This window comes from Cannabis sativa, chromosome 2, assembly GCF_029168945.1.
Source record: "Cannabis sativa cultivar Pink pepper isolate KNU-18-1 chromosome 2, ASM2916894v1, whole genome shotgun sequence".
Taxonomy (NCBI): domain Eukaryota; kingdom Viridiplantae; phylum Streptophyta; class Magnoliopsida; order Rosales; family Cannabaceae; genus Cannabis; species Cannabis sativa.
The window spans coordinates 23,557,428-23,618,375 of NC_083602.1; the positions used below are offsets into that span (position 1 = coordinate 23,557,428).

Consider the following 60,948-nt stretch of genomic DNA (forward strand, 5'->3'; position numbering starts at 1 on the left):
TAGCAGAGGATATGGTTAGATCCAGCATTGAGTTTGTGGTAGGTCAGCTTCACAACTTAACGCTGCAATCTGATCTGTTGGAAAGAATAAAGGCCGCTCAGATGACAGATCCGGAGTTAGTGAAGATCCGAGATGAGGTATTGGCTGGTCAAGCCAAAGACTTTTCGATGTCAGATAGTGGGATGCTTTTGTATAAAGCCAGAGTTTGTGTTCCGAACAGTGTGGAATTGAGAAACGAGATCTTTGAGGAGGCTCATTCTACCCCGTATTCTCTGCACCCCGGCACCACCAAGATGTACCAAGATTTGAAACCGTACTTCTGGTGGAGCGGTATGAAGAAGAATTTGGTAGAATTCGTATCGAGATGCCTCACTTGTCAGCAGATCAAGGCTGAACATCAGACCGACGGGGTTGTTGCAGCCTCTAACCCTACCAGAATGGAAATGGGAGGATATTACGATGGATTTTGTGGTCGGGTTACCTAGGACCACGGGTTTGCATGATTCCATCTGGGTAGTGGTGGACCGATTTACAAAATCTGCTCATTTTCTGCCGGTTAGAACAACATTTACAGTGGATCAGTTGGCAGAGTTATATGTTAGGGAGATAGTGAGACTTCACGGGGTACCGAAGTCTATAGTTTCGGACAGGGATCCGAAATTCACCTCCAAATTTTGGCAAAGTTTGCAACGGGCAATGGGTACAGGGCTAAAATTCGGTCTGACATTCCATCCTCGGACGGATGGTCGGTCAGAAAGGACAATTCAGATATTGGAGGATATGTTGAGAGCCTGTGTTATGGACTTTGAAGGCTCATGGAGTAAATATCTACCGTTGATAGAATTCTCTTACAACAACAGTTATCAGAGTACGATAGGGATGGCTCCCTATGAACTGTTGTACGGTAGGAAATGTAGATCCCCTATCCACTGGGATGAGACAGGGGAGAGGAAATACCTAGGTCCGAGTCGGTTCGGCGGACCAATGAGGCAATAGAAAAGATAAAAGCTAGAATGCTTGCCTCACGGAGCGGACGAAGAGTTACGCGGTCCGAAACGTAGAGATGTTGAGTTCCGAGTAGGGGACCATGTGTTTTTGCGAGTATCTCCGATGAAGGGGATTAAACGTTTCGGGAAAAGAGGCAAGTTATGCCCTAGATTTACAGGACCTTTCGAGATTCTCAAGAAGATAGGTCAAGTGGCATATCGGTTAGCATTGCCTCCAGCCTTATCAGCAGTGCACAATGTATTTCATGTCTCAATGTTGAGAAAATACGTTTCAGACCCCTCTCATATACTCAGTTATGAGAGTCTTCAGCTTCAGCCAGACATGTCATATGAGGAACAGCCAGTGCAGATCCTGGATAGAAAGGATAAAGTCCTTCGGAATAAGACCATAGCATTGGTCAAGGTTCTCTGGAGAAACAGCAAGGTGGAGGAAGCCACCTGGGAGCTAGAGTCAGATATGCGAGCTCAATATCAAGAATTATTCAGGTTAGATTTCGGGGACGAAATCCTTTTAAGGGGGGAATAGTTGTAAAGCCCGCTTAGTTAATTTGGAAATTAGCAGTTGGTTATGTTTAATTATGAAATTATTTATAGCTATTTAAATATTTATTACTGTTATTTATGGAATTCAGAAATGCATGATTATGTCATCAGTAGTTTTTATATTTCGCATTTCCGGTGTCCGGTATTTTGGAACTCGGCGTTTTGGCTCAGTAGAAATCACAACTTAGTATGTTAGCAGTTTGGGGACGGGTTTTAGACATTGGGAATGTCGGGGATGGCCGGAATTTAGAATGTCCCAAAAATACCCCTTTAGTATGACTTTCATGATTTTATGGTGGAGGGGCAAAATGGTCTTTTTGCCCCATTAGTGTTTTGTCTTATGTGAGTGTATTATTTGAAAAATAAATATTTGTTTAATGTTTACTTGGCTGAAATAAAATGGTTTAAATGGCTTATTCTTTTAATTTTCTCTCATTTCACACTTAGTAAAAAAATTAGAGAAAACTTTGAAAAGAAATTTCTCTCAAGCCTTCTCTCTATTTTCGGCTGGTGCATGGGATTCTAAGGGCTGGGTTTTGTTCAATCTTTCAAGTGAATTCTCATCCCAATCTAAACATTTTTCCAAGCTAGGTTAGCTCTCTTGATTTCTCCTTGAAATTATGAAAAAATTGATGAATATTGATGAAATGCATGCATGATTTTGGTATATGTTGCTGCTGTGATTTTGTGGTTGATATATGTGGTTTAAAGCATGTTAATTGATATTAATTGAGCTATGATGAAAGCATGTAGGTTAGATTGTTAAAGCTTTGAGTTTTCTTTGCAAAAATATGATTTTTGGAGGAAATTATAGTGATTCTGTTTCTGTATTGTTGCTGTAGTTTCTAATTGTTTTCAGAGATGATTTTATGCTAGTTTAAGTAGAATTAAGCTAGTGGAATGCATGTTTAGGTGGATTTGCTCAAGCTTGAGTTTGGAACTCAAAGCTTGAGCTCCAATGGTGATTTTTGATTCTGTGGTTTCTGGGTTAGTTTGTTGCCTTAGATTTGTTCTAGGGAAGGTTTAGAGCAGGTCTGGAAAGTTTGGTACCAATTGGGGTTGAATTGGTCGAGTTATGAATTTTTGAAGTTGCTGCCTGCGAGGAACCGGAATTCCGGTTGTGCATCCGGAATTCCGGATGGGGGTCCTGAATTTCCCAGAACCGGAATTCCGGTTGGGCAACCGGTCTACCGGTTGGGGGATTTTTCAGAACCCTAGTTTTCCTCGTTTTTATGTTTTTAGGGGTATTGCCATGCTTTTTATCGATAGGGAAACTTTTAGTTCCTAGTTTTAGTCCCCGGGAAGTGATTTAGCGTGTCACTTATAGCGTTGTGATTTTTATGGTTTAGGAGCCAGTAATCCGCCGCTCAGCTTCAGTTCCAGTCAGGTTGACCGGCACACACGAAATCGGGAATCCGTGTAAGATTAGTATAACAGTATGCATATGTAGATTACATGTTTAGCGTGCATGTAGGAAGCCTCGCTAGATTACATTAGTTATGTATTTAGGCTTCGAACCATCCAACCCCGTCACGTCGGTACGGCTGGAGTATGACCGGCGGCGGAGTATGACCGGTTCGGCCGATCAGCCGACACTTGGTTGGTGGTTCGGTGCTATTGACCTATCCCGTCGGTACAGGCTGGAGTATGACCAGCAGCCGGAGTATGACCGGTTCGACCGATCAGGAGGATACTTGTCAATAGTACCGTCCCCTGAACGTTCAAAACTCAGTACCATGTTGGACATGGCAGTAGTAGCTCAGTACCATGTTGGACATGGCAGTAGCGGGACTCAGTATCGTGTTGGACACGGCAGTTAGTTTTATGTATGATATTATTATGCTTTTCTTGCGAGTACCGTCGACTCACAGTTTATGTTCATGTGTAGGTAAAGGCAAGGCTATAGCTGATGGACCGTGAGCGAGCTTATGAGATTGTACATGTCGGGGCGGTTAGGCCTGGAGCGTACGATCCTCGGGACAGCAAGGCTGAATTTTTGTAACTGTCGTTAGACGACTTTTATTTTGATGTAATAGTTTAACAGTTAAACTTTTTGTAAATATTTTTATATAATCGGGATCCCGAGTCTTTAATAATATGTTTTACAAGTTTAATCAAAAAGCAAAATTTTAATTAATCACGTTTTTCCATAAACCTCGTTGATTAGCAACGAGCTGCACAGTACGTTTAAAAATCACGTAATACGCCTAAGGTAGTTAGGGTGTTACATAACTGGTCGATCCTTGGTAGTGGAAAGCAATCTTTTGGACACGCCTAGTTTAAATATGAAAAGTCGATACAAGTTCTCCAAGTTCCATTTGGTTTTGGGACAAGGACAAGATTAGATATCCATGAGAGGTAAAATGCCTCGCGTATAAAGTCATTGGTTAACAACTTATCCACTTCCTCTATGAGTGCCTCTTGCCTTTCAGAATCCAATGGTCGGCTTTTCTGTCTCTTAGCTGGGTAATTTAGGTCAATATTCAAGTGGTGAGAAATAACTTTAGGGTCAATCCCTATCATATCTGAGTGGCTCCAGGCGAACTAATCTTGGTTTTCCTTTAGAAAACTTATTAGTTGCTATTTTAGTTTTTCATCCAGATTTTTCCCAATGAATACACACTTTGTGGGATTTTCTAGATCTAAAATAACTCCATCCAATTCCTCGATTGGTTTAAATTGATTCTTTTCATCTTGAACTTGAGGATCCAGATCCTCGTCCTGCTTCTCGCCTTCCTCAGTTGTAACTACAATTAGTTGATGACCAACTTTTTTATTTTGTAGCTCTATGTGATAGCATTCTCGTGCCAGTAGTTGGTCACCTCGCACTACATTTACTCTTGCCTATGTTTGAAACCTTAAAGACAGATGTTTAATTGAACTAACTGCCCCTAGTCCAATTAGTGCATGACGACCCAACAATATGTTGTAGGCCGATGGTAAGTCAACAACTAGAAAGTCTTGCATCAACATTTTGGATATAGGTGGCTCGCTCAGAGTTAACGGGAGTTCGATAATTCCTTGACTGGCGACACTGTCCCTAGTGAATCCGCACAAATTCACCATGCAAGGTTTTAACTTCGCATTTTGTAATCCCATTTTCTTTAGTGTATCCTTATAAAGGATATTCACTGAGCTCCAATTGTCCACCAACACCCATTTTATTCTTTTGTTGGCGAGCTGGATTGTAATCATGAGTGGGTCAATGTGTGGGTACCTCACGTGCTTTGTGTCTTCCTCCATAAACACAATTGGAGGTTCCTTAGCCTTAGCTTTCTTTGACGGTTCTAGAGCGAAAGTTGATCGCCCGTTCTTAATTTCCTTGACATATCTCTTTTGGGTATTGCTACTTTCTCCAGCGATATGTGGCCCTCCCAAGATGACTAATGTGACAGTCAGTAGTCCCGTGATTCGTAAGGCGAAACACCGGGTAAGCTGTGCAATCCCACACTGCCTGGGGAAGGTCAAGTGGGATGATTCTGAGACTGTATAGGTATGGGACTTCACAGTTGAAGAGGGCTTAAATGGATTGATTGGTACTACCTATATCAACAAGGTGCATCTTGTTTTTCGGTAGCCCATCACGAAAGAACTCCACAGTTAAGCGTGCTTGGCCTGGAGCAATTTCAGGTTGGGTGACCTCCTCGGAAGTTTTCCCAGGAAGCATGCGAGTGAGGACAAAGCACGCTAAAAACACTCGTGTTGGTCTGTAGGGTCAGCCATCAATCCAGGAAGCAGCCAGAGTGGCGTACTCGTGTATAAGAGTCATTAGTTCGTGGGTGTAAGGACCTAATGGAGGCTTGAAGCGGGGATGTTACAACCAAGATATCCTCTCCTTCTATAGGAGGAGGTTGTAATCTTTGGTTGCCCCAGTTATTGGGTGGATTTGTCTTGTTTTGTCCATTACCTTGTCGCTTCACATACTGTTGAAAGTAACCATGCGAGATATGGCTCTCTATCTCATTTTTTAACTGATGACATTCATCCGTTGTATGCCCAATGTCCTTGTGAAATCTACAGAATTTTGTTGCATCCCGTTTGTGCCTCGCATGTCTCATGAGCTCAAGCTTGCGAAATGCGACCCTGTGGTCATGTCCGAGAAAGATATTTTCCCGAGTTTCATTAAGCTCGGTATAAATAGTATAAATTGGCACGTACTTATCGTGCTTTTTCTGTTATATCTTCGGATAATTCCTTGGAATCATCTTTTCTCTTTGTACTAAAGCCTCCTAGATTGTCAGCCTTCGTTGAGACGATGCTTGCCGAGACAGTGCTGGGTTTATTTCCCGAGCCAGTCTTTCTCAATTTCATTCGTTCCTTTCTTCCTCTTTTCGTACAAACACTTGAGCTCTTTCATTGAACTCACTAATGTTTTTTACAGGGCGACCCTGTAAGTCATCCCACAACTCACCTCCAGCTGTTGAGAGATCAGTAGTGATCCCTATTTGAACAGCAGTATGCTGTATACTGTCGTTCAAGATTCTAACTCTGGCAGCGGCTGTACTAAATCGACTCAAGTATGCTTTGAGTGACTCGCTTGGCTACTACTTTACATTATTGAGGGAAGACGCTTCAGGTCACCTATCCATTGCTGCCTGAAATTGTTTCTTGAAATCTTTAGACAGCTATTCCCAAGAGATAATTGAGTGATGGTTGAATTTATTAAACAAGCTGCTCGCTGCCCCAGTCAGCGAGGAGGGGAATAAAATACAATGTAACTTATTCGTGACATTGCTGGCTTGCGTTATTGTATTAAAGTTGTTGAGGTGAACGACCAGATTCATAGTCCCATCGTATGACAAGACGTGAGGGTTTTTAAATCCTCAGTGCTCATAATATTTGGATGGAAAGGTTCGATCTCCTCATCTGAGTCGTAATCAGGCTATTTCCCATCTTGGTATTTCTTAAATTTATTTTCCAAATTGCTGATTCGCAATTGGATTAGATCCTCTTGCTTTTGGTTGGAATTGAGTTGTTTGCGTAAATCAGGCTTCTTCTGATTCAATTGCTCATAAAGATCTGACCTTCTTCGATCATAGTTACTTGTTGACCTTGTGCCTGAGTAGCTCTCACATTGGCTACTCATTATATGACTCATGTTTTCTCGATCATTACTATGTTGAGGTATATCTTCTCCTCATGTAGATCGATTGTGATATTAAGATCTAGTACATCCCAAGCTAGAACTTACCTCGTCATGTACAGGCCTGATCCTTTGGGAAAGATTTGATACATATCCCTTGATGGGGTTTGTATATGCCTCCTCCCTATCAGTGCGACAAGGACCTTAACGCTGTCCCGGTGGCAACCCGCTTGTCCTAGGTTGAGACCCATGATTTCTCTCGTTACCACGATGGATTTCTTATTCCCTAGTCCTAGATTGTATTCTGCTCGTGTTTCTACGAGAAGACTCCAATAAATCATTGTGTTCATTCCCCTGGGTTGTGAATCCCTAGGGCCTTCGATGCACTTCTTAACGAGGTGCCTAGTCATTTGGTTGCTCATCTTCAGGAACATCCCCAGTTTCCCCAGGTTGTCCCTCCTGAGTGTTTTGGGGGTTTTCCTGAGCCGTCTCCTACCTCCTGGTTCTCGAGCCCTGAGGTCTACCTTGCGGCCTTCTCGCTCCAGGATTAGGTTGGTTTTGTGTGTTGTTTTCTTGTGTTACCCTGGTTGCGACCGCCTCCCTTTCCATCTCAGCGTTTTGTTTGTTTGCCTCAGCCAGATGTTGCCAGAGTTGATGATTTTCCAACTCGACCAACGGTATATATCTAGTGGGGTCATAGACACCCTCACTCATAGGCGTAGAACTGTTGACATTTGTGTTGTGTTCTTCATTCCAAGTTTTTGGGTTTTGATCATCATCATGTTGGCTTCTTCTTGAATGTGTTGATCGTGTTGAATGCGTTGTTCATGAATTGGGTGGCCTCCGTGAGCCCATTGGCTCTTTTCCAGGACGACGAGTAGTCTGTTCAAGATGAGTGTTGTAATTTTCCCCATTAATAGCCATGGAGAAGAAATTCCTTCTTTAGTTAGGAGGGATTTTTCTGAGCTTTTGTCACGTAGGCGCTCAATGTAAGCACCAAACTGTTAACGCAGATTTTTCGTTAATGATTATGAGCCTATTTTCGTAATAGATTTGGCACAGAAATTATAAGAGATCTAAGAAAAATGATAGAAATAAAAATAACACCGGGTTTTACATGGTTTTGCAGCTAACTTTGCATAGTCCACAAGTCTATCTTATTTAGATATTTTTGAATACAGAAGTCAGGTTTTTGACAAACAGTATGCTCCATTTTCTCTCAAAGATTTTTTCGTCCCCTTTTTTGTATAATCTGCCGTTATTTATAGTAATATAGGTTAGCAGTTAATTAAATTAAAATTTGAATACCATAACAATATTCCCCGAAATTGTGGGCTTTAATTACGCTCCACTTAAATACGTGCGGTTAATATTAGGAAATCACACAACTATAATTTAAACTGTTTGTAAGGAGATCAACGCTGATGTAAATTAGGACACGCTACCAAATGTACCTCGCTGAGGCATGAGCTCCAGTGTACTGAGCAAACTTAAGAACTGCTCTTTAACCATAAGGCCTTGCAGACTAGACAATCATGTCCTTCAAATATTACACATAGTTATTATAATGTATATTATATGCTACGTGTTCTAATAACCAATTCACCTCGTCAATACCTCATTACATATAGCGAGGTAGACGCCTCGATATGCGTTGTCTATGTCTCTCTCGGGATTGTGCCTTCTAGTGCAAAATGGTTCCTCGTCAATACGTAAATTAATAGTTTGTACATCCTAATATTGCTTAAGACTATATAGTGAGGGAGTTATAAATATACTCTATTAATTATGCATTTAATGAGTTATTCCATTTTATATTTAATGATATAATTAGTATTATATTTGTTGATTCATATTCTCTGAGACTGACATGTGTCACTTTCTGAAGTACGACTGAATTTTAGGTATAGCAAATTATAATATTATACTAACTCTTTAATTATTTTATTTAATACATAGTTTTTTAATAAACTATTTTTCTTTAATCTATTGACTTGGTCTATATGACAAAATTAATTAGAATAAAATGAATTGTGCCTCCCATAAAAATATTATATTTTTTAAAAATCATCATACAGTAAACTTAGGCCTAGTATACAACAAAATTTTCAAACTCATCTAAGTAACTTGATTAATATCACAGCAAATCACTAACACTGATGTCAATATTGTTACTCATCCTTAGATAATTTTGACTTACATAACTTTATGTTTACATCTATTAAAAACTTATACAAACTTCTCACTGCTACACCAAAAAATAACAATAATAAATGAGTTTATTAGTTGTGGGAACCTGAATTGTGACAACTATTTATAGGTCACTAATGGTCATATTTGATTCCTCCTCCAAATTCTCCGATATAAGAGGTCAACTTTAATCCAAACTAAATAATTGCTATTATTTGGTAATTATTCTTTTATTACGGACTTCCAACCCAATTATTCATATTTTAAATGTAAACTATACTGAAGAAAACTTAATAATAAAATATAAATAAATAAATAATTATATTATAATTAACCAAAATGAAGTTGTGTTTTATTTTATTGATTTTCAAATTTTATTTCATACAACAGCTAATTCTTCTTCAACCTAAACTCAAAACTTCAACCTTTATCTTCTCCTTTCCAACGGAAAAACAAGCTTCTCCGCTTGCAATTACATGGTATAACTATAGCAGCAGCACAACACACATTTTTTTTACGAGTTTTACATCTCAGCAGCAGCAAATATAAGGGAACGCTACTAAACAGCAACAGAGATAATGAGAAAGTTAAACAAATAACAGCTACACTGTTTAGAATAGCACACATAATAAGCTCTACCTCCTGTACCTCTCAAGATTATTCCTAATAACACTTAAATCTGCAAAATTCATTAATTGTCAAGGGCTATAAAATACATTTTATAAATAAGATAAATTTCTTACTTAATTTATAACAAAAATAAAAAATAAAAAATAAACAAATATGATTCATGATTCGGTGCATATAGTTACAGATAAAAAATAACAAATTAAGCACTTAATACATATTTCACTTTTTCAGCAAAAATCAATGTCAACATACCTCGCCTGCAATGGTATGCATATTTAAGCTCTGAAGCTAATTGGTAAATATATCACTTAAATTTTTCCCAATAATGAAAGCTAAAAAATCAACCTACCCAAATAGATCTAAACATTGCAATTAATCAAAAAGTAAGACAAATAAAAAAAACAAAAATAATAATAATTTGCCAAAAGTTGCAATAAAAAAAAGTAATAAATCACCAAAAGTTATATCTTCTCATTAGTATGAATAATTCCAAACATTACAACAATTCTAAATGCCACAACCATTCAATTTATAAAGAATTTAAATATAAAAGTTAATAACATACACAATAGTTTAGAACAAATTAATATCAACAACACAGAAGTGATAATTTTATGGAAGGCAAACAATACAAAGGTCAGTTAATTTTATATCATGATTATGTATAATATGAAGAGAAATTTTACTATATTATCACAAAATTGAGAAAGTAATATTATACATTTTTAAAAAAATTATATAAAAATTATATAAGACGAAGCATTAACTATACGTCACAACAACATCACCATTAACCCCAATACTATCTCCATTACAGCTCATTGAACCCACCACCGAACACTAACGACACCACCATCACCACCATCGACCCTTCATAATAACCATATACAATTACAATCTTCTTGTGCGCCTGTATGAAGAAGAATTAGAAAGAAAATTTTCTTAGTCCTAGAAAATAATAGGTCCTGTTGTGAGAAGAGAGGAGAAGAAGAGTTTGAAATTTTTTAATTATTTCAGAAAAAATTGTGACTACCATAAGAGATGTTAGAGTTAGAAGGGAAATTATTTTTTATATTAGGGTTTTAATTTAAGCATTCTCTCTTCTTTTATTGGGCTCAATTTTACTTATTAGACTAGTCTTTGCTTTTACTATTTTTTTGTTGTACATACATAATACAAAGTAAAATTCAAAAATACGACAAAATGTATTTTATACAAATTTCTGTATATTTTTATCTTTTATGAATTCAATTTTATTATATTAAAATACATTTATATTGAAGTCTTATATGCATTAATGTTATTAATAGTAGGTTTAAAATAATATATTAAAGATACGCAGTAATGAATTTGTTGTTTTAGATGCAGTATAATGAATATATTTTGTTATAATAATAATATTTATCTTATTCATTTGATTTATATATATTATATAATTAGTTTTTATGGGCTCATCTTATTTATTGGCCTGAAACATTGATTGGTTCAATTTGTGAGTTTTAAATTTTAGTCTTTGGACAATGCTCTTCAAGTGAAGAGAGGAATTCTTCCTTTGGTTGTTGCATTTTGGTGTTGGGCTTTGGGCTTCTCAAAAATATTGCATGATTGTTAGATTTTAATAATACTATTTTTTATTGTAGTTGCATAATAGAAAGTAAAATTGAAAAATATGACAATGTGCAATTTGTAGTAATTTGTCTATAGCTTTAACCTTTAACTAATACACTTATTTGTATTGTCCTTTAATTTATATATATATATATACTAGTAAAAAGTTACGTGCGAGGCACGTACACTAAATTTTATGCTAGGTATTTTTAATTATATTTAAAGGTAATACACTTAAAAATGTTTATCTCATCTTGGTTCAACCCAATTTTATGTTGTTCCCATAGGATTGTGTGTTAGATATGAGCTTAGAAGAATAGTATTCGTTAGAATGGGTGCCAGCAATGGCGGTGCTGATGTGAGTTTTATCTTCTGGAAAAAATCTAGCTACTCCGACATTACAATTACACCTAGCCTTTCAAAATGAGCATCATCAAAAATTCAAGGATTATAAATTGAAAAGGATATCTTGTTACTTTTGGTGTGCCCAACAAACTCTCTAACGGATGACATTATATTTCGCATATCCCAAAACTGTTTAAAAGTAAAACAATATAGCAAGGGAATAGAAGACTTACTCAAATAAATAATTACTTAGCAACAAAGGATAACTCGCTAATAGAACACTGAATATTACACCCAAATAAACAAAAAGTGAGGAATCGCAGCAGAGAGGCCATGAATCACAGCATAGAAGATGAGGCAATAATTCAATAGCAATATAGGGTTTGAGGGTTTGAGATTTAGAAAAAGAAATTATAAATGATTATCCTAAATAATCATGATTGGTTGCTCATCCTTTTGGGGTTAGTTATTTTATTGAGAATTTTCAGAGATTGTGTTTCCGGTTAGGTTTATACGATTAAAATTTAAAAGTAATATTAATGTATTTAAAAATTAATATTAAAATACATCTTCATAAAAAAAAATTTATTATTTTTGAATAGAAAATTATTTTAAAAAAAAGTTACCCATAAATTTCTCATAAACCCGATTAAAATTTAAAAATAATATTAATTTATTTAAAAATTAATATTAAAATACATCTTAATAAAAAAAATATATATTATTTTTGAATAGAAAATTATTTTAAAAAAAAAAGTTATCCATGAATTTCTCATAAACGCAAGAATTCAGTTATATAAGCACACTTTATATAGAATAGATATAAATTAAATCAGAAACAAATTACAAACATCAGTTCAAATATTAATGAGATTTGTTTTATTTTTATTTTATTATATATAAATAATATTTTATTATTTTATTAAATATAAATAAAAAGTCACCCATGAATTTCTCATAAACCAAGAAATTTAGTTATATAGGCACACTTTATATAGAATAGATATATGTATATATATATATATATATATATATATAAATATAAAGGAAAGCACAAAGGAGTCTAAGTAGCATCTTACATTTTTTTTATTGTATTTTTAAAATTTTGTGACATTATCATATTTTGTTAAGAAATAAACTACTACACATATCCACGTAAAGTCCCACATTGTTTAGAAACACCTAAGGTGTTTCCATGTAGGTTATAAATAACACTTTTGTTATGTAACTTTCCATGTCCCATAAATATTTTTCTTTATTGATTTATGTTTTATCCAATAAGTTTTAAATTTTTATTTAATATAGAAAATCTATATCTATAGATAAATATATATATAAAAAAAACGCAAAAAAGTCTGGATGGTATCTTAAATTTTTTTCATTGTATTTTTAAAATTTTGTAATATTTTTATATTTTGTTTAGAAATAAACTATTACAAAATTTAGGTTATAAATAACATTTTTATTCTATTACTTTCATGTCCAATAAATATTTTTTTAAGGATATTGATTTATGTATTACCTAACAATTTTTAAATTTTTATTTAATATATAAAATTAAATAATTTATCATTCATAGATAAATGGTTGTATATCTTTAATAATTAAGTAGTTTACAAATTATATATAGGCTTTTTTTTTGTAAATAATTTTTCTTTAACATAAAAATACACATATATATATAATAACATTTTTTTTTATAATATAACAGGAACTATAATTAATTCAATATTTTTTATACATATAAATATGTTACTATTTTTAATATATTATTTACACAATTTTTAAAATTTATATATATTTAAATTTATAAATAAAAATATTTTTATTTACAAAAAAAAAAAAAGGTGTTATATTGTTTAAATACTCTTTTAGGCGTATAAATAATATTTTTTTAAAATATTACTACACATACAAACTTAGAGTCCCACATGGTTTAGAAATACTTAAGTTGTTATCCATGTAGGTTATAAATAACACTTTTATTATGCTACTTTCCATGTCCAATAAATATTTTTAAAAGGCGTTGATTAATGTGTTACCAAATAAGATTTAAATTTTTATTTAATATATAAAGTATATATCTATATTTCTAAATTTATATAAATATAATGAAAAGCACAAAAGAGTCTAGGTGACATCTTAGATTTTTCATTATAATTTTAAAATTTTGTGACATTTTCATATGTTTTTAGAAATAAACTACTACAAATACAAACTTTATGTAGGTTATCAATAATACTTATATTGTGCTATTTTCTATGTCCAATAAATATTTTTCTTTTAGGGGCATTGATTTATGTCTTACAAAATAAGTTTTAAATTTTTATTTAATATATAAAATTAAATAATTTATCATTCATATGATAAATAATTATATATATTTAATAATTAAGTAATTTATAAATTATATATAGATTTTTCTTTGTTTATAATTTTTATAAAATAAAAACACATATATATAATAAGAACTATAACTACTTCAATATTTTTTATACATATAAATATGTTACTATTTTTAATATATTATTTACATAATTTTTAAAATTTATATATATTTAAATTTGTAAATAAAAATATTCTTATTTGCAAAAAAAAAAAGTATCACATTATTTAATTACTCTTTTAGGTGTTGTACATGTAAGTATAAATAATATTTTTTAATATGTAGGTGATTGATTAATATCTTAACTAATGTATTTTTAACAAAGAGTTTGGTGAAATCCTACATTTTTTCATTCTATTTTGAAAAATTTGTGAGTTTTTTTTAATTGTTTAAAAGAAAACTGTAAGTTATATTTAGTAAAATAAACTACACATATAAAACTATGAACATTATTTCTTCTACAAATAAATTAAATTTAAAAAGCTCACATAGTTTAAAAACTATTATAAATATTATCTAATTAGGTTATGAATAATATTTTTATTATGTCATTTTGATCTTTCAAAAAAATAGCATTTTCTTATGGGTAATTGATTAATATTTTATTTGATAAGTATTAAAAAAAATATATACAACATATTATTTATATTTTTAGAAGTAATAATTTGTCTAAAATAATATCTACTTAGACTAACTTTATTTATAAATAAATATTAATTATTTTTATTACTATTTATATATTTATAGATTAAATTCATTTTGAGATTATTTTTTCTATTTTACATTTCTATATGTTTTTAGTTTATAAAATTAAAAACGATTTTTGAAAACTAAATTTTTTTAAGTAAGTCATTTTTCTCTAAATTTTATTTGTCCAAAAATTGAAAATAATTTTTTATTTTATTTATAAAAGGTAATCAGATAAAAAAAAATAATTGAATGAATTTATGTATATGTATGAAGGTATAAGCTTATAGGTTATTATATTACATTCTTTAATTTTTTTTATTTAATTTTTCAATCTTCGTTGTTTTTTTCTTCATTATTTAAATTTTATGGAATATAATATGACTATTTTTGCAAATTTTTTTGTCTAATTTAATATTTTGTTATTATTTTAGCTTTTCATAAATTTAGTTTCGCTTTTTTAAATAGTCAAAATTGGAGAATGAATTAAGTGTTTTTTGTACATTAGAGATAAGTTTTTTGTATTTTTATGCAATAAATTTATGATAAAAATATGAAATTTAAAATTACTAATAAAATTATTAAATCTTACCAAACTAACCATTGTTCGTTACTACTTTAAAATTAACACAAAAGTTAATATATTTTTTATAATACACTAAAAAGATATTTTCAGCATAATATAATATAATAACCGTAAATTATAAAAAAAACCAAAAAAATATTTATTAATTAGTATAATAACCGCGTGAATAGCAGTTATGTTGCCTAATTTTATTATATTAGAATATACTTTTATATTGAAGTGCTATTTTCTGGTATTTTATCTTTTATGAATTGAATTTTATTATATTGAAATACATTTATATTGAAGTCTTATATGCATTAATTATATTAATAGTAGGTTTAAAACAATATATTAAAGATACGCAGTAATGAATATTGTTTTAAATGCACTATAATAAATAGATGTTGTTATAATAATAAGTATTATTATTATTATTACATATATATACTTTTATCTTATTCATTCGATTGATTTATATTATATAATATATAATAAATTTTATAAACTATATTTTTTATTAAATTTTTCTATTTGTGACACTAAAGTTTAGCTTTTAAGTTAATAAATCTTAAAAATAATAGAATTTGTTGACGTCGCTTTTAGCCAACAACAGTGAGTCTAATTTGATAATCGACAAGTAGTTTATAACGATTGAAAGATAATAAAGCAATATAAAGACAAATGAATTTTATAAAGGTTCAGCCCCGAGCAGTTCGGTAATAGCCTAATCCTCGTTATTTGTATTAACTCAAGAACAAGGAGAAAGGTTCTTTTTCTTATAGCTTTTACAACAATATCTCTGAATATGAATTCTTAGATAATATCTCTCATGTAAAATCTTTCGACCCCTTGCTCAGTGAACATGCATCACTATTTATAGGGCTATGAGCTTGGAGAGGAAGTATTTCCCTTCTCGTTACAATGGATATAAGCAGAAAGATTGCATAATGAATACAGAATACACTGATCGTGGGATTTAGACAGCTTGCCATATCTCTGCAATCTGATCCCTAAGTTATAGGGATTTCTTTGATGACTCACGATGCGAAAGTTAAATTCGCTAAGTGTTGGTCGCTCTGTGCGGATTGCTGATTGCTTTGCCTTGAACATGCATATGAGGTATCATGTTCGGACTATATCTTGTGGGCAAATACTCGGAGTTGATTCCACGTGTCACCATCACGTGATGCCACGTCAGAGTGTAAAAATTAGGATAACATTTTCCCCCCAAGTCTGTACGGGACTTCCAAAGTTGCGTATAGACTTAAGTGTCAAGCGCATCTGTTTGAGACTCGATGTGAGACTGACTGGGCGTCCCTTTGGTTTTCGGCTAATAAATGCTCTGACAATAAATATTTCGAAATCCGATTTTCTCTCACCATGATTGAAGGCTACACTTGATTACTTTTGATTTCCCATATTCGCTTTTAGGGGGGAACCGAGGCATCTGAGGTTCTTTTGAAATAATTACCCCTTTTCGTTGTTTGCCTATAAGTACCAGTGAGCATTTGTCCACAAACTCATTTTCACCAACCTTCCTTGCTATGTAAGTTTAGAGCGAAAAGAGAGGTTTTTGGCTTCAATCTTGCTGAAGTGCTTTCATCAAAACTGCTCGTTTGGCTTGACGCAACTTGAACCCAGACGCTTGAATCCTTGAGTAAGTTCTCGATTTCCTTTATGTTTGCTATGCATATTTACTTTCTGAATGCACTTTCAATTTCTCTGTAGAAGAGATGTAGAAACCCTAAGTTTAGGAACTCTGCGATTTTCCTCTGTCACGGTTCATGCGATTTCATCGTCTGTAATGCTTATCTTTTGAACTGTATAATGCCTGTCTTTCATCCTGCTTATTCTAAGCTTCATGAGATTTTCTTTCCCTAACTCGCGAAAATTTCAAAATTCCTGAGTTTTGACTTTTCGTTGAATATTCTTATTCTTTAATCTGTTGATTACTTCATGGTGGATGGCATGGGCACCACCCATACTCGGTTCCAGCAGATCCCCACATATCACCGCCCTCCCTTCACTCTTGCTCTTAGAGATAGAGCTCAAGAGCTTGCTCAGCTCCCGAGGGATGACCGGAATATCATTCACTTGACCTCTTAAGACAACTTTGTGAAGTACGGGCTCTATCCAAAGGATTTCATTCCTAAGCCAGTGAAGGGGGGGAAGAGGAAATCTGGTGCTGGAGGGGCTGAGGGAGCTCATGAGAAGAATGAGCTGATTCAACTGAAGCGTGAGGCTAAGTTGAAGGGAGGTGCAAGGACCAAATAGTATGCTCATGAGCCCTTGAATCTTGAAGATGAGATTGAGGAACAGCAGGTGACTCCGCTTAAGAGGAGGAAGAAACTTCCGGCCCAGTCCAGGCCCGCTGAACATGCAATTTGCATTAGGGAGCCCAGTTCACCTGCTCGGCCATCTTTTCCCGTGCTGGGAAAAGGGAAGGCGTTCCTGGCGGAGGCGAGAGACTTATCAAGTGATGGTGGACTGTCGACTCTTGTTCGGACAATCGCTTTGATGGATATTTCATCTTGTTTTTAAACTTTTTGACTATCATGTTTTATGCTTTTGATGTCTTTTTTCCTCTAACCATGTTGTTTTTGTTTCATGCAGACATGTGTCAGAAGATGCTTGATGCCCTGAAGAAGAGAGTTGGGGAAAGCTCAAGCTCGTCTCCTCTGGCCAAGAAATCTAAGGGCGATGAGGCAACCCCTTCCAAGGAAAAGGCACCAGTCAGAGAGGTTATCGACCTTTCTGAGGAGCTAACTGTTGCGGATCCTTCTACTCCGAAAGTTGCTAAGTCCAAGGATTCTTGAGGAGGAAGCTCGGATAGGCCTGAGCAATCAAAGGGCGGATCTGAGCTGGCCAAGAGCGGATCTGAGCAGGTGTAGGCTCCTACTCCATCTTTGCCAGTGCTTCCAGAGGCGAAGGAAGTTAGAGAGATGCTTGCCCATTACATGAACCGGTTGGTTCCTGAGGTAAGTGAGCAGCTGGCCGGTGTTGATAACGAGTCTTCCCTGGAGTTGTTGATGGGAGGAGTCTTGAAGAAATTTACCAGGGTAAGCCTTTGTTGATAGTTTCCTTTAATTCTTCTTTATTTGGTTCAGACCTTAAAGTTTTTTCTCTGTGTAGGCTGGTCTAAAGTTGGCTTACACATACTTCCGAGCTAAGTCTGCTGCTTCCCGGAACGCGACTTTGTCCCACACCATGAGGGCGGAGGTAGACTTGGCCAAGAAGGATGCTGATGACACCAGGGTGGAGCTCGGAGCCATCCGACTAGAGCTGGGTGAAGTCAACAAGAAGCTTTTTGCCACTCAGAAGAAAATAATCGAGTTGACTAAGGATCTCGAGGCTTCTGACCGACTTGAAGAGACCATCGGCACCTTATTTGCAGAAGTGAATAGCCTTCAAGATGAAAGGACGACCCTTCGAGCTGTCTTCAGTCAGCTGGAAGAGGAGAAGAAGTCTAAGGAGGAGGAGCTTATAACTGAGGTGGCGAGGCTAGAAGAGAAAGTTCGTGCATTAAAGACAGCCGGTCTCGAGCTCTTTTATGATTTTTGGCAGGCTAACCCTCAAGCAAATTTTGATTACTTAGGTGAAGCCAAAGACATGTATCTCAAGTACTGCACTTCCCAAGTGGCTTATGGTGAACCTGAGAGGACTGCTTCTACCTCTGGCCAGAATGTTGATGTTCCTTCTGCTCAGACAACAGATCCTCCAGCTCCTACCGGCCTAAAAGACCCGACCCGAGAGCCTGGGACTCTAACCGTTTAACTACTTCTCTTTTTATCCTTGTTTTTTATATATCTTATTCAGCCATAAGGCCTTTTTTTCAAGACATCATGACCGGCCAAGCGGTCTTTAAACTTGGAATTATTTTTCATTTTACAGACAATAGGCTGACCGAGCAGCTTTTAATCCCGGTATTACGTGCTTTTATTATCTTTAATGGATTTCATTCTCTGTTTATAATCATCATGCAATTGTGGCTGTTTTATCTTTATCAAATGCCTTATACAGGTATAGGTGCCCCCCAAGTGACCGAGCAGACTTATGACTCTTGGTCACTTATTTTTTACAATTATACTTTTTTATTAGTTCAGAGTTTTGGGTTTGACCAACCTTTTGTACGCAATGGATGGTAAATTACCAACATGTTAGTAATTTCGACTCAATTTGAATTTTGAAATAAACATCTTTATTAATTTATTGATCAAAAATGTATTTGTTACCGTAGTAACTTACATCAGAGCTGTTTGATCTAATCTGATCTTTTAGCTTAACATGAAATAAAACAAATTGTAGAAATTAGAAATTGTACTTTAAATGGTGGTCATCCGACCTGAGTACTTTTTCTTTTTTGTCGAAACCTTTGAGCGTAGTCCGCCCAACAGGCAATTCACTTAAAAGTAAATGTTCTTTCAGTACTTAGTATGGTCGCCTGACCTAGTACTTTATTGGTAGTATTTTCTTAAATGTTCCACATTCTAATACCGTGGTACTAGAACAAGTTGCATTTTTTCATCATACTTACCTAATTTGTATGCTCCGAATTCGAGGACTTCGACCACCTGATATGGTCCTTCCCAGTTAGGTCCAAGTACACCTTCCGTACTGTCTTTGGTGTTTAGAAATACCCTTCTTAGGACCATATCTCCCACAAAGAATTTCCGAGCCTTCACTTGTTTATTGAAATACCGAGCTACTTTTTGTTGATGGGCTATTAACTTCAAGTTTGATGTGGTTCGCTTCTCTTCGATTTCATCAAGTGGTTCGACAAGGAGTACGTGATTGGTATCTTGGTTGTACGTCAAAATCTCCTGTGAGATGGTGGCTCGAGTTCTACGGGCAGCATAACTTCATATCCATATGCCATGGCAAATGGAGTCTGTCCGGTTGTCGTTTTCTCAGTTGTTCGATATGACCATAGAACTTCATGAAGTTCTTCCGGCCCATTTCCTTTGGCATCTTCAAGTCTTTTCTTTAGTGTATCCTTCAAGGTCTTGTTGACTGCTTCAACTTGACCATTCGCTTGAGGATGTTCCACTGCGGAGAAGCTTTTGATGATACCATGGTTCGCACAAAAATCAGTGAAGGATTGGCTGTCAAACTGCTTGCCATTATCCGAAACTATTTTGTACAGAAATCCGAACCAGCAGATTATGTTCTTCACAATAAAGTCTTGAACTTTCTTTAATGTAATAGTTGTGAGTGGTTCGACTTCCGTCCACTTAGTGAAGTAATCAACCGCTACCACTGCATACTGCACTCCTCCTTTGCCTTTGGGTAATTGTCCGATTAGGTCAATTCTCCAAATGGCAAAAGGCCACGGACTTTGCATCTGAGATAACTCGTTGGGCGGAGCTCGAGGTATCTTTGAAAATCTCTGGCATTTGTCACATTTCTTAACATAGGCCTTTGAATCTTCAATCATCATTGGCCAGAAATAACCTTGCCTTAGAATTTTCTTAGATAAACTTTGCCCGGCAGCATGATTTCCACAAAATCCATCATGCACCTCAGATAGGAGTCGTGCAGCTTCTTCTTGAGTAACACATCTGAGTAACGACATAGAGAATCCTCTTCTGTACATAATTCCCTCTGCTATGATATACCGCGCAACCTTCGTTCTCATCTTTCGAGCTTCATTCCAATTATCTGGGTGTTCCCCAGTGTTGAGATAGGCGGCTATCGGTGTCATCCAGTTTGGGGAAGTATCAATCATTTCAATCTCTTCGTGCCAGTGATGTTAGGTTCTTCGAGGAATTGGATAGGAACCAATTTCACCTTATCACTTAGATTACTGTTGCCAATCGAGCCAACGCGTCTGCAGTCGTGTTATCTTCCATTGGAATTTGTCTGAGACCGTAGCTTTTGAATTGTGCGAGCAAGTCATGAATTTTGCTCAGATATGCTATCATCTTTTCTCCTTGAGCCTCGTATTCTTCGGATACATGATTTACCACCAGCTGTGAATCACTACAGATTTCAATGTGTTCGACTTTCATCTCTGAGGCTAACTTTAGGCCAGCGATTAGAGCCTCATACTCGGCTTCGTTATTAGATGCCTTGAATCTGAACTTGACTGAAGCGTGCAGGTGTTGGCCCCCAAGTGTGACAAGGGCAATTCCTGCACCAGATAATTGATCTGTAGTTGACCCGTCCACGTGTAGTTTCCAAGTCTGCTTGTCTTCATTGTTACTTGGCTGAGGTATTTGTACCAGCTCGGGGTTGCTTTCTGGTATGCTTTCTTCTTTGCTTGTGCATTCTACCACAAAGTCTGCTAAGGCTTGGCCTTTGATTGATGTTCGGGGTTGGAAAGAAATTTCGTATTGACCCAACTCCACTGTCCACTTGAGTAGCTGTCCAAAGGCATCTGACTTTTGCAATATTTAGCGTAATGGCTGGTCAGTGTACACCCGAATAGGATGAGCTTGAAAATAGGGCCTTAACTTTCTTGTTGCTAGAATAAGGTAGTAAGCGAGTTTTTCTATCAATGGGTACCAGCCTTCGGCCTCAATGAGCCTTTTACTGATGTAATAGACCGGGTGTTGTATGTTGTTTTCTTTTTTGATCAGCACGACACTCACAGCATGCTCCGTGATAGCTAAGTATATTCCAAGTTCTTCTCCGTCCAGAGGTTTTGAGAGTATGGGAGGTTTTGCGAGTTGTGCTTTTAGCTCTTGGATAGCTTTTTCACACTCCTCCGTCCACTCGAATTACTTGTTTCCTCGCAGGATGTTGAAGAATGGGACACACTTGTCTGTTGATTTTGAAACAAATCTACTGAGCGCGGTGATCCTGTTGGGTTTTATGCCCTAAATAAAATTCTATTTCAATGTAATCCATTTTATTCAACATCAATAAAGAAACAGAAGTATTTTTCATTCATTTGTGTATGTTTTGGTTCATGTTATCAATTGCTTGTCTATTTGATTTATAAATTCATCTGAAACCCTTTTCACATACTTCATCCTGTTTATTTTGTTGTCAACACATTGGAAAGTAAACATGACTATGTGAATAAAGTTTCCTAGATTTATCAGACACAGGGTTTTACTGATATGATAATCTACAAAAGAGTTTACTTGCATTTGGAGAAATGCTATGTTCTTTCCAGAGCATTGGTTAAAGTAAAGCTCAGGTTGGGTGCATGGAGTATTCATCGGAAGGGACCGATATTGAACTTTAACTTAGATTTATTAAACTTACCGTAATATCTATTCAAGTTAATATCGCCTAGTTGATCCTAGATCAAATGTTCTTAATCCTGTTATGATTAGGCTCAATCTCAAGAGGTTATTCGTGTTCTTTGATTTGTTACTTAAGCCTACTTTTGGGTCAGGGTGATACGTACATTTTGGGAACACGGTAGTGCAATTGAGTGGGAGCGCTAACATAAAAATGGAATCTATAGCTTCTATCTGGCGAATAGTAAGTAAAGGATGATCTCCTTCGAGCTTGACCAAACAAAAATAAATGGTGGAGTACTCATTTCACATAAGCTGAAATATCATTTATACGGGGTTAAGTGTTTTAAGGATAAAATACATTGTAGGGTGTAAAGGTAATCTAATCACTTTACAGTGTAGATCATTCATATAGAGGATCATTAATCAAATTAGGATTATAACAATGGATAACTAATGATGTGTCTATATGGTGGAACATATAGAGCATTCTATACACTGAGAGTGCAATTCTAAGATCTATGCGTGGATTCAACGAAGAATTAATAAGTCAATGAATTTAGGTTATAAATTGTTGATCTTCTTATTGGAAGCTCGGTTATATAGACCAATGGTCCCCCCACTAGTTGAGATAATATTGCTCTTGTAAGACTCATATAATTGGTTTTGATTAATCAATTATAATTCTCAATATAGACTATGTCTATTTGTGAATTTTTCACTAAGTAAGGGCGAAATTATAAAGAAAGAGTTTTAGGGGCATATTTGTTAATTATGATACTTTGTATGGTTCAATTAATAAATATGATAAATGACAATATTATTTAATAATTATTTATAGTTATTAAATAGTTAGAATTGACATTTAAATGGTTGAATTTGAAAATTGGCGTTTTTGAGAAAATGAGATGCAGAAATGATAAAACTGCAAAATTGCAAAAAGTGAGGCCCAAATCCATATTGTATAGGGCGGCCACTTTTATAGGCTTTATCATCTGATATTTTCATTATTTTAATGCTAAATAATTCAAACCTAACCCTAGTGGAATGCTATAAATAGATAGTGAAGGCTTCAGGAAAATTACACTTTTCACATCTGATTTCCTTGAGAGAAAAACTTGAGCCTTCTCTTTCTAAACCCTAGCCGCCACTCCTTGCTCTTCTTCTTCCTTGAAATTTCGAAACCACTTAGTGATTAGAGTAGTGCCCACACACAGCAAGTGATACCTCAATCATAGTGAGGAAGATCGTGAAGAAAGACATTCAACAAGAAGGAGTTTCAGCACTAAAGAAGGAGAGAAAGAGATCCAGGTTCAGATCTTGATAATATCTGCGACAGAAAGGATACAAGGGTTAGAGATCTGAACGGAAGGAGTCATATTATTCCGCTGCACCCAATGTAAGGTTTCTCATACTTTATATGTGTTTATTTCATAATCGTTTTAGAAGTTCATATTTAGGGTGTTAATCAACATACTTGTGAGTAGATCTAAGATCCTGGTAAAATAATTTCCAACAACTGGTAAAAATTAGGTTTAATTTTAAATATTATTTTATTAATTTCGAAATATATATTTTTTTTTCGAAAATAAATATTTTTTGAAATTTAATTATTTTTTGAAATTTAATTATTTAAAATTAAATAAATCCTACATCCAACTATCCAACTAACCTTGTTGCAAGAGTATGTGTTTTAGCTTGTTTGTAAGTTTTATAAAACCTATTATTGCTTCATTGCAAATAGCCATGGTTAACTTGTTGACAGATCCAATGATCTGATTTTAACTCATGGTTCCATTGGTCAAGTAAATAATTTGTAATAGGTAAATTTTACAATCTTCTTTCATCTGTGTATGACCTAGCAACATGATAAGATCCATCCAAATGTGTGCCTGTGTGAGCCTATATGTTTAATTTTATTATAGATGCATATAGGTTGTTGTTGCTAAATAAAATATCATAGTTTTGGATAGATTTTATTTAGGCCCATTTAGTTTTTGGGCCTATTCAATTAATAACAGTTGTTCATTTTAAGGTTAAATTCCTCTCTTTTGGGCCTTGTGTGAGAGTTGGGAGCCATAGTAGTGGGTACGACATACTGAACCCAGCCCCCCCTCACATGAACTACCCCAATTGTGAAGGTCATTTGCCTGATTTGAACCACTATACTAGGTTAATTAAATTAGTTTAATCTAATAAAATTGATTAGCAACATAATTAATTTCATTTATTTTGAAATTAATTTAAGAAAACCATAGTTTAAAGAATTTTATTCTAAGCTAAACTATATGTATTTTCTTGTATTTAATTAAATATAGAATTATAACCATCTAGATTCTTTCTGAAGCTTAATTTAAATTTTTCATTAAATATTTCTATTTAAGTTGATATTTAGTTATCTATAACTAATCAACTTAAATCTGAATATCTTTTGGATTTAAAATTTCAAAATTAAGTTGAGGAATTTTAGGAATTAGTTATTAAGATTCTTTAGATATTTTTTAAGTTGATATTTTTTCAAATATTAACTTAAAATGGAATATTTTTAAATTAAGTGGTTACAACTTAATTTTTGATATTTAGTTAAATTTAAATTTGAAAATATTTAAGTTCTAGATTTTTTCTAATATAACTTAAATTAGATATTTTTTCAAATTTTGTGGAAATGATACTTAGTCAAATAAGATATTTTCTAGATATTTTTAGACTACTTATTATTTCTAATATTAAATAGGAAAATATTATACATTGTCCAATTAATTATTTAAATAATTAATTTTGGTACAATTTATTTTAAAAAGTATATTTTTTCCCAGTATTAAACTAGAGATTAATAATTAAGCCTTCTCTACACTTAATTATTTATTTCTTGAATCTAATACATTTAATTAAATTGAAAATTAAATATCTAAGTTGATTTTCATCATGATACTTAAATATTTTTTTTTTCATGACACTTAATTAAATAGAAAATTATTTTGGTTGAAATTTATTTTTTTTCAACTTAAATATAAATAATTTTCAAAATATATTTTTTCTTTATTTATTAATCAATTTTCGAAATTGCATTTCATAATGTAAGATGATTTTGAATTTATCTTAAAAAATAGATTAAGTTGTAAATTAATTATTTATTTTAATTAATTCTTGGACAAACTTAAATCAATGATTTTTTCATTTATTGATTAATTTAAAATTGAATTAAAGTATATTATTAGAAATTGAATTAATTAGTCAAAGGAAAATCTAGATAGGTGATATTTTTGCTTGAAGTATTTTTCTAAGTAATTATTATTTAAGTATTTTCAAAATATAAAGTTTTTATACTTTCTTTTTCAAAATACAATAAATATATTCTCATAAAAATTTATTTTGAGTTGCAAATTAATTTAAATTAATACAACTTAAAATAATTTTCTTAATATTTATATATCAAAATTACTACTGAGGTGGAAATAATTCAACTTATTTCATTCACCATCTAAGTATAATTTTATAAATATTAAATTAAATTCTAATTTAGAATTTTAATTCTAAATTCGATATTTAATGAATATATTTTATTATAAATAATAATGAAAATACATTTTAAAGAATGAGCTTTATTATTATTAAGATATTCGATCTCCATTGTTGGTTTTACATAGCGTTTGTTTTAGTGAGTAATCCTCCCTAATGGAGGAACGTTCATTAGCAAGTTCGCACCGTTTAATCTCGAAAGATAAGTAGCTTTGTGAGTGTTTTATATTGTATGGATCACCCTAATGGTGGCGACTGCATTTGACTTACAAAATATGAAACAATGGTAGAAGCTCATAAGATAGAATAGCCTTGACTCTCGCCTAAACGGGACAACACTGGATTCCAATCTTGATCGAATAAAAGGTTGCTAGAATGTTTAACATTTTAGATGAGCTGACAACTCTATTCAATGGATGGTAGCTTTGACTCTCGCCTAAACGGGACACTGATATCAGTTTGTTGAAAACCTTGGAAATTATTTATGATTGTATGTTTTAGTATTTTCACTTGTCATTCCTACTTGCTATATGTTTAATAATTTCTGAATTGTGTATGAATTTACATTGAACCATGTTATTTTCTGTTATTAAATTGTAGTTTAATTTCGAATCTTCATTGTTGGTCTAACTTGGTTTGTTTATCTAATGAGATAAATATATTTTTTCTTTATTTATTAATCAATTTTCGAAATTGCATTTCATAATGTAAGATGATTTTGAATTTATCTTAAAAAATAGATTAAGTTGTAAATTAATTATTTACTTTAATTAATTCTTGGACAAACTTAAATCAATGATTTTTTCATTTATTGATTAATTTAAAATTGAATTAAAGTATATTATTAGAAATTGAATTAATTAGTCAAAGGAAAATCTAGATAGGTGATATTTTTGCTTGAAGTATTTTTCTAAGTAATTATTATTTAAGTATTTTCAAAATATAAAGTTTTTATACTTTCTTTTTCAAAATACAATAAATATATTCTCATAAAAATTTATTTTGAGTTGCAAATTAATTTAAATTAATACAACTTAAAATAATTTTCTTAATATTTATATATCAAAATTACTACTGAGATGGAAATAATTCAACTTATTTCATTCACCATCTAAGTATAATTTTATAAATATTAAATTAAATTCTAATTTAGAATTTTAATTCTAAATTCGATATTTAATGAATATATTTTATTATAAATAATAATGAAAATACATTTTAAAGAATGAGCTTTATTATTATTAAGATATTCGATCTCCATTGTTGGTTTTACATAGCGTTTGTTTTAGTGAGTAATCCTCCCTAATGGAGGAACGTTCATTAGCAAGTTCGCACCGTTTAATCTCGAAAGATAAGTAGCTTTGTGAGTGTTTTATATTGTATGGATCACCCTAATGGTGGCGACTGCATTTGACTTACAAAATATGAAACAATGGTAGAAGCTCATAAGATAGAATAGCCTTGACTCTCGCCTAAACGGGACAACCTTTGGATTCCAATCTTGATCGAATAAAAGGTTGCTAGAATGTTTAACATTTTAGATGAGCTGACAACTCTATTCAATGGATGGTAGCTTTGACTCTCGCCTAAACGGGACACTGATATCAGTTTGTTGAAAACCTTGGAAATTATTTATGATTGTATGTTTTACTATTTTCACTTGTCATTCCTACTTGCTATAAGTTTAATAATTTCTGAATTGTGTATGAATTTACATTGAACCATGTTATTTTCTGTTATTAAATTGTAGTTTAATTTCGAATCTTCATTGTTGGTCTAACTTGGTTTGTTTATCTAATGAGATAAATATATTTTTTCTTTATTTATTAATCAATTTTCGAAATTGCATTTCATAATGTAAGATGATTTTGAATTTATCTTAAAAAATAGATTAAGTTGTAAATTAATTATTTACTTTAATTAATTCTTGGACAAACTTAAATCAATGATTTTTTCATTTATTGATTAATTTAAAATTGAATTAAAGTATATTATTAGAAATTGAATTAATTAGTCAAAGGAAAATCTAGATAGGTGATATTTTTGCTTGAAGTATTTTTCTAAGTAATTATTATTTAAGTATTTTCAAAATATAAAGTTTTTATACTTTCTTTTTCAAAATACAATAAATATATTCTCATAAAAATTTATTTTGAGTTGCAAATTAATTTAAATTAATACAACTTAAAATAATTTTCTTAATATTTATATATCAAAATTACTACTGAGATGGAAATAATTCAACTTATTTCATTCACCATCTAAGTATAATTTTATAAATATTAAATTAAATTCTAATTTAGAATTTTAATTCTAAATTCGATATTTAATGAATATAGTTTATTATAAATAATAATGAAAATACATTTTAAAGAATGAGCTTTATTATTATTAAGATATTCGATCTCCATTGTTGGTTTTACATAGCGTTTGTTTTAGTGAGTAATCCTCCCTAATGGAGGAACGTTCATTAGCAAGTTCGCACCGTTTAATCTCGAAAGATAAGTAGCTTTGTGAGTGTTTTATATTGTATGGATCACCCTAATGGTGGCGGCTGCATTTGACTTACAAAATATGAAACAATGGTAGAAGCTCATAAGATAGAATAGCCTTGACTCTCGCCTAAACGGGACAACCCGGATTCCAATCTTGATCGAATAAAAGGTTGCTAGAATGTTTAACATTTTAGATGAGCTGACAACTCTATTCAATGGATGGTAGCTTTGACTCTCGCCTAAACGGGACACTGATATCAGTTTGTTGAAAACCTTGGAAATTATTTATGATTGTATGTTTTACTATTTTCACTTGTCATTCCTACTTGCTATAAGTTTAATAATTTCTGAATTGTGTATGAATTTACATTGAACCATGTTATTTTCTGTTATTAAATTGTAGTTTAATTTCGAATCTTCATTGTTGGTCTAACTTGGTTTGTTTATCTAATGAGATAAATATATTTTTTCTTTATTTATTAATCAATTTTCGAAATTGCATTTCATAATGTAAGATGATTTTGAATTTATCTTAAAAAATAGATTAAGTTGTAAATTAATTATTTACTTTAATTAATTCTTGGACAAACTTAAATCAATGATTTTTTCATTTATTGATTAATTTAAAATTGAATTAAAGTATATTATTAGAAATTGAATTAATTAGTCAAAGGAAAATCTAGATAGGTGATATTTTTGCTTGAAGTATTTTTCTAAGTAATTATTATTTAAGTATTTTCAAAATATAAAGTTTTTATACTTTCTTTTTCAAAATACAATAAATATATTCTCATAAAAATTTATTTTGAGTTGCAAATTAATTTAAATTAATACAACTTAAAATAATTTTCTTAATATTTATATATCAAAATTACTACTGAGATGGAAATAATTCAACTTATTTCATTCACCATCTAAGTATAATTTTATAAATATTAAATTAAATTCTAATTTAGAATTTTAATTCTAAATTCGATATTTAATGAATATATTTTATTATAAATAATAATGAAAATACATTTTAAAGAATGAGCTTTATTATTATTAAGATATTCGATCTCCATTGTTGGTTTTACATAGCGTTTGTTTTAGTGAGTAATCCTCCCTAATGGAGGAACGTTCATTAGCAAGTTCGCACCGTTTAATCTCGAAAGATAAGTAGCTTTGTGAGTGTTTTATATTGTATGGATCACCCTAATGGTGGCGACTGCATTTGACTTACAAAATATGAAACAATGGTAGAAGCTCATAAGATAGAATAGCCTTGACTCTCGCCTAAACGGGACAACACTGGATTCCAATCTTGATCGAATAAAAGGTTGCTAGAATGTTTAACATTTTAGATGAGCTGACAACTCTATTCAATGGATGGTAGCTTTGACTCTCGCCTAAACGGGACACTGATATCAGTTTGTTGAAAACCTTGGAAATTATTTATGATTGTATGTTTTAGTATTTTCACTTGTCATTCCTACTTGCTATATGTTTAATAATTTCTGAATTGTGTATGAATTTACATTGAACCATGTTATTTTCCGTTATTAAATTGTAGTTTAATTTCGAATCTTCATTGTTGGTCTAACTTGGTTTGTTTATCTAATGAGATAAATATATTTTTTCTTTATTTATTAATCAATTTTCGAAATTGCATTTCATAATGTAAGATGATTTTGAATTTATCTTAAAAAATAGATTAAGTTGTAAATTAATTATTTACTTTAATTAATTCTTGGACAAACTTAAATCAATGATTTTTTCATTTATTGATTAATTTAAAATTGAATTAAAGTATATTATTAGAAATTGAATTAATTAGTCAAAGGAAAATCTAGATAGGTGATATTTTTGCTTGAAGTATTTTTCTAAGTAATTATTATTTAAGTATTTTCAAAATATAAAGTTTTTATACTTTCTTTTTCAAAATACAATAAATATATTCTCATAAAAATTTATTTTGAGTTGCAAATTAATTTAAATTAATACAACTTAAAATAATTTTCTTAATATTTATATATCAAAATTACTACCGAGATGGAAATAATTCAACTTATTTCATTCACCATCTAAGTATAATTTTATAAATATTAAATTAAATTCTAATTTAGAATTTTAATTCTAAATTCGATATTTAATGAATATATTTTATTATAAATAATAATGAAAATACATTTTAAAGAATGAGCTTTATTATTATTAAGATATTCGATCTCCATTGTTGGTTTTACATAGCGTTTGTTTTAGTGAGTAATCCTCCCTAATGGAGGAACGTTCATTAGCAAGTTCGCACCGTTTAATCTCGAAAGATAAGTAGCTTTGTGAGTGTTTTATATTGTATGGATCACCCTAATGGTGGCGACCGCATTTGACTTACAAAATATGAAACAATGGTAGAAGCTCATAAGATAGAATAGCCTTGACTCTCGCCTAAACGGGACAACACTTTGGATTCCAATCTTGATCGAATAAAAGGTTGCTAGAATGTTTAACATTTTAGATGAGCCGACAACTCTATTCAATGGATGGTAGCTTTGACTCTCGCCTAAACGGGACAACGATATCGAGTTTGTTGAAAACCTTGGAAATTATTTATGATTGTATGTTTTACTATTTTCACTTGTCATTCCTACTTGCTTTATAAGTTTAATAATTTCGAATTGTGTATGAATTTACATTGAACCATGTTATTTTCTCGTTATTAAATTGTAGTTTAATTTCGAATCTTCATTGTTGGTCTAACTTGGTTTGTTTATCTAATGAGATAAATATATTTTTTCTTTATTTATTAATCAATTTTCGAAATTGCATTTCATAATGTAAGATGATTTTGAATTTATCTTAAAAAATAGATTAAGTTGTAAATTAATTATTTACTTTAATTAATTCTTGGACAAACTTAAATCAATGATTTTTTCATTTATTGATTAATTTAAAATTGAATTAAAGTATATTATTAGAAATTGAATTAATTAGTCAAAGGAAAATCTAGATAGGTGATATTTTTGCTTGAAGTATTTTTCTAAGTAATTATTATTTAAGTATTTTCAAAATATAAAGTTTTTATACTTTCTTTTTCAAAATACAATAAATATATTCTCATAAAAATTTATTTTGAGTTGCAAATTAATTTAAATTAATACAACTTAAAATAATTTTCTTAATATTTATATATCAAAATTACTACTGAGATGGAAATAATTCAACTTATTTCATTCACCATCTAAGTATAATTTTATAAATATTAAATTAAATTCTAATTTAGAATTTTAATTCTAAATTCGATATTTAATGAATATATTTTATTATAAATAATAATGAAAATACATTTTAAAGAATGAGCTTTATTATTATTAAGATATTCGATCTCCATTGTTGGTTTTACATAGCGTTTGTTTTAGTGAGTAATCCTCCCTAATGGAGGAACGTTCATTAGCAAGTTCGCACCGTTTAATCTCGAAAGATAAGTAGCTTTGTGAGTGTTTTATATTGTATGGATCACCCTAATGGTGGCGGCGCATTTGACTTACAAAATATGAAACAATGGTAGAAGCTCATAAGATAGAATAGCCTTGACTCTCGCCTAAACGGGACAACACTGGATTCCAATCTTGATCGAATAAAAGGTTGCTAGAATGTTTAACATTTTAGATGAGCTGACAACTCTATTCAATGGATGGTAGCTTTGACTCTCGCCTAAACGGGACACTGATATCAGTTTGTTGAAAACCTTGGAAATTATTTATGATTGTATGTTTTAGTATTTTCACTTGTCATTCCTACTTGCTATATGTTTAATAATTTCTGAATTGTGTATGAATTTACATTGAACCATGTTATTTTCTGTTATTAAATTGTAGTTTAATTTCGAATCTTCATTGTTGGTCTAACTTGGTTTGTTTATCTAATGAGATAAATATATTTTTTCTTTATTTATTAATCAATTTTCGAAATTGCATTTCATAATGTAAGATGATTTTGAATTTATCTTAAAAAATAGATTAAGTTGTAAATTAATTATTTACTTTAATTAATTCTTGGACAAACTTAAATCAATGATTTTTTCATTTATTGATTAATTTAAAATTGAATTAAAGTATATTATTAGAAATTGAATTAATTAGTCAAAGGAAAATCTAGATAGGTGATATTTTTGCTTGAAGTATTTTTCTAAGTAATTATTATTTAAGTATTTTCAAAATATAAAGTTTTTATACTTTCTTTTTCAAAATACAATAAATATATTCTCATAAAAATTTATTTTGAGTTGCAAATTAATTTAAATTAATACAACTTAAAATAATTTTCTTAATATTTATATATCAAAATTACTACTGAGATGGAAATAATTCAACTTATTTCATTCACCATCTAAGTATAATTTTATAAATATTAAATTAAATTCTAATTTAGAATTTTAATTCTAAATTCGATATTTAATGAATATATTTTATTATAAATAATAATGAAAATACATTTTAAAGAATGAGCTTTATTATTATTAAGATATTCGATCTCCATTGTTGGTTTTACATAGCGTTTGTTTTAGTGAGTAATCCTCCCTAATGGAGGAACGTTCATTAGCAAGTTCGCACCGTTTAATCTCGAAAGATAAGTAGCTTTGTGAGTGTTTTATATTGTATGGATCACCCTAATGGTGGCGGCGCATTTGACTTACAAAATATGAAACAATGGTAGAAGCTCATAAGATAGAATAGCCTTGACTCTCGCCTAAACGGGACAACACTGGATTCCAATCTTGATCGAATAAAAGGTTGCTAGAATGTTTAACATTTTAGATGAGCTGACAACTCTATTCAATGGATGGTAGCTTTGACTCTCGCCTAAACGGGACACTGATATCAGTTTGTTGAAAACCTTGGAAATTATTTATGATTGTATGTTTTACTATTTTCACTTGTCATTCCTACTTGCTATAAGTTTAATAATTTCTGAATTGTGTATGAATTTACATTGAACCATGTTATTTTCTGTTATTAAATTGTAGTTTAATTTCGAATCTTCATTGTTGGTCTAACTTGGTTTGTTTATCTAATGAGATAAATATATTTTTTCTTTATTTATTAATCAATTTTCGAAATTGCATTTCATAATGTAAGATGATTTTGAATTTATCTTAAAAAATAGATTAAGTTGTAAATTAATTATTTACTTTAATTAATTCTTGGACAAACTTAAATCAATGATTTTTTCATTTATTGATTAATTTAAAATTGAATTAAAGTATATTATTAGAAATTGAATTAATTAGTCAAAGGAAAATCTAGATAGGTGATATTTTTGCTTGAAGTATTTTTCTAAGTAATTATTATTTAAGTATTTTCAAAATATAAAGTTTTTATACTTTCTTTTTCAAAATACAATAAATATATTCTCATAAAAATTTATTTTGAGTTGCAAATTAATTTAAATTAATACAACTTAAAATAATTTTCTTAATATTTATATATCAAAATTACTACTGAGATGGAAATAATTCAACTTATTTCATTCACCATCTAAGTATAATTTTATAAATATTAAATTAAATTCTAATTTAGAATTTTAATTCTAAATTCGATATTTAATGAATATATTTTATTATAAATAATAATGAAAATACATTTTAAAGAATGAGCTTTATTATTATTAAGATATTCGATCTCCATTGTTGGTTTTACATAGCGTTTGTTTTAGTGAGTAATCCTCCCTAATGGAGGAACGTTCATTAGCAAGTTCGCACCGTTTAATCTCGAAAGATAAGTAGCTTTGTGAGTGTTTTATATTGTATGGATCACCCTAATGGTGGCGACTGCATTTGACTTACAAAATATGAAACAATGGTAGAAGCTCATAAGATAGAATAGCCTTGACTCTCGCCTAAACGGGACAACACTGGATTCCAATCTTGATCGAATAAAAGGTTGCTAGAATGTTTAACATTTTAGATGAGCTGACAACTCTATTCAATGGATGGTAGCTTTGACTCTCGCCTAAACGGGACACTGATATCAGTTTGTTGAAAACCTTGGAAATTATTTATGATTGTATGTTTTAGTATTTTCACTTGTCATTCCTACTTGCTATATGTTTAATAATTTCTGAATTGTGTATGAATTTACATTGAACCATGTTATTTTCTGTTATTAAATTGTAGTTTAATTTCGAATCTTCATTGTTGGTCTAACTTGGTTTGTTTATCTAATGAGATAAATATATTTTTTCTTTATTTATTAATCAATTTTCGAAATTGCATTTCATAATGTAAGATGATTTTGAATTTATCTTAAAAAATAGATTAAGTTGTAAATTAATTATTTATTTTAATTAATTCTTGGACAAACTTAAATCAATGATTTTTTCATTTATTGATTAATTTAAAATTGAATTAAAGTATATTATTAGAAATTGAATTAATTAGTCAAAGGAAAATCTAGATAGGTGATATTTTTGCTTGAAGTATTTTTCTAAGTAATTATTATTTAAGTATTTTCAAAATATAAAGTTTTTATACTTTCTTTTTCAAAATACAATAAATATATTCTCATAAAAATTTATTTTGAGTTGCAAATTAATTTAAATTAATACAACTTAAAATAATTTTCTTAATATTTATATATCAAAATTACTACTGAGGTGGAAATAATTCAACTTATTTCATTCACCATCTAAGTATAATTTTATAAATATTAAATTAAATTCTAATATAGAATTTTAATTCTAAATTCGATATTTAATGAATATATTTTATTATAAATAATAATGAAAATACATTTTAAAGAATGAGCTTTATTATTATTAAGATATTCGATCTCCATTGTTGGTTTTACATAGCGTTTGTTTTAGTGAGTAATCCTCCCTAATGGAGGAACGTTCATTAGCAAGTTCGCACCGTTTAATCTCGAAAGATAAGTAGCTTTGTGAGTGTTTTATATTGTATGGATCACCCTAATGGTGGCGACTGCATTTGACTTACAAAATATGAAACAATGGTAGAAGCTCATAAGATAGAATAGCCTTGACTCTCGCCTAAACGGGACAACACTGGATTCCAATCTTGATCGAATAAAAGGTTGCTAGAATGTTTAACATTTTAGATGAGCTGACAACTCTATTCAATGGATGGTAGCTTTGACTCTCGCCTAAACGGGACACTGATATCAGTTTGTTGAAAACCTTGGAAATTATTTATGATTGTATGTTTTAGTATTTTCACTTGTCATTCCTACTTGCTATATCTTTAATAATTTCTGAATTGTGTATGAATTTACATTGAACCATGTTATTTTCTGTTATTAAATTGTAGTTTAATTTCGAATCTTCATTGTTGGTCTAACTTGGTTTGTTTATCTAATGAGATAAATCCCTAATGGATTTTCACCATTAGACATACATAATAATGTTAGATCTCGAAAGATAAATATTGTATATGCAACATCTAGCTGTTCATCAATTGATGACACCTTAGACTAGTATTTTTACAATATGAAACAAGAAGATTGTATAAATAAGATTACTTTGACTCTCGAAGCATCGTTGGATTCTTATTTATAAACGAAATTATCCTAATTCCTCTTAGCTTATTCATTTCGAATTAGTTCAATAACATATCATTGAATGAATGGTCTATATATCATTTCATGTCATTTTATTTTTTCTCTTCAGAAAATAAATGACGCATATGATTATAATCCCGAAATTCTATTCCATAATGATATAAGTCCTCAATCTTAGAAATCTCCTACTTGTATGGGCAAATCAGACTTAGAGTTAAATTAGTAGTGGTGGTCCAAGATACAATTACTCATTATATTTGGTATAAATTTAAGTCTTTGACTTTAATTTTAGATTCCAAACAGAAATTTTCTTATATTTCTATTTCCAGAATACAATACAATTACACTTTCACAAGTGTTTAATATCCCTCTTCTATTAATGGATTCAAAAACTGTATATTAAAGTATGGAATATGAGTTTCGTATTCTGTGACCAAGATCCACTTGCACTATTCTAAGAACTCTTTGATGTAACTATACCTAAGTCATCAAAAAGACACAACCACATTTTAATTAATCTATGGCATTTGTATCTTGTTCATAGTGGTTTTGACAAGATCAATCTCTCCAAAGAGTTAATATGCCTATATCCACTGAAAATTGTTCATCTCATTCGTAGATGGATGTACATTTAGGGATGGATATGAGTTTTTCGTTGTATTCTTAAAACGATCACTCTAGATTATACCTTATGCAAAGAAATTTGAAATTTTTGAAAAATTTCATAAATTTCTAGCAATGGTTAAAACCATTAAGGTAAGTGGTTAAAGATCTTGCGAACTGATAGGGGTGGAGAAATAGTTAGTAGATGTGCAGTTCAAAGATCATTAAATTGATTTTTGAATTATATCCAAACTTACCTCCCTAGAAATTTCGATTTGCATATTGATGATTAGTTACTCGCCGTTGCCTAAATCCTTCTATGGTAATACATTTTCAGAATGATGTAATGGTTGTATACTTAATGTAAATCATTACTAGATTCATTGATGACCTAATCAAAATCTTAAGAAAAGCTAGAACTATTAACCATGGTTTGTTAGCTATTCTAAGTGATTAGGGGTGGACCATCCCATAGTCAATAGATAAGAAAGTGTTTGTTTAAACAAATACTACTTTTCTAAGAAAATGACTAAGTCTGAAAATAAAGTAGCAAATAAAGGAGATATTTATTTCTTGATTCGAAGAGTGTTCTATCATCTTATTTGACATATGATGATCCCACTGCCTCTGTTGTCTTGTCACAACCAAAGAGGTTAATACCATTTAGTTTTCTTAGACATAATTCACGGTACCTTCACTACTACAATTTAGCTATTTAGTGACACTATTTAGTGACCCACACAAAAGTGCGTGTCACTAAAGAGTTAGGGATAAGTTTTAGTGACATGCACAATTAGACTCTAATTATTCAATGTTAGTCTCCTATAATGCGTGTCACTAAAAATATAGAGTGTCACTAAAGAGTAAAATTCAAAATTTTCTAATTTTTATTAATTTGAAAAATATTGAGATATAGTGACACGCTATGTGCGACTGGATAAATATTTGCCCACCCACTTAGCGCGTCACTATACCATAATTATATTTTTTTTTTTTTTAAAAAAAAAACAAAAAAAATACAGCTGTAATATTAATATATATTTTTTTTTGAAACAGGTATTTTTTTCTTAAAAGCTGTAATACTAATGTATTTAATAATTTAACAAAATAAAAAATAAAAAATAATAATAAAAAAAAGGTAAATAAGGGTTTACACGAAACCCTATCAGATGTTAAACCAAAAAATTAAGTCATGCTGTTTCTTCTTCTCCCCTCAGGAAACGCTAGGACAGTACGAGTAGGCGTGAAAGTTCTCTTTCTTCTTCTCCTTCTTCGCTGCTGGTGACCAGCCATCCTCCGGTGAACGACATCGAAGCTCCGCCTCGTCTCTCCAGTGCAGGGATCTCGGCGTCGTCTCCAGTCGATTGGTTGTCGTCTCTCCCGCTCGTCATCCACGATTGCAAGGGAACGTCTGAGAGATCGATGTTCAAGAAAAAATGGGTTTTGTTCGGATTTTAAAAACTACATAATATCAATTTTGTTTCTTTCGAAGTATTTTTTGGATTTTAAATTAGAAAAAACTGCAGTAATATATTTATTTCTTTGCAATTTCACAGTATAGGTATGAAATAGATGAGAGGCTAAATGATGTGGACAAGTCAATCTTGTTGTTTGCCTTAAATTTTCACCCAGAAAAAGATGGTAAAATTGGCGTTGGAGCTCAAGACATAAAGGTGAGCTAAGTTGATACTTGCTATTGTCCTTGTTTTATTGAATCTCCATCTTAGATGTTTCCTAGCAAAAATGTATAAATATTTATGTTTCTTCATTGATAGGTTGCATATCACAAGGAGCACGAGAATAGTCGATGCTTTATGTTGGTAAGAGTCGATGGTACTGTAGAAGATTTTATTTTTCATACCGCATACTTGGTGCTCTGGAGATCATTGACCCAATGGCTGGGTTATTTTTTTTCGGATTTTTTATTCAAATTTACTCATAATTTTGGGTTTACATTGTTGTATTTTCTTTGAACTAATTGTATATTCTTTTTGCTTCAAATCAACATACATTAGAAATATTTTACTGTAATTTATTTTGGATTTTGTACTTGTGTTTGTTCATTTGGTACAAAAATATTGTGAGTATTTTATTTCTTTAAGTTCTATTTAAAAAAATAAAAATCTGGTAGAATTTTTTAAAGGAAATATGGTAACAATGTAACCATTCTATTTTTTATCCTAAAATTGATTTAAATAAAAACAATGCCAGTTAATTAAAAAAAATAATTTATAAAATATTAATTAAAAAGAATTGAATATTATTATTTTTTTAAAAAAAAATATAATATAGTCACTCTTTTTGTGTGTCACTATATCTACAAAATAATAATAAAAAATAAAAAGAAAAGATATAGTGACGTTTTTTAAGAGTTGTTGTTACTTTTTTAGTCTGACAAAGCCTGACTCTAAATGCCTACAGTGACGCGCAATGAGTGATTGTGAAAGAGTTTAGTGACACCGCTGAAGGGTCACTAAAAACTAGCTTTCCAGTCACCTTCATTAGTGACGCGTAGTGCAGTGTCACTGAATAGTTTTAGAGTCACTCAACGTGTGTCACTAAAACCTGTTTTTCTAGTAGTGCTTGTCGTAGTGGGAGAGTTTCTAGGAAGTCACCTTCTTATGACTTGGAAGACACTAGTGATTAAAATCCATTGTGAGCTTAAACAAGTAATGGATTGTCAAGATAAGAAACTAAGAAGAAAAGCCAATAGAACTATGGTTTAATCCATTCACATGGAGTAACCTAAACTTTCTATTACAAGCACATAAAAGGAAATTTCGTGTATAAGTCCATTCAATGGACTTAACAAGACTTCCTGTTCCCAGTATTATAGGTTTGAATTTATCTAAACCTATGGCTTGTGGTATACCTGGTAATTACTTAGTCTAATGCAAGCAACTTACTTTAGTAAGATGCTGAAGCATTTTCTCTCTATAGCAATCTATAGAAGCTTCTCGACTTCTAGGCATAGATTTTATTTATCTAAGGAAAAGTCTCAACTATTCCAGAAAAGATAAAGTCATGAAAGAATTTCTTAAATCAACAGTGAGAGGTCTCAGATATGCTTTAGTATGCCTTAGACCAGACACCTGCTGTTGAGTGGGAGTAATGAGTAGGTATCAGATTAATCCAGGAGAAGAACATTGGAAGACAATCAAGTAAATCTTAAGATTAAGAAGAGGAACTACATGTTAGTCAATAAGGGTATATTTCAAACTCTTAGACTACACCACATCAGTTTTCGAGATTTGCCTTTGTGCTAGAAAATCTTTCTGATAAGATGGTGATTACTCTGGGAGTGGAATGGTGATTTTGGAGAAGTGTAAACACCTATCTGAAGTCTCCAGGTCTACCAGAAAGGGACTGAATGTTAAAGTTGTAGGAAAGGTACTTATTCAGTCTAAGGAAAGTTCTATACATTTTTGGCACCATTCCAAATTGCCTTAACTACTAGTGTTATTTCCAGATTAACCAAAAGTAGTTGCCAAAGGTATAGAATCCAGTATCCCAAAAAGAGTAGACATATAGAGAGGAATTTCACATTATAAATGATTTTGTGATTAAGGAAGAGTAATGGTGGAGAAAAGGTTGTGTTTAATTCAACCTTTCAGATCCTATTACGAGGAGTTTACTACTACTACACTTGATTTGTATATCAAGGTGTTAAAATTCTTTGAAATGCACTTTTTGTTTTATATTAGTGCAAGTGGGAGTTTGTTGGGTTTTATGCCCTAAATAAAACTCCATTTCAATGTAATCCATTTTATTCAACATCAATAAAGAAACATAAGTATTTTTCATTCATTTGTGTATATTTTGGTACATGTTATCAATTGCTTGTCTATGTGATTTATAAATTCATCTGAAACCCTTTTCACATACTTGATCCTGTTTATTGTGGTGTGAACACATTGGAAAGTAAACATGACTATGTGAATAAAGTTTCCTAGATTTATGAGACACAGGGTTTTACTGATATGATAATCTACAACAGAGTTTACTTGCATTTGGAGAAATGCTATGTTCTTTCCAGAGCATTGCTTGAAGTAAAGCTCAGGTTGGGTGCATGGAGTATGCATAGGAAGGGACCGATATTGAACTTTGACTTAGATTTATTAAACTTACCGTAATATCTATTCAAGTCAATATTGCCTAGTTGATCCTAGATCAAATGTTCTTAATCCTGTTATGATTAGGCTCAATCTCAAGAGGTTATTCGTGTTCTTTGATTTGTTACTTAAGCCTACTTTTGGGTCAGGGTGATACGTACATTTTGGGAACACGGTAGTGCAATTGAGTGGGAGCGCTAACATATACATGGAATCTATAGCTTCTATCTGGAGAATAGTAAGTAAAGGATGATCTCCTTCAAGCTTGACCAAACGAAAATAAATGGTGGAGTACTCATTTCACATAAGCTGAAATATCATTTATACGGGGTTAAGTGTTTTAAGGATAAAATACATTGTAGGGTGTAACGGTAATCTAATCCCTTTACAATGTAGATCATTCATATAGAGGATCATTGATCAAATTAGGATTATAACAATGGATAACTAATGATGTGTCTATATGGTGGAACATATAGAGCATTCTATATACTGAGAGTGCAATTCTAAGATCTATGTGTGGATTCAACGAAGAATTAATAAGACAATGAATTTAGGTTATAAATTCTTGATCTTCTTATTGGAAGCTCGGTTATATAGACCCATGGTCCCCCCACTAGTTGAGATAATATTGCTTGTAAGACTCATATAATTGGTTTTGATTAATCAATTATAATTCTCAATTTAGACTATGTCTATTTGTGAATTTTTCACTAAGTAAGGGAAAAATTGTAAAGAAAGAGTTTTAGGGGCATATTTGTTAATTATGATACTTTGTATGGTTCAATTAATAAATATGATAAATGACAATATTATTTAATAATTATTTATAGTTATTAAATAGTTAGAATTGACATTTAAATGGTTGAATTTGAAAATTGGCGTTTTTGAGAAAATGAGATGCAGAAATGATAAAACTGCAAAATTCCAAAAAGTGAGGCCCAAATCCATATTGTATAGGCCGGCCACTTTTATAGGCTTTATCATCTGATATTTTTATTATTTTAATACCAAATAATTCAAACCTAACCCTAGTGGAATGCTATAAATAGATAGTGAAGGCTTTAGGAAAATTACACTTTTCACATCTGATTTCCTTCAGAGAAAAACTTGAGCCTTCTCTTTCTAAACCCTAGCCGCCACTTCTTGCTCTTCTTCTTCCTTGAAATTTCAAAACCACTTAGTGATTAGAGTAGTGCCCACACACAGCAAGTGATACCTCAATCATAGTGAGGAAGATCGTGAAGAAAGACATTCAACAAGAAGGAGTTTCAGTACTAAAGAAGGAGAGAAAGAGATCCAGGTTCAGATCTTGATAATACTCTGCTATAGAAAGGATACAAGGGTTAGAGATCTGAACGGAAGGAGTCATATTATTCTGTTGCACCTAATGTAAGGTTTCTCATACTTTATATGTGTTTATTTCATAATCGTTTTAGAAGTTCATATTTAGGGTGTTAATCAACATACTTGTGAGTAGATCTAAGATCCTGGTAAAATAATTTCCAACATGTCCGTCCAGTCAAACTTTGCACTTCCTTGGGTTTAGTTGGTGACTTCATATCCAGGAGGGCTTGAATCTTCTCTGGATTGGCTGCAATCCCTCGGGCATTGACAATGAAGCCTAGAAACTTTCCCGAGCTGACTCCAAAGGAACACTTTAAGGGATTTAGTTTCATGTTGTACTTCCTGACGACCTTGAAGCATTCGTCCAGATCGTCTATGTGCCCCCGAGCCTTCCTGGATTTGATGAGCATGTCATCCACAAACACTTCCATATTTCGCCCAATCTAGTCTTTAAACATTTTGTTTACCAATCTTTGGTAAGTTGCTCCGGCATTTTTTAGACCAAACGACATTACTTTGTAGAAATATAGACCCATATCTGTTCGGAAACTTGTATGTTCTTGGTATGGTGGATGCATTTTGATCTGATTGTACCCCAAATAAGCATCCATGAAGCTTAATATTTCATGCTCTGTTGTTGCATCCACAAGCTGATCGATTCTTGGAAGAGGAAAACAATCTTTGGGGCATGCATTGTTGAGGTCTGTAAAATCAATACACACTCACCATTTCTTGTTCGGCTTGGGTACTAGTACGGGATTTGTAACCCAAGCTAGGTAGAAAGCTTCAATTATGAAGTTGTTGTTGCGTAGCTTTACTACTTCTTCTTTTAGGGCTAGTGCTCGCTCTTTGTCCAATAGCCTTCGCTTTTGTTGAACTGGTCGAAAGTTGGGATCAATATTTAGGACGTGCCAAATGATAGAAGGATCAATTCCAACCATATCCTCACGTGACCAGGCAAAGACGTCTAGGTTTGCTCTCAGAAATTATATCAAATCTGATTTTACTTCGAGCAACCAACCCTTTCCAATCTTTTGTTTTTTGGCCGAGATATCTTGATCGATCTCGATCTCTTCTAATTCTTTTACATGTCCAACATTACTGTTTGGGTCCCCAAGTCGACGATCCACATCTTCATCCCTGCCTTGGGAAGCTCCCTACTTGGAAATGTTTTTTCCCTTGTCTGTGCTCTGGCTGGAGGATACTTCCTTCTTAACCTTGGCCACTGCAAGGTTATAACATTCCCGAGCAGTCTGCTGGTTTCCTCTCAGACACCCTACCCCATTCTTCGTTGGAAACTTCAGGCACGAATGGAATATCGATGTGACAGCCTTTAAGTCATACAAGGCTAGACGGCCTAGTATTACGTTAAAGGCTGAAGGAACATCTAATACCAAGAATTGTACCATGATAGTCATGCTCGTCGGAGCTTGCCCAATAGTTAGGGGTAAGCAAATTTGTCCTAGAGGTGCAACTCCTTGGTCGGAGAAACCATAGACAGGTAGGAGACAAGGGGTTTGATCCTTGAGCTGGAGTTCCATCTTTTCATAATCAGTCTTGAATAAGATATTGGAAGAGGCTCCATTATCAATCATGGTTCTGGCCTCTATTTTGTTAGCTATCTGGACCTCCACAACCAACGGGTCGTTGTGTGGAAACTTAATTTTGACAGCGTCTTCATCGTTGAAGGTGATGGTAGGCCCTCCTGCCCATGGGATTTTAGGCTTCCTTTCTTATACAGCCAGGATCACTTCTTCGTGCTTGTGTTGTGTTGTTCGGGCATACCTCTCTCGAGCTTTGCCCGAATCTCCAGCTATGTGCGGGCCTCCAATGATGACTTGCAGATGTCCGTCTACCGGTGGAGGTAGCAAGTCTTGGTTATTGTCATTCCTCTGATTTTGATCGGTCTTGACATACTTCTGTAAATGCGGGTTGTTTTTCCTTATTAGGAATTCAATTTCCCCCTTCAGATTGTTGCATTCGTTGGTGTCGTGGTCGTAGTCTCCATGGAATCTACAAAACTTTGTCATGTCTCTCTTGCTGACATCTTTCTTCCTGGGCCCGGGCTTCTTATACGGGGTTAGCGACTGAGTGGCCATGTAAACACTTTCTATATCCTTAGTCAAGATGGTAAGTGTAGTGTACTTTGCTTGATTCTCCCGGGGAGCCTGCTCGGTTTTGTTGGTCAACTTTCCCTTCTTCCCATTCCCTTGCCTGTTGTTGTTGTTGGAACATTTACCATTTAAGCTTGAATTATTTGGGTAATGGGGGAGTTGGGCGGACGTTCCATTGGAAGGAGCTTTTGATTTGCCAAGCTTTCGTTCACCTTTTGCTCATTGAATAGCTTCTTCAAGTTTAATGAAGCCTTCAACACGGTCGAGAAAATCACTCATTGAGTCTACCGGGTCGTTCTTAATCCTTATGTCCTTCCAAAGTTCACCGAGGACTTCAATACCCCCAGTATCGTGGAAAACTTTCCATCTTAAGTTACCCGTGAAACCTTGGTCGCCTCCGTCATGAATCTGCTGATGTATGATCGGAGAGGCTCGCCTGGTCTTTGCTTGACTTCGACCAGGTCTCCTAAATACAACGGAAGTTGGCGAGAGGAAGAGAGTTTTGCATGGAATTTCGACGAGAAGGCTTTCCATGAGTTGAACTTTCTAGGGGCCAGCTTGAAATACCATTGTTGGGCAGCTTCCGAGAGGGTAGCAGGAAAAATTCTACAACATACATCACCTCGTACCCCCTGCAGATCCATTTGCATCTCGAAATACTTGAGTTGGGAAAGAGGATCTTCTCTTCTAGTTTACATTTTCTAGGTTGGCATTTTGAACTTGTGGGGCAACGCAAGGAGATTGATCTCGGGAGAGAAAAGGGTTCCACATGCTCGAACCAACTCGAGATCATTGTTTCTCTGCCTAACCATGCCTTGGAACATATTCTTTAGTTCGTCTAGCTATGCTTGCACAGCTGGACTAACATGTTTGACATTTTGGCCAATTTGAGTCACGTCAGTATCTTTCTGAGCGGGAATTTGAGCACGGGTTCCGGGCTGTACGATCGTTGTGCCAAGTTGATCGTCTACTCCTCTCCTTCTTTTTAGATCGTTTCTGAGATCATGAGTCGTCCCCAACCTTTCGAATACAGAAACGCCTGGCTGTCTCAGTGATTGATGGACTTGGTTGACAGGTCGAATGGAACCATTCGCCTGGTTGGAACAATCGGGTATGACTTCTCCTGATGAATTACTAGACAAGGTCTGCCCACCTACTGGTTGGCCCACAGGCAGAACTGGTGATCGGAGATTTGGCCGCTGACCATTTATAGTTTGGGAAGTATTCATCGCTGGATCTTCATCTGTTTCACCCATGGCGATGACATTCAGGGGTTTCTGCCTGACAGCTTGGTAGGCTTTTCGTATCAGCGCAGTAGCTTGCTGACTACGATTGTCAATCTCTGCATGATGAGCCCTTAGCGCTTCCATCTCTTTGTCTCTCCATTCGGTAAACATGCGTCTTTGTTCCTCGAACGCAAGATTTACCGCAGCGCGGAGTTCCTCCTGATCATGATGTAGGGTGTTGGTATGACCTTGCATGAGTCCAAGAGCAGTGCAGAGGTTTTGGATCTCAGTATCATCTCTAATGGTCGTTCGAACGTTGGTGGCAGGCGTAACGACTGTGTTATGAATGCCCTGGCTGGGTGCTGAACTGGTATTCCCAGTCTCTTGCACACCAAGCGCGATTTCATCCACAAGAGTCATAACACCATGACCCGCGTTCGACGGCTGTTCAGGGTTAATAGCGGGCAGAACCCTTGTGTTTCTTGGGTTCTGCAATGCAGGATCCATCGCCTGTGGATTTGCTGGATCAACCATACTCCTACGAGTTTGTACCACCATCGTATTTGTGGTTAGATTTAGAATGAAGAGTGATTCTTGATTCTGCTCTCAATGAAAGAACCAAAATGTTGACCTCGCTTTTAGCCAACGACAGTGAGTCTAATTTGATAAGCGACAAGTAGTTCATAATGATTGAAAGATAATAAAGCAATATAAAGACACAGAAATTTTATAGAGGTTCCGCCCCGAGCAGTTCGGTAATAGCCTAATCCTCGTTATTTGTATTAACTCAAGAACAAAGAGAAATGTTCCTTTTCTTATAGCTCTTACAACAATATCTCTGAATATGAATTCTTAGGTAATATCTCTCAAGTAAAATCTTTCGACCCTTTACCCAGTGAACATGCATCACTATTTATAGGGCTATGATCTTGGAGAGGAAGTATTTCTCTTCTCGTTACAATGGATATAAGCAGAAAGATTGCATAATAAATATAGAATACACTGATCGTGGGATTTAGACAGCTTGCCATATCTCTGCAATCTGATCCCTAAGTTATAGGGATGTCTTTGATGACTCACGGTGCGAAAGCTACATTCGCTAAGTCTTGGTCGCTCTATGCGGATTGCTGATTACTTTGCCTTGAACATGCATATAAGGTATCATGTTCGGACTATATCTTGCGGGCCGATACTCGGAGTTGATTCCACGTGTCACCATCATGTGATGCCATGTCAGAGTGCAAATATTGGGATAACAAAAATATTTCAAACGAATTGATAACTATGTATTGGATACAAATATATGTTGACCAAGAGAAGATGAAGACTCGAAGATTCAAAAATTTCAATGTATACTCTATTAAAGAAGCAAAACAAGAAGAAGTTTCTAATTCTTCATCTTAAATTATAAATAACATAAAATTAATATTTTATGAATTAGAATAACAATCTAACGTAATATTTTGAAATAATTAAACATCTTATCTAAAAAATACAGAACTTAAAATTTATTGAATATGTAAAATAATATAATATGTAAATATATAATGAAACACAACGTGTCTTACGCGTAGTTGCCGCCTAGTATATATATATGTATTACTCTCACTCAAGACCTAATTTAATATACTATAACTCTACCTTTATTTTCTTTACTAATGCATATGTTAATTCATCCACTTCTCTTTCTTTACCTTCTACTAATGAATCATTTGTTTTTCCTCTTTTAATTACTAATGTCTAAAGACTATATCTAGGTAATGACTCTTCAACAAGGTATGAAAGAATTTCCTTTTCAACTTTTGTTTCATAAATATTTTTTTTGGTGATAAGGGTGGTATTTAATACTCTTAGACTACACCAAATCAGGTTTCTAGACTTGCCTTAGTGCTAGAAAGTCTACTGATGAGGTTGTGATTACTCTGGCGTGGAGTAGTGATTTTGGAGAAGTGTAAAAACATATCTGAAGTCTCTAAGTCTACCAGAGAGATTGAATGTTAAAGTTGCAGGAAAGATACTTATTCAGTCTCAGGAAAGTTCTATACATTTTTAGCATAGTACCAACAATTTATTAACTACTAGTGTTACCTCCTCATTAACACAGAATTAGTTGCCATAAAGTAAAGAATCCAGTATCCCTAGAGGAATAGACATATAGAGAGGAATTTAACAATATCAAAGATTTTGTGATTAAGGAAATATAATGGTGGAGAAAAGGTTGTATTGAATACAACCTGTCAAATTCTATTACGAAAAGAATACTACACACTACACTTAATCTGGATATCAAGGTGTAGAGATTATTTAAAATGCACTTTTTGTTTTATATTAGTGCAAGTGGGAGTTTGTTGGGTTTTGTGCCCTAAATAAAATCTATTTTAATATAATCAGATTTACTAATTAATAAAGATAAGAAATCATTTTATGTTGCATGGTTCACATGATTTATTTCATGACTATATTTAATGTATAAATTCTATAAAGTCCAGAACATATGTATTTGTTCATGATTATAGTGTCGTCAGCACAGTGGAATATAGTCATGATTGTTGGGTTTTATGCCCTAAATAAAACGCATTTCAATATAATCAGATTTACTTATCAATAAAGATCAGAAATAACATTTAATGTTGCATGGTTCACATGATTTTCACGATTATATATATAATGTATGAATTCTATTTAAGTCCAGAACATATCAATTTGTTAATGATTATAGTGTTGTCAACACAGTGGAATATAATCTTAATTATATGTTCGAAAGTTTATTCCCTGATTTGCAGTTCGCTGGATTTAGACTGACATGATAATCAGCGATAGGTATTCTTACACCTTGGATAAGTGTTATGTCCTTTCCAGGACATTTGCAAAGTTTACCAGTATTGGATGTATGGAGTATACATCGGAAGGGACCGATATTGAACTTTGATTAGATATATTAAAATTTACCGTAATATCTATTCAATTCAATATCACCTGTTGATCCTAGATCAAATGATCTTAATCCTGATATGATTGGGTTCGATCTCAAGAGTATTAAACATGTTCTTTGATTTGTTAGTTAAGCCTATTTTTTGGTCAGGGTGATACGTACATTTTGGGAACATGATAGTATAATTGAGTGGGAGCGCTAACATAAATATGAAATCTATAACTTCTATAGGAATTTAGAAGTGAAACGATGATATCCTTCGAGCTTGGCTAAACAGAGATAAATGGTGGAGATCTCATTTCACTTTGCTGAAATATCATTTATACGGAGCTAAGTGTTTTAAGGATAAGAATACATTGACGGTGTAACGGTAACTTAGTGCCTTTTCAATGTAGATCATCTATTAGAGGGTTATTGATCACATTAGAATATAACAATGGATAAATAATGACGTATCTATATCGTGGAACATATAGAGCGTTCTATATACTGAGAGTGCAATTCTGAGTTCTATGCGTGGATTCAACGAAGAATTAATAAGTCAGTGAGTTTAAGATATAAATTCTTGATCTGCTTATTGGAAGCTCGGATATATAGACCCATGGTCCCCATATTAGTTGAGACCACACTGCTTGTAAGACTCAGTTAATTGATTTTGATTAATCAATTATAATTCTAAAGTTAGACTGTGTCTAGTTTATGAATTTTGCACTAAGCAAGGGCGAAATTGTAAAGAAAAGAGATTCTTGGTTTATTTATTAATTAAGAGACTTTATATGTCTAATTAATAAATATATTAAATGATAATATTATTTAATAATTAATTTTTAGTTATTAAATAATTAGAATTGGCATATCAATAATTATGAAATGATGATTTCCTTCGAGCTTGGCTGAATAGGGATAAATGATTGAGATCTCATTTCAATAATTATATTAGTTTACTGAAATATCATTTATAGATAGCTAAGTGTTTTAAGGATAAGAATACATTGAAGGTGTAACGGTAACTTAGTGCCTTTTCAACGTAGATCATCTATTAGAGGGTCATTGATCACATTAGGATTATAACAATGGATAACTAATGACGTATCTATATCGTGGTACATATAGAGCATTCTATATAACTTAGAGTGTATTCAATTCCAAGTTCTATAGTGGTTCAATGAGGAATTAATAAGTTGAGAATTTACTTGGTGAATTCTAGATCTACTTATTCAAAGCTCGGTTATATAAGCCCATGGTCCCCTCACTAGTTGAGATAATACTGCTTGCAGACTCAGTTAATTGATTTTAGTTAATCAATTATAATTCTAAAATTAGACTATGTCTTATTTATGAATTTTCACTAAGCAAGGGCTTAATTGTGAAGAAAAGAGGTTTTGGGGTCAATTTGTTAATTAAGAGACTTTGTATGGTCTAATTAATAAATTACACAAATGAAAATTTTATTTAGTAATTAATTATAATTATTAAATAAATAGTTTTGGCATTTATAGGTTTGAATTGGAAAATATGGTATTATTGAAAAGAAGAATAAGTGGTTGGAAAAAGTGGCAAAATTGTAACTAGTAATTGGTTCACTAAAGTGTACGACCAAGTGTGGAATTTTGCCCAATATTTTATTCTTTTTTTAATTCATATAATTCAACCCTAAGCCCTAGTTGAAACACTATAAAAGGAACATGATGCTCTCATCTCATCCACACTTAACTTTTGTCAACTTGATTATTCAACCAAACCTAGATGAGAAAGTTCATTCCTTAGTGTTTTCTCACCTCCTTCATTGTTCTTCACCATTCAAACCTTGAGTGATGAGTGACATGCCCAGACATAGCAAGTCAAGTACTCAATCATAGTGAGTAAGACAATGGTAACCAAACCCAAAAGAGAGAAAGAGATCCAGGTTCAGATCTTGATAATGCTCTGCTACAAAAAGGAATCAAGGGCTAGAGATCTTGAATGGAAGGAGTCATTATATTCCGCTGCAATCAATGTAAGGTTTTCTTAAACCCTTATGTGTTTATTTCATTGTTTTAGAGAATTCATAATTAGGATGTTAATGAAACATACTTGTTAGTAAATCTAGATCCTGGTAAAATATTCCCAACAGTAAGATCATCGAAATATTATCGTCAGGAGTCACATTTTCTGGTTCAAATTTGGCCTCTAGTCACTACAAGAAAACCCTCTTTTGTCGGCTCATTTTTGCGCCGGTAAAAGTACACTAACTGCGCCGGCAAAAGTACACTAACTGCGCCGGCAAAGCTTATCTGGGAATCTTGGACGGTAAAAGACTTTTTACCAGCGCGTAGGGTAAATGCGTCGGTAAAACGTCCTTTTACCGACGAGAAATCACGCCGGTGAAAAGGAAGCGCCGGTGGTAAAAAATACCCTTATCCGCTATGAATCTGGTTTGATAATCTTTTGCCGGCGCAATAGTGCACCGGCAAACTATTGGCGCCAACCGTCAGATTGGCGCCAATAGTTTTGCCGGCACTATACATGCACCGGAAAAACTATTGGCGCCAATTTGACAGTTGGCGCCAACAATTTTGGTCACGTTTTACCGGCGCAAGAATGCGCCAGCAAAAGTATTTATTTTTTTTAAAAAAAAATTAATTAATTATATTAACAAAAAAAACCAACATAATTTACATTAAAAGATAAACAAACATTAATTATATTATGTTCTACTAAAATCAGTATATAAACAAAATGTTAAATGTTTGAATCTGATAATAAAAAAAAGTAAAGTTCTATAGGCGGGTAATTTCGTCATCGTTGTTTCTCTGAGTCTCGGGAGGCTGCGATGACGATCCAGCACCAGGAGAAGCCGACGATCCAGCACCAGGAGTGGGGAATGGTGGAAGATCCATGGGAGGCAAGTTGAAACCCGGCACAGCTCGAGAAAGATACTCAAACTGATCTTGGAATCGTCTGAGGTAGAGTTATTGTGTCTCATACTACTGCCTCGTATGTTGAGTTGTCTGCTCCGCTTCCTCCACTTTTTTCTATAAAGCCTCGTATTGTTCCATTGTAACAGTCGGTGGGGCTGAAGTGTTGGAAATTATTTTACAAGGATCGTAGATCTACTCACAAGTATGTTGATTAACACCCTAAATATGAACTTTCTAAAACAATGAAATAAACACATATAAAGTTTAGGAAACCTTACATTGGGTCCAGCGGAATATAATGACTCCTTCCGTTCAGATATCTAGCCCTTGATTCCTTTCTGTAGCAGAGCATTATCAATATCTGAACCTGGATCTCTTTATCTGATTCTTTGGTGCTGAAACTCCTTCTTGCTGAAAGTCTTTCTTCACGATCTTCCTCACTATGCTTGAGGTATCACTTGCTGTGTGTGGGCACTATTCTCACACTAAGAATTTCGAAATTTAAGAGGGAAGAAAGAGAGAGGGAGTGGTCGGTCAGATAGGGAGAGAGAAGGCTCAGGTTTTTCTGAATCAGAAGTGTAATTTTCCTGAAGCCTTCACTATCTATTTATAGCATTCCACTAGGGTTAGGTTTGAGTTATTTGGCATTAAAATAATGAAAATATCAGTTTAAATTCCCTACAAAAGTGGCCGGCCCTATACAAGTGGATTTGGACCTCACTTTTTGCAATTTTGCAGTTTTATCTTTTCTGCATCTGATTTTCTCAAAAACGCCAATTTTTAAATTCAACCATTTAAATGCCAATTCTAACTATTTAATAACTATAAATAATTATTAAATAATATTGTCATTTATCATATTTATTAATTGAACCATACAAAGTACCATAATTAACAAATATGCCCCTAAAACTCTTTCTTTACAATTTCGCCCTTACTTAGTGAAAAATTCACGAATAGACATAGTCTAATTTGAGAATTATAATTGATTAATCAAAAACAATTATATGAGTCTTACAAGTAATATTATCTCAACTAGTGCGGGGACCATGGGTCTATATAACCGAGCTTCCAATAAGCAAATCAAGAATTTATTACTAAAATTCACTAACTAATTAATTCTTCGTTGAACCCACGCATAGAACTTAGAATTGCACTCTCAGTATATAGAATGCTCTATATGTTCCACCATATAGAAACATCATTAGTTATCCATTGTTATAATCCTAATTTGATCAATGATCCTCTATATGAATGATCTACACTGTAAAGGGATTAGATTACCGTTACACCCTACAATGTATTTAATCCTTAAAATACTTAACCCGGTATAAATGATATTTCAGCTTATGTGAAATGAGATCTCCACCATTTATTTTCGTTTGGTCAAGCTCGAAGGAGATCATCCTTTACTTACTATTCGCCAGATAGAAGCTATAGATTCCATGTTTATGTTAGCGCTCCCACTCAATTGCACTACCGTGTTCCCAAAATATACGTATCACCCTGACCTAAAACTAGGCTTAACTAACAAATCAAAGAACACGAATAGCCTTTCGAGATTGAGCCTAATCATAACAGGATTAAGATCATTTGATCTAGGATCAACTAGGCGATATTGACTTGAATAGATATTACGGTAAGTTTAATAAATCTAAGTCAAAGTTCGATATCGGTCCCTTCCGATGCATACTCCATGCATCCAACCTGAGCTTTACTTTAACCAATGCTCTGGAAAGAACATAGCTTTTCTCCAAATGCAAGTAAACTCTGTTGTAGATTATTATATCAGTAAAACCCTATGTCTGATAAATCTAGGAAACTTTATTCACATAGTCATGTTTACTTTCCAATGTGTTAACAACATAATAAACAGGATCAAGTATGTGAAAAGGGTTTCAGATGAATTCATACATTATGTACTTATAATCATGAAATAAATCATGTAAACCATGCAACAATAAATGTTATTTCTGATCTATATTAATAAGTAAATCTGATTATATTGAAATGAGTTTTATTTAGGGCATAAAACCCAACAAACTCCCACTTGCACTAATATAAAACAAAATGTGCATTTCAAATAATCTCAACACCTTGATATACAATTCAAGTGTAGTAGTAGTAAACTCCTCGTAATAGGATCTGAAAGGTTGAATTAAACACAACCTTTTCTCCACCATTACTCTTCCTTAATCACAAAATCATTGATAATGTGAAATTCCTCTCTATATGTCTACTCTCTTGGGATACTAGATTCTATACCTTTGGCAACTAGTTTTTGGTTAATCAGGAAATTAACACTAGTAGTTAAGGAAATTTGGAATGGTGCCAAGAATGTATAGAACTTTCCTTAGACTGAATAAGTACCTTTCCTGCAACTTTAACATTCAGTCCCTTCCTGGTAGACCTAGAGACTTCAGATAGGTTTTTATACTTCTCCAAAATCACTATTCCACCCCCAGAGTAATCACCATCTTATCAGAAAGATTTTCTAGCACAAAGGCAAATTTCGAAATCTGATATGGTGTAGTCTAAGAGTTTTAAACACACCCTTATAGACTAACATATAGTTCCTCTTCTTAATCTTAAGATTTACTTAATTGCCTTCCAATGTTCTTCTCCTGGATTAATCTGATACCTACTCATTACTCCCACTCAACAGCAGGTGTTTGGTCTAAGGCATACAAAAGCATATCTAAGACCTCTCACTGTTGATATAAGAAATTATTTCATGGCTTTATCTTTTCTCGAATAGTTGAGACTTTTTCTTAGATAAATAAAATCTATGCCTAAGAAGTTGTGAAGCTCCTATAGATTGCCATTAGAAAGAAAATGCTTCAGCATCTTACTAAAGTAAGTTGCTTGTATTACAGTAAGTAATTACCAGGTATACCACAAGCCAAAGGTTTAGATAAACTCAAACCTATAATACTAGGTTACTCCATGTGAATGGATTAAACCATAGATCTATTGGCTTTTCTTCTTAGTTTCTTATCTTGAAATTCCATTACTTGTTTAAACTCACAATGGATTTTAATCACTAGTGTCTCCCAAGTCATAAGAAGTTGAGTTCCTAGAAACTCTCCCACTACAACAAGGTACCGTGAATTATGTCGACGAAAACTAAATGGTATTGATCTCTTCGGTTGTGACAAGACAACAAAGGCAGTGGGATCATCATATGTTAAATAAGATGATAGAACATTTTTTGAATCAAGAAAAATATCTCCTTTATTTGCTACTTGATTTTCAGACTTAGTCATTTTCTTGGAAAAATAGTATTTGTTTGAACAAACACTTTCTTATCTATTGACAATGGGATGGTCCACCCCTAATCACTTAGAATAGCTAACAAACCATGGTTAACAGTTCTAGCTTTTCTTAAGATTTTGATTAGGTCATGCATGAATCTAGTAATGATTTACATTAAGTATACAACCATTACATCATTCTGAAATTGTATTACCATAGAAGGATTTAGGCAACGACTAGTAACTAATCATCAATATGCAACTCGAAATTTCTGGGGAGGTAAGTTTGGATATAAATTAAAAAATCAAATTAATGATCTTTGAACTGTATATCTACTAACTATTTCTCCACCCCTATCAGTTCGCAAGATCTTTAACCACTTACCTTAATGGTTTTAACCATTGCTAGAAATTAATGAAAATTTTCAACCATTTCAAATTTCTTTGCATAAGGTATAATCTAGAGTTATCGTTTTAAGAATACAATGAAAAACTCATATCCACCCCTGAATGTACATCCATCTGCGAATGAGATGAACTACTTTCAGTGGATATAGGCATATTAACTCTTTGCAGAGATTGATCTTGTCAAATCCACTATGAACAAGATACAAATGCCATAGATTAAAAAAATGTGGTAGTATCTTTTGATGACTTAGATTTAGTTACATCAAAGAGTTCTTAGAATACTCCAAGTGGATCCTGGTCACAGAATACCTAACTCATATTCCATACAGTTTGAATCCATTAATAGAAGATGGATATTAAACACTTGAGAAAGTGTAACTGTATTGTATTCTTGGAATTAGAAATATAAGAAAATTTCTGTTTGGAATCTAAAATTAAAGTCAAAGACTTAAATTTATACCAAATATTATGAGTAATTCTATCTTGGACCACCACTACTAATTTAACTCTAAGTCTGATTTGCCCATACAAGTAGGAGATTTCTAAGATTGAGGATTTATATCAATTGGGAATAGAATTTCGGGATTAGAATCATATGCGTCATTTAATTTCTTAAGAGAAAATATAATGACATGAAATGATTTATAGACCATTCATCCAATGATATATTATTGAGCTAATTCGAAATGAATAAGCTAAGAGGAATTAGGATAATTTCGTTAATAAATAAGAATCCAACGATGCTTCGATTAGCGAGAGTCAAAGTAATCTTATTTATATAATCTTCTTGTTTCATATCGTAAAAATACTAGTCTAAGGTGTCATCAATTGATGAACAGCTAGATGTCGCATATACAATATTTATCTTTCGAGATCTAACATTATTATGTATGTCTAATGGTGAAAATCCATTAGGGATTTATCTCATTAGAAAAACAAACATTTTAGACCAACAATGAAGATTCAAAATTAAACTACAACTTAATAAATAAAAAAAAAAAATTCCCTTTCTCTCTCTCGTGCAGCTCTTACTGGGCTGGTGCTATGGCGAAAACTAGGGCGAGGCAGGGGAAATTGAGTTCTGCGATCAAGAAACCAAAGAAGCGAGGGCCTTCATCATCTGATAAGGTTCGTAAAACGAAGACAATGGATGCGATTATTGGTATTGAACCAGTGGAATTTTCTGAGGAGGAAGAGAACGATGATTCTGAGCAGGTGAATGACGATGGGAGGGAGGATATCGATATGGTGCCGGCTTTATCACCAAGATCTTCTCTGTAATCAATCAGGAGACAAGATGAAATCAGTAGGGATTTTCAATTCTTTCTTCAGGCTAACCGATCCTGTGCGACTGCTCTAAAAGAAGGTAATCCTATTACTCCTCCTATTCTGCGCTCTGGAAATGTAGTGAGGAATTTAGAAAATACCTTTAAGAATACTGGTAGCTCTAGAAAGGTGAAGATAACCTTAGAGGACATTGAGGATGAGGTTCATTTTTGGAGTCCTTCTATAGTCTGCTATGTTCTAGGTTCCAATCCTCCTTTGTCTGTGATTGAAGGATTTATTAGGAGGTTTTGGAAAGGGAAAGTTGATAAGGTTGGTGCGTTGTCCTATGGGGTGTTCCTAGTCCGGTTTGATTCTATTGAAACTAGAGATGAAATACTTAATGGGGGATATGTTTTCTTCAACAATAGACCGGTTGTCATGAAGGCTTGGGATTCTGAAACAAGCTTCAAGAAAGAAGATATCAGGTTGGTTCCGATTTGGATACAGTTGCCAGATTTAGAATTGAAGTATTGGGGAGAAAAATCTCTGTTTAAAATTGTTGGGCAGTTGGGGAAGCCTCTTCAAGTTGATGAAATGACTAAGGCGAGGAATAAACTCAATTATCCGAGGGTGCTAGTTGAAGCCGATATTCAGCAAGATTTTCCAGCAAGAATACCTTTTGAAGATGAGTATGGTTATGATGTTTATGCCTCAATTACCTATGAATGGAAACCTATTATTTGTCAATACTGCAAAGGATTAGGACATGCTACGGTGGATTGCAAGAAAAAGACAGTGAAAGAACAAAAATGGGTGATTAAAGGGTCTAAAGGACATAACGATCCTGCTGTTACAAAGAGTTTAGAAGAGAATTCTGATGTGAACAGAGAAGCAGATGTTAAGGAAGGAGACGTGTCAGTACAACCGGTTGTTGGGGGAAATGAGGGTTTTAAGGAAGTTATGAAAGGGAGTAAAGTTAGAGGAAAAGAGGTCTTGGCTGAAACTCACATTGCAAACTCTTACAATGCTTTGGAAGGACTTTCGGAGCATGGAACTGATGTGTTAGTTGGAGCAGTTACAGTCACTAGTGGCAAGCATAGATCATCCATAGTTAACAAGAAAAGAGGGGGGAGCACCTCCTCTTGGAGATGGATAAAATAGTATGTTGGAACGTCCGAGGAATCAATGACCCGAGTAAGCAAAACCTTGTTAAGAACATGTTACATGTCCATAAAGCTGGGCTCGTTGGTCTCCTCGAGACGAGAACAAAGGCCTCAAAGCTTGGGGCCTTATATCTTAATGTTTTCCAAGGGTGGTGTTTTACATCGAATATAGCGTGGCACGAAGGAGGGCGGATTATAGTAGCATGGAACCCGTGTAGTTTTTCGGTGAACATTCTCAAATGTACCAGCCAGCTTATCCATTTGCAAGTTGCTACTTTAGATGGTAAGTTTGACTTTCTAGCTACATTTGTTTATGGTTTTAATGATGTTGAAGGGAGAAAGGTGTTGTGGGCAGATCTAAAGCAATTGAGTAATCGAGATCCTTGGATGGTTTTGGGTGATTTTAATGATATTTTGTCCAAAGAAGAAAGAGTTGGGAAAAGAGTAAAGTATAGTTCAGCCACTGATTTTATCGATTGTGTAGAGCAATGTCAGCTAGAAGATATTAAATTTAGAGGAAGTTTTTTCACATGGAACAACAAAAGACAAGGAAATGAAAGAATTTACTCGAAGATTGATAGAGTTCTAGCCAATCCACAATGGTTACATAACTTCCCTACTGCTGAAGCTATTTTTGCAATGGATGAGTTATTTGATCATACCCCAGCTATAGTAACTTTGTCTCATGGAATTCTAAATGGAAGAAGTCTTTTAAGTATTTTAAAATGTGGACCTCCCATCCAAGATACAAAGAGATTGTAGGTGAGGTTTGGAAGCAGAAGGTGGTAGGCTCTAAGATGTTCCAAGTCACTTCCAAGTTAAAGAAATTAAAAGTGGCTCTCAAAGAGTTGAATAGGAGGAGCTTTTCAAACATTCAAGAAGCGACAGAAGAAGCCAGAAAGGGCCTAACAGAGACTCAAAGGAAATTGCAAGAAGATCCGTTATGTCATGAGTTAATTGAACAAGAATTGGCAGCAAGACAAAAATATGGGCAATTACTCAACGGTTTGCACTCCTTTCTTCGTCAAAAATCCAAGATTAGTTGGATTAAGGAAGGAGATGAAAACTCAGCCTTATTTCATGCTAGTATCAAGGAGAGGAGGAAAATGAATAGCATACTGTCCATTGAAGATAATCAGGGGATGAGAACAGATGACCAAAAGAAGATATCTGAAGCCTTTATTTCATTTTATCACCAATTGCTCGGTTCTAAAATGGAATTTAGGAAGAAGGTTAATTCAAAAGTCATGAAGCTTGGTCCTTTAGTAACCAATTTACAAGCAGAATACTTACTAAAAGAGTTCTCTAAGGAGGAAGTCAAGAAAGCTGTATTTGATATTCCTGGAATCAAAGCTCCGGGACCAGATGGTTTTTCTAGTTGTTTCTTTCAAGACAATTGGGAATTACTGGGAGATGACATCAGTGAAGTAGTACTTTCATTCCTACATTCAGGGCAGATGCTCAAGGAGATCAACAGTACTGTTCTTACACTCATACCTAAATGTAAGTGTCCTAATACAGTTAGTGAATTTAGACCCATTGCTTGTTGTAATGTTTTATACAAGGTGGCTACTAAACTCATCTGTTCGAGGCTTAAAGTTATCTTACCTGATTTAGTTGCTCAGAATCAGGGAGGATTTATTACAGGCAGGTTTATAGCACACAATATTATGATCTGTCAGGATCTGATACGACACTATGGCAGGAAAGGTTCCAAACCAGGATGTATGATTAAATTGGACATTCAAAAAGCCTATGATTCTCTTGACTGGGATTTTTTGGAAGAAATGCTTCAAGCTTTTCGATTCCCCAAGAAGTTTATCAACCTAATAATGATCTGTGTGCGTACTCCTCGATATTCACTCATGTTTAATGGATCATTACATGGTTTCTTCGAAGGGAAAAGAGGGCTAAGGTAGGGTGATCCAATGTCTCCTCTCCTATTTGTTCTAGGAATGGAGTATCTATCAAGAATTCTTCTGAAGATAGGTTCTAACCCGGAGTTCAAATTTCATGAAAGATGTGCTGAGCTGAAGCTGAATCATCTCATGTTTGCTGATGATGTCATTATGTTCTGTCATGGAGATTTCAAGAGCATATATTATGTCCTCCAAGGCCTGAAGTTATTTTCAAGTTCTTCTGGACTCCATCCGAATCCTCATAAGTCTGCAATTTATTGTTGTGGTATGCCTGAGAATGAGATTCAACGCATCACTGATTGTTCTGGATTTTGCAAAAAAGAGGTACCTTTCAAATACTTAGGTATCCCTATTTGTGCTAAAAGAATTTCAGGGAAAGAATGTGTTGTACTAGCTGAGAAGATGACAGCCAGGATCAAGATTTAGAGTTCAAGGAATTTGTCTCTTGCTGGAAGGGTTGTACTAGTTCAATCGGTTCTTATGTCCATTCACTCATACTGGAGTCAAATTATGGTGTTACCTAAGAAGACTATTAGAGATATTGAGGCAATTTGTCGAGCCTATTTGTGGAAGGGTCATCATGTGTCAGTGGGAGCAGCCCCTATAGCTTGGGAAAGTCTTTGCCAACCAAAGAAAGCTGGGGGGATTGGCCTAAAAAAGATTGCCGAATGGAATACAGCAGCGATGATTAAATATGTTTGGGCAATTGCGAATAAAGAAGATAACTTGTGGATTAGGTGGATACATTGTGTGTATATGAAAGGAGTGGATTGGTGGAGCTATCAAGCTTCTTCTCAAGCCAGTTGGTATTGGAAAAGATTGGTGGCTGTCAAAAACCAAGTCTTAGAAGTTATGGATATTCAGCAAGTTTCAACTACTCCTTACCGGATCTCTAATGGTTACAAAGCTCTTTGTCCATTAAAAGACAAAGTGAATTGGAGTCATGAGGTATGGAATAGACTAAATATCCCTAGACATAGCTTTTGTTTGTGGATTGCTATACAGGATAGACTCAAAACTCGAGAGAGGCTGCATAGAATGAACATTATTGGGGAAGATTCGTGCTTGTTGTGTAGTAATCAAACTGAAACTTCTAAGCACCTATTTTTTCTCTGTCCTTTTTCTCACACTTGCTTAGCTGAAATTAAAGTTAGACTGAACTGGAGAGTGGAAACAATGGAATTGAACAAGTTGATTAGGTGGATTGGAAGAGCAAAGATTAGTAGATTTCGAAAAGCTGTTTTATCAGCTGCTGTAGCTGCTGTTGTATATCAGATTTGGCAAGTCCGTAATGGAGTTTTGTGGAATTCTGAGCAAGCTTCAGTTGAGCAGGTGGTGAGGAAAACAATAGAGGATGTGAAACTTAGAGTACTGAGTTGCTGGCCAAGCAAAACCAAACAAAGCGACAAGGATTGGTTTTTAAATTTGCATTTCAGGAGGTGAAAGCCTGCTGCTGTTTTTTCATGGTTGCTGTCGACAATTCTGCTTGTTACTGCTGCCAGTTTGGCTATTTGTGGTTAGCAGGTTGTTTTGTCCAGGAAGTTCAATTTGTTATCATAAGGTGTTGTAAAGAAAAGTCTATAGTGTAAATAGCAGGTATAGATTATAGAGAACAAGGAATACCAAAGTCAGTTGCTGTATAGATTGCTTGTGCAGGCCTCGGCTGAGGTGCTGGTAGTGTGTAAATTTTCTAGTGATAATGAAATTACTGATTGATCAAAAAAAAAAAAAATAACAGAAAATAACATGGTTCAATATAAATTCATACACAATTCAGAAATTATTAAACATATAGCAAGTAGGAATGACCAGTGAAAATACTAAAACATACGATCCTAAATAATTTCCAAGGTTTCCAACAAACTGATACAGTGTCCCGGTAGGCGAGAGTCAAAGTATCATT

At 33.1% G+C, this 60,948-nt stretch overlaps 2 protein-coding genes and 1 long non-coding RNA gene across 3 annotated transcripts; all 3 read left to right on the forward strand.

Moving 5' to 3' along the window:
- Positions 1–37,470: 37,470 nt before the first annotated feature.
- LOC133033938 (uncharacterized) lies at positions 37,471–38,435 on the forward strand. The gene is made up of 2 exons (XR_009685950.1): positions 37,471–38,077; positions 38,180–38,435. It is a non-coding gene; the product is annotated as an uncharacterized LOC133033938 (long non-coding RNA).
- Positions 38,436–55,741: 17,306 nt separating this feature from the next.
- On the forward strand, positions 55,742–57,124 carry LOC133034207 (uncharacterized). The gene is made up of 2 exons (XM_061109250.1): positions 55,742–55,912; positions 56,030–57,124. Exons 1-2 carry the CDS (start codon positions 55,742–55,744, stop codon positions 57,122–57,124), a joined length of 1,266 nt encoding a protein of 421 aa, XP_060965233.1.
- A 2,431-nt stretch (positions 57,125–59,555) lies between these two features.
- LOC133034208 (uncharacterized) lies at positions 59,556–60,488 on the forward strand. Its single transcript, XM_061109251.1, has one exon. The coding sequence runs from the start codon at positions 59,556–59,558 to the stop codon at positions 60,486–60,488; it is 933 nt and encodes a 310-aa protein (XP_060965234.1).
- The last annotated feature ends 460 nt before the right edge of the window (positions 60,489–60,948 follow it).

Bases quoted from the DNA above. Each gene is read 5' to 3' on its own strand.
- LOC133034207 (XM_061109250.1), top strand. From the start codon at position 55,742: ATGGCGAAAACTAGGGCGAGGCAGGGGAAATTGAGTTCTGCGATCAAG. The intron at 55,913-56,029 runs GTGAATGACGAT...TTCTTTCTTCAG, and splicing joins AGAACGATGATTCTGAGCAG to GCTAACCGATCCTGTGCGAC.
- LOC133034208 (XM_061109251.1), top strand. From the start codon at position 59,556: ATGGTGTTACCTAAGAAGACTATTAGAGATATTGAGGCAATTTGTCGA.